The 55,063-nt window shown below is 42.8% G+C and overlaps 1 protein-coding gene across 1 annotated transcript; it reads left to right on the top strand.

The window, feature by feature from the left end:
- Positions 1–9,315: 9,315 nt before the first annotated feature.
- PPP1CB (protein phosphatase 1 catalytic subunit beta) lies at positions 9,316–39,362 on the top strand. The gene is made up of 8 exons (XM_062637027.1): positions 9,316–9,619; positions 22,616–22,747; positions 26,098–26,328; positions 26,664–26,768; positions 31,786–31,857; positions 35,220–35,371; positions 36,866–37,000; positions 37,584–39,362. The coding sequence occupies exons 1-8, from the start codon at positions 9,568–9,570 to the stop codon at positions 37,686–37,688; spliced, it is 984 nt and encodes a 327-aa protein (XP_062493011.1). The 5' UTR covers positions 9,316–9,567; the 3' UTR covers positions 37,689–39,362.
- The last annotated feature ends 15,701 nt before the right edge of the window (positions 39,363–55,063 follow it).

Genomic DNA, 55,063 nt, shown 5'->3' with positions numbered 1-55,063 from the left:
ATCATCATTAAGCATGGAGTCAAATAGTTCTTCACCAAACTTTCGCCACTCACTCTCCTCAAAAACTGTATTAGGATCTACAAAAAATCCCTTAGCCTTCCCTACAGCCACTAGACCTGCTAGCTGCTTTAGAGTCTCAGGCTCAATTCCCCGTTTTTATAAAAAGCACTGTAAAAGTTCAGGGCTCAGTTCCCCACTTTTATAAAAAGTACTGTAATAAGTTCAGGGCTACCTCTCAGTCCATTTTCATAGCCAGCCTTTTCCGGATTGTCTTCTTGTGGGTCGTCCTGTAACTTCGGTCTCCAGATCGGCCTTCTGACGCAGCAGTGTCTGGCTCGCCCCAGCGGCAGATTCCTTTCAGTTAGTCCAAGCACCCGGGTCCGTCACGCCACTGCAGCAGCATTGCCCGCACTCCCCGGCCGCTGCCGCCGGTGCCGCTCACTCGCCGTTCCGGGTCCCCGTTAACCGGGGCCCTGTATCCGGGTCCCCGTTAACTGGGGCCCTGCATTCGGGTCCCCGTTAACCGAGGCCCTGTATCCGGGTCCCTGTTAAACCGGGGCCCTGTATCCGGGTCCCCGTTGACCAGGGCCCTGTATCCGGGTCCCCGCTAGTCGGGGCCCTGTAATCCGGGTCCCCGCTAGTCGGGGCCCTGTAATCCGGGTCCCCAGTGACCGGGGCCCTGTATCTGGGTCCCCACTAACCGGGACCCTGTATCCGGGTCCCCGCTAGTCGGGGCCCTGTATTCCGGGTCCCCGTTAACCAGGGCCCTGTATCCGGGTCCCTGCTAGTCGAGGCCCCCTATCTGGGTCCCCGTTAACCGGGGCCCTGTATCAGTGTCCCCGCTAGTCGGGGCCCTGTAATCCGGGTCCCCAGTGACCGGGGCCCTGTATCCGGGTCCCCGCTAGTCGGGGCCCTGTATCCGGGTCCCCGTTAACCAGGGCCCTGTATCCGGGTCCCTGCTAGTCGGGGCCCCCTATCTGGGTCCCCGTTAACCGGGGCCCTGTATCAGTGTCCCCGCTAGTCGGGGCCCTGTAATCCGGGTCCCCAGTGACCGGGGCCCTGTATCCGGGTCCCCACTAGTCGGGGCCCTGTATTCCGGGTCCCCGCTAGTCGGGGCCCTGTATTCTGGGTCCCCACTAGTCGGGGCCCTGTATTCCGGGTTCCCGCTAGTCGGGGCCCTGTAATCCGGGTCCCCAGTGACCGGGGCCCTGTATCCGGGTCCCCACTAACCGGGGCCCTGTATCCGGGTCCCCGTTGACCAGGGCCCTGTATCCGGGTCCCCGCTAGTCGGGGCCCTGTAATCCGGGTCCCCGCTAGTCGGGGCCCTGTAATCCGGGTCCCCAGTGACCGGGGCCCTGTATCCGGGTCCCCACTAACCGGGACCCTGTATCCGGGTCCCCGCTAGTCGGGGCCCTGTATTCCGGGTCCCCGTTAACCAGGGCCCTGTATCCGGGTCCCTGCTAGTCGGGGCCCTGTATCAGTGTCCCCGCTAGTCGGGGTCCTGTAATCCGGGTCCCCAGTGACCGGGGCCCTGTATCCGGGTCCCCGCTAGTCAGGGCCCTGTATCCGGGTCCCCGCTAGTCAGGGCCCTGTATTCCGGGTCCCCGCTAGTCGGGGCCATGTATTCCGGGTTCCCGCTAGTCGGGGCCCTGTATCCGGGTCCCCGTTAACCAGGGCCCTGTATCCGGGTCCCCGTTAACCAGGGCCCTGTATCCGGGTCCCTGCTAGTCGGGGCCCCCTATCTGGGTCCCCGTTAACCGGGACCCTGTATCCGGGTCCCCGCTAGTCGGGGCCCTGTAATCCGGGTCCCCAGTGACCGGGGCCCTGTATCCGGGTCCCCACTAACTGGGGCCCTGTATCCGGGTCCCCGCTAGTCGGGGCCCTGTATTCCGGGTCTCCGCTAGTCGGGGCCCTGTATCCGGGTCCCCGCTACTGAGGGCCCTGTATCTGGGTCCCCGTTAACCGGGGCCCTGTATCTGGGTCCCCGTTAACCAGGGCCCTGTATCCGGGTCCCTGCTAGTCGGGGCCCCCTATCTGGGTTCCCGTTAACCGGGGCCCTGTATCCGGGTCCCCGCTAGTCGGGGCCCTGTAATCCAGGTCCCCAGTGACCGGGGCCCTGTATCCGGGTCCCCGCTAGTCGGGGCCCTGTAATCCGGGTCCCCTCTAGTTGGGGCCCTGTATCCTGGTCCCCGCTAACCGGGGCCCTGTATCCGGGTCCCCGCTAGTCAGGGCCCTGTATACGGGGCCCTGTATCCGGGTCCCACTAACCGGGGCCCTGTATCCGGGTCCCCACTAGTCGGGGCCCTGTATCCGGGTCCCCGTTAACCGGGGCCCTGTATCCGGGGCCCCGTTAACCAGGGCCCTGTATCCGGGTCCCTGCTAGTCGGGGCCCCCTATCTGGGTCCCCGTTAACCGGGGCCCTGTATCTGGGTCCCCGCTAGTCGGGGCCCTGTAATCCAAGTCCCCAGTGACCGGGGCCCTGTATCCGGGTCCCCGCTAGTCGGGGCCCTGTATTCCGGGTCCCCTCTAGTTGGGGCCCTGTATCCTGGTCCCCGCTAACCGGGGCCCTGTATCCGGGTCCCCGCTAGTCAGGGCCCTGTATCCGGGGCCCTGTATCCGGGTCCCACTAACCGGGGCCCTGTATCCGGGTCCCCATTAACCAGGGCCCTGTATCCGGGTCCCCGCTAGTCGGGGCCCTGTATTCCGGGTCCCCGCTAGTCGGGGCCCTGTATCCGGGTCCCCAGCTACCAGGGCCCTGTAGTCTGCGTCCCTGTTTGGGCGCCATTTGTAAGCAGCGAGGAGAAGCAGACAGGCCAACCCAATATGGGTGATAAGCAACTTCTACTTTATTTGTGACGCAGTTCACGTATATATAGGAGTGGTATTCAGCCACTCCTCCTTGGCACAACAGTATTGGTTAGCCCCACACAGCTTCCTCCACGTTCTCTTCCCATGTCTGGTCTCCGGTTACCTGTGGGGGCCACCCCCTGCCTTGCTCGCACAGTCCTCCAGGGCTCTATGGTCCTGCTCTTAGAGTCATTCTGCAACACTCATGACCATTCTTCATGGCTGCCCCTACTCCCCCCTCACGATCTGCCTTCATAGCCATCCCCCCTTCTCTCCCCTCACTATCCCCTCTCACGACTGCCCCCTCTCTCCCTTCATGATTCCCCCTCCCCCCCCCCCCATGGTTGACCCTGTTCTTCCCTCATGGCTGCTCCTGCTCCCCCCTCATGATCTTCCCTCATTGCCACCCCTGCTCTCCTCTCAGGATCCCCCCTCATGGCCGCCATTGCTCCCCCCTCATAATCTTCCCTCACAGCCGCCCTTTCTCTCCCCTCACAATCTTCCTTCATGGCCACCCCTGTTGGCTGCTCCTGCTCTCCCCTCACAATCCTCCTTCATGGCTGCCCCTGTTCTCCCCTGAGGATCCCTCCTCATTGAGGCTGTTCAGCTTGGAGAAGAGAAGGCTTCTTGGAGACCTCACAGCAGCCTTCCAATATCTGAAGGGGGCCTGTTAGATGCTGGACAGGAAATCTTCATTAGGGACTGTAGTGACAGGACGACAGTACAAGGGATAACGGGTTCAAACTTAAAACAGGGAAGTTTTGATTGGATATAAGAAAGAAGTTCTTTACTGTAAGAGTGGTGAGGCACTGGAATGGGTTATCCAGGAAAGTTGTGAATGCTCCATCCCTGGTGGTGTTCAAGGCCAAGCTGGAGAGAGCCTTGAATGACCTGTTTTTGTGTGAGGTGTCCCTGCTAATGGCAGGGGGGTTGGAACTGGATGATCTTAAGGTCCTTCCCAACCCTAACTATTCTGTGATTGCTCCTGCTCTCCCCTCATGATCTTCTTTCGTGAATGCCCCACATCTCTGCTCATGATCTTCCCTGATGGCCACCCCTGCTCTCCCTTCATGATTCCCCCTCATGGCTTCCCCTCGTCTCCCCCCACAATCGTGCCTCATGGCTGCCCCTCACGATTTTCAGTCATGGCCGACCCTGTTCTCCTGTCAGGATCCTCTTTCATGGCCGCCCCTGCTCTCCTCTCACAATCCCCCCTCATGACCGCACCTTGTCTACCCTCAGGATCCCCCCTCATTTTTGCCCCTCCTCTCCCCTCACAATTTTCTCTCATGGCCACCCCTGCTCTCCCCTCATGTTATGCCTGCATGGCTGCTTCTCCTCTCCCCTCATGATTTTCACTCATGGCTGACCTTGTTCTCCTATCATGATCCCTCTTTCATGGCCATCGCTGCTCTCCCCTCATGACCACCCCACATCTCTGCTCATGATGTCCCCTCATGGCCGACCCTGCTCTCCGTTCACAATCCCCTCTCATAGCTGCCCCTGCTCTCCCCTCATGATTTTCACTCACGGTCACCTTTCTCTCCCCTCAAGATCCCCCCTCATGGCTGACTCCCCTCAGGATCCCTCCCTCATGGCTGCCTCTCCTCTCCCCTCCGGATCCCCACCTCATGATCTTCCGTCATGGCCGCCCCCTCTCTCATGGTCTCTCCTCATGGCTGCCCCTTCTCTCCCCTCACAATCCCCCCTCATGGCTGTCCCTCCTCTCCCCTCAGATCTCTCCTCATGGCCACCTCTGGCCTCATGATTTTCACTCATGATCCCCCCCTCGTGGTTGCCCCTGCTCTCCCCTCATGTTGTGCCTGCATGGTTGCCTCTGCTCTCCTGCCACGATTTTCACACATGGCTGCACCTCCTTTGCCATCATGATTTTCAGTCATGGCCAACCCTGTTCTCCTATCAGGATCCTCTTTCATGGCCACCCCTGCTCTCCCCTTGTGATTTTCCCTCATGACCACCCCATGTCTCTGCTCATGATGTCCCCTCACGGCCACCCCTTCCCTCCCGATCCCCTCTCATGGCCACCACCCGCTGCTCTCCCCTCACAATCCCCCCTTGTGGCTGCCCCTTCTCTCCCCTCATGGTCCCCCTTAGTCTCTCCTCACAATTTTCTCTCATGGGCGCCCCGGATCTCCCCTCCTGTTCCTGCATATTTTCTTCCCCCCTCCCTTCATGATTTTCACTCATGGCCGCCCCTGTTCTCCCCTCACGATTTTCCATCATGGCCGACCCTCTTCTCCTACCATGATCTTCTTTCATGGCTACTCCTGCTCTTCCCTCATAATCTTCCATCACGGCCACCCTTCTCTCCCCTCAAGATCCCCCATCACAGCTGCCTCTCCTCTCCCCTCAGGATCCCCCCTCATAATCTTCTCTCATGGCCGCCCCTTCTCTCCCCTCATGGTCTCTCCTCACAACCACCACTGCTCTCCTACCATTATCTTCCCACATAGCTGCCCCTCCTCTCCCCTCACAATCCCCCCTCATGGCTGCCCCCCCCCCTCCCCTCATGATCTTTCCTCATGGCCAACCCCGCTCTCCCGTCATGATTTTCACTCACGGCCACCCCTGGTCTCCCCTCACAATCTTCCTTCATGGTCACTGCTCTCCCCTCACCGTCCCCTCTCATGGCTACCTCTCCTCTTCCCTCATGACCCAACCTCATGGCTGCCCCTCCTTTCCCTCCACGATCCCCCCTCATGGTTGCCCCTCCTCTCCCCTCACCATTTTCTGTCATGGCCATCCCTGCTCTCCCCTCATGTTGTTCCTTCATGGCTGCCCCTGCTTTCCCATGATCTTATTTCATGGCTGCCCCTCCTCTCCCCTGATGATTTTCAGTCATTGGCCACCCCTGCTCTTCGCCCATGTTGTTCCCTCACGGCCCCCCCTGCTCTCTCCAGATGATCCCCTCTCATGGCTACCCCTCCTTTCCCCTCAGGATCCCCCCTCATGGCTGCCCCTGTTCTCCTCTATTTTCAGTCATGGCCACCCCTGCTCACCCCTCATGATTTTATTTCATGAATGACCCTCCTGTCCCCTCACAATCCCCTCTCATGGCTGACCCAATTCTTCCCTCATGGCTGCTCCTGCTCCCCCCCCACGATCTTCCTTCATTGCCACCCCTGCTCTCCGCTCATGACCCCCCCCCCCCTTCACAGCTGCCTCTCTTTTCCTCTCAGGATCCCCCCTCATGGCCGCCATTGCTCTCCCCTCATAATCTTCCCTCACAGCCACCCCTTCTCTCCCCTCACGATCTTCCTTCATGGCCACCCGTTCTCCCCTCATGATCCCCCCTCATGGCTGCTCCTGCTCTCCCCTCACAATCCTCCTTCATGGCTGCCCCTGTTCTCCCCTGAGGATCCCTCCTCACTGGGCCTGTTCAGCCTGGAGAAGAGAAGGCTTCTTGGAGACCTCACAGCAGCCTTCCAATATCTGAAGGGGGTCTGTCAGGATGCTGGAGAAATTCTTCATTAAGGACTGTAGTGATAGGACAAGGGGTAACAGGTTCAAACTTAACAGGGAAAGTTTAGATTGGATATAAGGAGGAAATTCTTTCCTGTTAGGGTGGTGAGGCACTGGAATGGGTTGCCCAGGGAAGCTGTGAATGCTCCATCCCTGGTGGTGCTCAAGGCCAGGTTGGACAGAGCCTTGGGTGACACTGTTTAGTGTGAGGTGTCCCTGTGCACGGCAGGGGGGGTGGAACTGGATGATCTTAAGGTCCTTTCTAACCCTGTTCTATGATTACCCCTGCTCTCCCTTCATGATCTTCTTTCATGAATGCCCCACATCTCCGCTCATGATCTTCCCTCATGTTATAAAAACCTAGCCAATCTGTTTTAATTGATTATTATAGTTAATATCGAGAGACAATAAGCAAGCAGCGCTGGGTGCGTAGGGGAGTCTCTGCTCCGGGAACTTCTGGGGATAGTCTCTTTTTGGTTTCCCGGGCTTCTCGGGTTTCTGCCAATCCTGTTCTCTTCTTTTCCCGGGCTTCTTCAGCCAATCCTGTTGTCCTCTTTTCCCGGGCTTCTTCAGCCAATCCTGTTCTCTTCTTTTCCCGGGCTTCTCCACCTGTTGTTGGGGTCTTGTCTCCGGCTGAAGAAATATTATGTCTCTCACAAGTCTGACCGCCACCTCAGCCCCCGTAAGTTCCACTCCTTATGTGTTTATTTGTTCAGCGCACAGATTTCACAACGTTCTGTAACAGGACATATCTCTAAGCTACCTACCCCCCCTTTTCTAAGAACATTCATGCAATTTAAACAGTGAACAAAACATATATTTGCACAATATTGCGGTTGACCCAGGGGAATTATTCCCTTGTTTCTTCTTCCTCCTCACTGTGGTATTGACAGAGACACTTATCATACCCTTTGCACGTAGCACAATGATCACAAGGGATTCCATCTCCACACAAAGTGCAATGATCACTAGGACCCCTGAGTTTTGCTGACACGAATCACTCTGATGTAACTCACACTCATGGCCACCTCTGCTTCCCCCTCACGATCCCCCCTCATGGCTGCCCCTCGTCTCCCCCCACGATCCCCCCCTCATGGTTGGCCCTGCTCACGCTTTTCACTTATGGCTGCCCCTCCTCTCCCCTCAAGATCCCCTCTCATGGCTGCCCCTTCTCTCCCCTTATGATCTTTCCCATGGCCGCCCCTGCTCTCCCCCCACGATCTTCCCTCATGATGCCCCCTCACGGCCACCTCTGCTCTCCCCTCAAGATCCCTTCTCATGGCTGCCCCTCCTCACTCCCCACGGTCCCGCCTCATGGCTGCCCCTTCTCTCCCCTTATGATCTTTCCTCATGGCCGCCCCTGCTCTCCCCCCATGATGCCACCTCATGGCCACCTCTGCTCTCCCCTCAGGATCCCCCCTCATGATTGCCCGTTCTCCCCTCATAATCTTCCCTCATGGCCACCCGTTCTCTCCCCCCCTCATGATCTTTCCTCATGGCCGTCCCTCCTATCCCCTCATGGCTGCACCTCCTCTCCCCCCCCCCCATCCCGCCTCATGGCTGCCCCTTCTCCCCCCCCCCCCATGATATTCCCTCCTGGCCGCCCCTGCTCTCCCTTCAGGATCCCCCCTCATGGTTGCCCCTGCTCTCCCCTCATGATCTTCCCTCATGGCCACCCCTCCTATCCCCTCATGGCTGCACCTCCTCTCTCCCCCCCATCCCGCCTCATGGCTGCCCCTTCTTCCCCCCTCATGATATTCCCTCCTGGCCGCCCCTGCTCTCCCTTCAGGATCCCCCCTCCCCCTGCTCTCCCCTCATGATCTTCCCTCACGGCCACCCCCGTCTCCCCTCTTCTTTCACCCCTTGTATCAGCCCTTCTCCCCTCCCGCCAACCGACGTCCCTGATTTTTTTTTTTTTTGGTGGGTTTGGGTTTTTTTTTTTTTTTTGCTCATTTTCTGCTCCTCAAGTGGTTAAAATAAAAAAGAAGGGTTTGAAATTATTTAAGGTGATGGGATTTTGCTGGCTTGTACAGTGATGGAAAAACTCAAAAGTTCCAGCTCAGAAGCAAGTTTCTACATCGACATCTCTATTTAGGCATATAGATACGCTGCTGCCTTTGTTTTGGTCTTTCTAGAACGTCTGCACTTTGCTGTTTTGTCTACATGTGTTTGTCTGCTGTCCCAGTTCACAAGCAGTTCTCCGTCGTTCCGAGGCAAGCAGCCGCTGACGAAAGTATGCCAACTAACACATCTTTAGAGAGCTCATGTTAAAAGTTTCAGAAAACACCAAAAAAGTACTCTCAGCACGTCCAGCTGCATTGAAACATAAACCCCACGGGTTGGGAGCTTCTTCGGACAGCTGCGTTAGCCGGCTATGAAAAGCACACAACTTGTCATTCCAGTTCTGACACGTATCTTCAATAAACTGAGCTTTCACAGGCGGTTTCGGCAGCAGAAAGGGTGACACACAGGTGACACGCAGCCTAGTACGACCTTTCTCGGTGCCTTTTGTCCCTAACTGATAGCTGCCAAAGTAACTTCTTCTTAAGGTAATGCTGCCACTTTCCTTGCAGCAGCAGAACGTGGCGCACCACGAGAAACGCAGAGACTGCCCACAGACACGGTGAAGTCTTCGGAGCCGCTCTCCGAGCTACAGGACTGCCCGCAGCGGTACCCAGCCCGGGCGCTACAGCCGTCGTGACAGGAAAGGCTTCACGGCAGTGCGCTCCGCGGGAGCTGACCCTGACTCGTATTCATAGGAGGTACAGGGCAGGGCAGGTGAGGCTGTGGAGCTCGCTCCTGAACGTTCCCGCGCCGCAGAGCACCACCGAGCGCGCCTGAGAGCCGCGGGGCAGGAGCGCGGGAGGGAGAGTGACGCTCTACGCATGCGCCCCAGAGCCCGCCAGCACCTCCGACGCCTGCGCCGTGCTCAGCGCGCGGGGCGGTAGAGCGGCGGCCGGGGTGAGGGGGCGCATGCGCTGTGGCGGCCTCCGAGGCGGGGAGGAGGGGTGGGGAGGAGGGGTGGGCGCTTCCCCCCATTTGGCTGTAAGGGAGCGGGTGCGGCGCTTTGGGCTGCCAGCGCGGGAGAAGGCGGGCGGGCAGCTGCAGGGGACTGTCGGAGGAGGGTGGGGGGAGCCACTGCAGCTGCGGCCACCTCTCCCTGCTCCTCCTCCTCCTCCGTAAAGCGCCCTCCACCCCGCCCTCTCCCCGCCCGGGACCGAGTCTGGTGGCCACAAAATGGCGGATGGGGAGCTGAACGTGGACAGCCTCATCACCCGGCTGCTGGAAGGTGAGTGAGGCGCCGGCGGCCCCGTCTGTCTGCAGCCCCACGCCGCGCCGTGGAGAGTGAGAGCGCGCCGCTGCCTTCCCCCGGGCTCCCCGCGGGAGACGGGGCTGCCGGCGGGGTGGGAGGACGCGGGTGGGGCGGGCGCGACCCGCGCTGCGTCTGGGGGAGCAGCGGCACCGTGTCCTCCGCGCCGTCGAGTCCGGGGTGGCAGGCGGGAGGACGGGGGCGCGGCTCGGCGTTGCCCCGGCCTGGCCCTGCGGAGCCCCTCGGAGAGAGGAGGGGCGCATTCGAGCGTCCTGTCGGCGCTGGTGTGTGCGGGGGTCCCTCCTCCTCATCTAGATGTAGTGGTTGCCTTCCTGTTTTAACGATGAAGCGCCTGGGTTTCCTTCTTCCCTTTCCACCCTGCTGCAGCTGCCTGGCTGAGGGGCGAGCTGAAGAAACCTCGCTAGCTGAGCTATGGAAGGCATTATGCCTTCCTACGGTTGGGTTAGTCGCAGTCCTCCGTGTTTAAAATTGTTGTCTAGAGCTGCGTTATGTGTGGAGTTGTATGTACGTAAGCGTCAGTGGAAGCAGAGGGATTTAGTGCCCTGACATTCCTCTGTCTGCCTACGGGGCAGTCTCCAAAAGTGGCTTTAATGGATGGCAGATAAAAGCTATGAAGGATTTTGTGTGTATTAGTGAGCCTTTCCTTTAAGGAGAAAACTTACTCCTTGCTGTCACAGAAGCTGAGGAGCTACTGATAGCATTTTCTTTTTAAGCAGTGTCTTGAATGCATAGTCGTTTTAGGCCCCTTTTCCCATTAATCTTTAGTTCACGTTCAGCAAATACCTGGCATGTTGGAGATGAGAGTGCATGCGTGGGTATGCACTGTTCACTTACTCAGTTGCTGTACTCCTTGAATAGTTGGATCACTTTGCCAGAAGGCTTAGAGAAAGGAATTTATGGAATATGTACTGTTCTGGATGTGAAACAAGTTTTGTAAGTCTGAAAGTTTTGTTCAGCTGAGTTACAACAAAGCAGAGTTTTTAGGGCTTTGAGGATTTTTTCTTTTAGTAGTTGCTATCTGTTCTTCTTAGAAACTTCATTATGAACAATAAAGTCAATGTTTTAGAGCACATAAAAGCTCTGGGCATTTGTGCTCGTGTTTATGATTTAAGGTATGGAGTTTAGTATGGTATGAAGACACCGGCAGGTATCATCAGCTGTAGTTTATCTTTGATCACTAATACAGATAAACCTCCCCTTTTCTGGATGTTGAAACCCAGATTAGTAGGTAGGTTTTTAAGACCAACTAAATAATAACCTAGTAAACGTTGACTTCATAGTGCGGATTTTTTGAGGGATATCATGTATGTGTGTAGTGATGGGTTTTTGAGACACACTTTAAAAACCATTTGAGAGATGCTTTTTGCTCATTGGTGTAGTTACTTAAATATGTATTGCTTCAAGAAGAGTGGTTCTGCACTGTTTTGATATGCAACTTGTTGGATTGTTGTGCTACGTATTATCGTACATATTACTCTGCTTATTTTTTATTTTTTTTTTTTTAGCTAAGACTTTTAAAATGTGGTTCCATACCGTTTACATACCCCATAAACACTTGTGTTGCAACTTTCTAGCTTTGGGGGTTATGTTTGAGTGCCTTGTGTCTGAGCAATCTGATCTGTGCATTGAATTCCATAGTACTTTTAAGCTTTAGGGATATCTACATGCAACTTCTGAACCAAGCTTTGCTTATAATTTTTCATTTCTTGTTTCCAAGTCTGTTTCTTCCTCTGAGCAGAGGTTAGGAAGTTTCTTAAGGGAAATTGAGTATTTTTCTCTGCTTGTCAGCTACTAAAAGTAGGAGTGCGCAACATCTTGTATCTGAAAGGGAATAGATTCTTACAGGTTTTATTGGGGGGGGGGGGGGGACGACGACCACAAACCAACAAAAACCAACTATTAAAAGAATGCTTTGTGTGTGAATTATTTTTGCTTCCATTTAACATCTTTCATTTGTTCTGCTAGCTTACAGTATTTTAAGCTGTGGTTCAAATAACAGTGTTTCACAATGAAGGGTTTTTTTTTGTACAATAGGCAGCTCACATTCTGGAGCTCATGCTGTTGCTTAGCTGACCTGTTCTGGTAAAGTGAGTATAAATGCCTCCCCATGCTGCTTGCGCAGAAAAATTGCTGTTGACTTTCATCTCTGAAGCAGCTAGTGTAGAGCTTGTTTTTTGGGTCCTTTATCCAAACTTCAACTTTGACTTAAAGGATATGGGAACATGGCTTTTGAGCTGTGAAAATGCACATTGAAATAATAAAAAAGACACTTTTATGAAACGTTATGCAGTACATATTTAGGCCTTTTGGTTACTTTAAGTGAAATGGATGGCTTTAAGTTTGAATAGCAGTTTGCAGTTGTGTCTCAGCAGCTGCTGCACCTACATTTGAAAGGGTAGCAAATACGTATCAAAAGCCACAGCAGCAGGAAACTTCCCTGCTGTTGCTGGGCTGCTGGCTAGTGACACCTGTTTCTAGGCTGTGATATTAGCTGTCATGAGTTCTTGCTCATACTTAATTAGGTTACTCTAACTGTTTTTACCTTTGTTGCTTAAGACTACGTTTGGGGGGAGGGTGTGTTGGGTTATATGACACATTAACTCACCTTTTGATTGAAATTACCTCAGATCATCTTACCCTCCATATGTCATGGCTTTGTTTTTTGTTTGAGGTTTTTTCTTTTTTTCTTCTGCAATAGCATTATGAGGTGGCCCATATCCAGGCTGCTTAGGGGAATTCATTAGGAAGTTTTTCCCAGCCCTCAACACATGCACGTGTAGTCTTACCCTGAACTTATTTTAGTGATCTTCTGAGTGCTGGAAGCCAGTGATTAACTCTTGAGTTAAACTGGGAAGACTCAACTGAACTATAGCGTAATGCATGGGGATAGTCTTCCAGGACATTAACTTTTAATGTCCATGTTCTTTTGCGTATACCAATTTCTTATCCTCTTTATTCATTGGCTAGGTGGTGAATTTAGGAATGATAAGAGCAATGTTTTGAATTGATTTTGTCTTGTAATATAAATAGTGCTTGGTAACTAGCTAGTGATGCTTTGTAAGTTCTCTTTGGAGGGAAAGTAAAGCTAAAAGTGTATACTGTGTGTATAATATCTAAACTTAGCAATGCTTTCTTTTATTTCTTCTACGTCCAGACTTTCAGTTCTTTTTTCCTTACTAGAAGAGTGAGGGAGATGCTAGTGCTCTTAGATGTAGCCTGACTGATCTTGGAGATAATTTGAGCTTTATTCTAAGATTTCTGTAGATAAATCACTCCTAAGTGAATCTGCAGAGAATTGCAGGTCATGTAAACACAAAATTCCATAGCTTTGCTAAAACGTTTTGGACTGATATGTGACCATGACAGCGAACAAGCCAAATTAGTTGTCAGACTGTTTCCTTCTTGTACTGGCATGCAGAACTGGACTCCTTGGTCAGTTAGTTGTGCTATGTCACACAAATGATAGCCTCATTTTTCCTTCAGTGTGCAGACTTTTTTTTGTGTTTGTTTTTTTCTTGGGGGGGGGGGGGGGGGGAGGTTTGGGTTGTTGGTTTGTGGTGTTTTTTTTTGTTTCCTGCCTTCCCAGCTATGCCATCTGGTGGATAGATTTTTTTTTTTTTTTCCCCAGTCCATTCTAGCTGTGGACAGCATAGGAATATACACATACGTGAAACTCATGAGTGCAGCAGATATGACATATGGTCACCTATTCCAACCCCACCTCCCAGCAATGAGCAGGGACACCTTCAACTAGATCAGGTTGCTCAGAGACCCATCTAACCTGAGCTTGAATATTTGTAGGGATGGGGCATCCATCACCTCTCTGGGCAACCTGTTCCAGTGTTTCACCACCCTCATAGTGAAAAGTTTCTTCCTTACATCTAGTCTAAATCTCCCCTCTTCTAGGTTAATACCATTACCCCTTGTCCTAGTGCGTCAGGCCCTACAAAACAGTCTGTCCCAGTCTTTCTTATAAGCCCCCTTTAAGTATTTATAGGTCTCAGTAATGTCTCCTGGGAGCCTTCTCTTCAGGATGAGCAGAGAAGTTTTTCTTCTTTCAACACAGTTTTTAGTCTCTGCAGCTGAAATTGCTGCTTCTATTGTGTTGTGTTTTGCCCCATGTAGGTTCATCATGATCCCTCGGTGGGAAGTACCCTTAAATTTGCAGAAATGGTGAGCTAAATGGATGCATGAGTTTTACATTCAAGCCAGGCTCTAAGCCAATTTAAACTTTGGTGATGTGTGGAAAAGCTCCCTCTATATCAAAGCAAGGATGCTGGGATAGGTGTGACCTTAACTTGTAAAGAGTGCTGTGGATGATGCTAAGTAAGACTGCCATATTTTTGTCTGGGTGTTGGGCTTCGTGTTTCTGTCTCTTAAAATTTCTGGATGTAAGGCAGCTCAGCTGGACTAGATTTTCTGCACCTTCAAATATGTAGGTGTCTGTCTTGTTAAGCACTGAAGAGTTTACAATGTGAAAGAGAGGATGTTCTTGGAGAAACCCAGACATACAGCAGCCTTAAATACAAGCTGTATTTCTGTGAAGGGTATATAGCTGTACAAAAAAAACCCCTTACCTTGCTTAGGCAAGAAACCTTGCTTGCCTAAATCTAGCTAACATATTTAAAGTCAACTATTTAAATTCATATGATAGAACTTAATATGGATCTGCTCTAAAACAATATTTTTTTTGGTGATGCTGGGAGGTCTACCAGTTCTGACAGTACTGATCCACCAAGCAAGCTGTGAAATGCTTATCCAAGATGAGAGTTGTCAGACTTTCGGTAGACATGGAGAATAGTTGTTGCTTCAGTGTTCAGCTTGGTGTGATTTTTTTTTTTTTTTAATTGTTTTTAGAGCTGGTTGTGTGGTGTTCTTATGTCATTTGATGTCTTGTAAGAAAGCTGTGACCTTAACTTTCTTCTGATTTCAGAGGTCTTTCAGGTTGTGGTAAAGATAGAAATTTGAATATTATTCAATGTTTCAAATGGATTTTGGATTTTAAATGCTTATGAAACAGTTGAGGTTTTTCTCACTAATTTTAAATGCTGTAGAGCTACTGGCCTGATATATTATGGCCAATAATGGATTTCTTGTTTGGTTAGTATCTTAATTAAAATACCCAGCCAGCTTGTTGGTATGGTATGGTATGATATAGTAGTAGTGCTTGCAGTTCCACAGGCTTCATAACTGATACTGAAGAGAGGCAGTTGTAGAGAAGGAAAATAAACCTTAATGATCTGTTGCGAAACAGCATAAGGAAACCATGGAGGTGAACCCTGAATAAACAAGGGTTATTACCTGGTTTGGTGTGAAATCACTGTGTAATTTTCTATTAGATAAACAGGGAGAACTTATTTAGGAGTTTCTTGTAAATAATGTATTTCTGAAATAGTCCTTAGAGAAAGAAAATAGGCATTTTTCATCTGTTTCTAGGAGGGCAGGTATTGTATTAAACAGGGAGAAGGGGTAGAAGAATGACGTTTGTTTTGGGGCTTGTACAGCAGTGCAGATATCAGCCAGTTCATCTTTAGGTTTGTAAGTGCTTGATGAATAGTTGGCTTGAAAAATGGCTGTGAAGGCCAAGAGCTCAGTGTTGGGTGGTGTGTGCTGGTGTTTCTTTATTCTGTCTGACTTTAGACACTTGAAGACTACATGATTCAGTAACTGTTTCATTTAGGTATTACACATCACGGTTGTTGCTTGAGTCATTCAGTGTTTTGCTCAGGGTACAGCTAAATTGTAGAGTAAAGGGAGGAAAAAAACCCTGACCATTTTATTTAATGTAGAAAGGGTGATTTTTAATACTTGATAGTTGCAGTTAAATGTTCATTAGAGGCCACCAAATGTAAGTATGTCAGTTCTTGGAAAAGAAAGAAAAACCCCACCACCATGTATGGTTTAGAACTGCAAAGTCAAGCCTGCTATGTTTGGCTAGTACTGCTCAGTAAGGTCAGATGCTGTACCCGGTGAAGGAAGCAGGGCCTGGTGTGTAGCAGATCTACACTTAACTACAACCTGAGGTGCATCTAATGTGTCTGGTCATGCTTTAAACATGGAAAGGAGCACACTTACTGCCTTCTCTTACTGTTTTTTTGATTTGTCTTAGTACATCTTAGTTTCACAGCACCATCTTCTGTGGTTTGGTTTTGTGGTTGTTTTTTTTGTTTGTTTTAACACCAAGCTTGATAAAAAGCTTTTGTCTGTGTATCCTGAATAACCATATTGGTTAAATACCTGAGACATTAAAGAGGTGCAAAAGTCATGTTAAACACTAGGTTTTTTTTTATTACAACTGAAGTAACTTACTTCCTTGGCACTTCTCAGGAGTTGAGTAACTTTGTAATTTGCCTCTGTCTTCCTTGAATTTTAGGGATTTCATTAGCACTGCTTTAGAGGAAAAGGAAGTCAAACTTTGAGAAGTAAGCTGAACTTTTTTGTTCCATGAGACTTTTATGCTAGCTTAGCCTTCCAAGTGGACTAGAACAGGAATTGCTACTGCTTCATGTAATACTTCATAGTGAGAGGGTTCTACCTTATACATGGCTAATTGTGTGAGTTTTAGGCCCAAGTGTAATTAAACAAATAGCAAATGCAGACCAGTAAAAAGCATTAGGGTTATACCTTTTGCTTACAGAAAGGAGTAACTTATGTGATCTTGTCCTTCAGCCTTGAATTCAGCAATTCTTGGAACTGTGCATGATACAGAATGACTGAGACTCATCAGTTGGTTTAATGGAACACTGGTGTAAGGAAGCAGGTCCACAGAAAGCAAATACAGTGGGTGAAGGTGGTGTAGGGATATGCAGGTATTTTGATGGGCTTGTTTGGGTATCCCCCTGAAGCAACTTCACATATTAGTTTTTGGTGAGGCTCTGTCTCCATGAGTGTTAATTCTGCTGGATAGTATATATTTTAAGAATGTAGATTCAGGTTTGGGTAGAAGAGCATCATTTCATTGTTTGGTACTATTCTTGGTTAGAAATTAAAGGCTTGGGTGCTCTCTTACTCTGCAGTGAATTTGTGTTTATGTACTGCTGAAATGAATTCACAAGCAATTGCTGTGTTTTTCAGCAAAATACCTCATATCAAGGACATCCAGCGAAGGCAAGTTTATTAAGACTTTAATATTACTATGATACGTAAGCACAGTTCTTCAGCAAAAACCTCCCTAGAAGGCTGATTCTTCTATTTTTAGTTGAGATTTTGAGTAAAGTACCATAGGAAAGGTGCAGGGCTTTGCTGAATATGCAGCTCCTCTACATGGTGCGCACAGCAATAGGCTTTTGTGGAATTTAGCAAAGCTGTGGCAGGGCTTCATTTATATTATTGTAGTCTGCTAGAATAACACATGAATGAGAGTCATTTTAAGATCAGTTCTGTTACACCAATTCTGAAACTTCGCGTTGCTGGCTTAACTCAGTGTTTTGGTGCAAGATAGGGAGAGCTGCTTCTGGATGACAGCTGAACATTTTAAATTACAAAGTGTTTTGAGTATACAAAATACTTCTACTCAAAGTTCTGCTTTCCAAAATGAAAGGCGCTTTTAAAATCTGATGTAGGATTCCTGACCTAAAGCCATGAAAATATGTTACTTGGATTTTAAAAATGCTGAGAGCAGCTAGCTTCAGAATGCTGTTTCCAAAAACAGTGAATCATAGAATCATAGAATAGTTAGGGTTGGAAAGGACCTTAAGATCATCAAGTTCCAACCCCTCTGCCATGGGCAGGGGCACCTCCTGCTAAACCATATCACCCAAGGCCTCGTCCAGCCTGGTCTTGAACACTGCCAGGGATGGAGTATTCACAACCTCCTTGGGCAACCCATTCCAGTGCTTCACCACTCTAACAGGAAAGAATTTCCTCCTTATATCCAAGCTAAACTTCCCCTGTTTAAGTTTTAACCCGTTACCCCTTGTCCTATCACTACAGTCCCTAATGAGGAGTCCCTCCCCAGCATCCCTGTAGTGAAAGGACTGTTTGTTTCCAAGTCATAGATAATGCCCCCTTTGGCTTCAAAATCCATTCTGTTCCTACTACTGAAAAACGGTTCAGGATCCATCAAGTACTCCAAAGTACTTTGAAGTACAAGAAATAAATAGTTAAATTTCATAATTATTAATTGCCAATCATTAAACATTCCACAGAATGTCAGGGGGAGTGTAAGCTTGTGGGATTTGCGTATATGCAATTTGTAAAATTGCATGCTTGCAGTCTTGTGTTGTAGTTTGGGGTTTGGTTTTTTTTTAGATATACTCTGGCAAAATACATGTGTAAAGCCATCATTTCAGAAGTGAGCTTGGCTGGAACTGCAGTGAAAAGAAGCAGAACCAGCTGCATATTCCTTCACTAGTCCTAGCACAAGTTCACAGTGGATGTATTCTCCAGTTTGGGGAACTATCAGGATTACATTTTCGTTTTGCTGTGTCCTCGTGCTAAAAAGAGAAGATCAGTTCACAGATGGAGTTTACTGTGTGGCCACATAAATGCATATGCCTGCAAAATAGCAGTGTAGGAAAAGGAGGCTGGTTCTTTGCAATAATACCTGCCTCATTTTTTTGAGACTTAAAAAGTCTGTCGGGGTTTTAATGTTATGCTAAAACCGTGAGTCTTTTGTCCAGTAATCAGCACAAGCGTGGTATTGGAGAACACAGGATAAATGCTTAGGGCAGCTGTGTGTACCACAGCTGACTCAGTAATTGAAGAAACTTCTATCAGTGATGCTACAAAATAAGGAGCTTGATTACTTGGAGTGAGAGGCACAGCAGAAACAAATGTGACAGAATAGGTTAAATGTATTTTCTCCAGTTCATGAGAGGATATGGCAAAAAGTGATGCTTGCAGAACTTCCAACAGACAGTTATTGACCCACTTCACTTCATGTTACTTATTTTCTTTCTCTTTGGTACTGTCTTACATAATCTGCTACTCTCTGGCATGAATTTGGAAGGATTAAAAAAATACAGTAATTTTTGCTGATTTTTTTTTTTTTTCTTTGCTGCCGCTGTGCAACTCATGCTTTGGATTACTAATTGCTGTTAATAGACTTGCTAATGTTGTTTATCAAAGGTTGTGTAAATGCAGACACCATTTTAATATCGATTAGAGCAGCATTTAGATTACTGTTACTGTTGTGCTAAAGTAATAGCCTGATAGTACAATGCATAAAGTTACTTTTAATTCTCTTTATTCCCTGCTATGTCACTCTGCTTTAAGCTCCTTGCAGCAAAGGCTTCTTGTGGCATAGCACTATGCATGTAGGATTGTGTATTACAACAGGAATCGCTGTCCCTACTGAAGACCTTTATGTAAATCAAAGCTTGTTTAGAGCATCTTAAATTAAAGAGAATTAATTTACATTTATTGTTGAGATGCTGTTTCTGCTTTGGGTAAATGAGAACAATTGAAAGTGATGTTTTTTTCCCAGTGCTGTTAAAGGCTTGCAGCAAGTTACAGATGTTACAACGCATGCAGCTGTGACTTGCATGTTTTAAGAATGATTAGCTATAGGAATTCCTTACGTGAGTCTGAGAAACATCATGTATGCTCTTGATCCCATTCTCATAACTTCCTCTTAAATCTGTTCTTGGCATTTGAAAAACTAAATGTGATGAGAGATGCTCTTGTGTGCAATCCATACAGTGCTCAGCCGAGTCAAGGCAACTGGAGCAAAATTCTTGTGGTGTAAGTGTAAGCTGGTGAAAGATGTGCTTAGTCTTGCTTGTGTACTTGTGCCACAGCTGTTCCATGTGACTACTGGGAAACCTTTCAGTGCCTTTTAAATCCAGTAAAGTTCTGAGGCTTCCAGGGTCATGGTAGCTTCTCATTTTTCCATCATATAGTGCCCTTTTTGATGGTCAGGGATTGCGGGGAAAAAAACTTTTTTCTCATATCATTGATGATTACTCCTTATGAAAGCCCAGGCTTTGTACTATTTCACATGTAACTGAGGTCATGTGTTTCCTATGTGGAGCTGCTGACTGTTCAGATGGAGGGTGCCTTTGCAGAGTTGCAGTGGCCCACATTTGTATCCTACTTCTCAAGGGCTGTAAGTAACTGCAGTCATTAGATGTCTGTTATCTTCTCTTCAGAGTGTGACATGCTTGCCATAGTTGTAGAAACTTCTCTTATCTGGAGAAACCAGACTGTGGTAACAAGTTACTGTCCTGTTCGTTGGTTTGTCTAAGGGCTTGCAGCAGTTAAGGCTATACTGCAGAAAGAAGAGAACAAACATCAAGATGATGGTTATACTGACTATGGCAGTTAAATTTGAAGTCAGGAGCTGCATCTTCACTGTGCCTTCTAACGCAAAAATCCAGCCTCAGTCCTATAAAGCAAGTTTTCCAAGTTTAAACCTCCATGTGAGTTTTAGAGGGAGCTAAAGGCTGGTGTTCTAAGAAATGCTGATTAAATCAAAGTTATTTTAAGTGCTATCAGTCCTCTCTTTGAATGAACTGTTGTCTCAATTTTAGGCTCTGTGCTTGGTCTAGTGCTACTTACAGTAGCATTAATACTGTGTATGGAGGGCTCTTGTGGGTTTGAGCTCTGAAACTACAGTGGATGAGTGGATGTAAAAGGTGTGCAGTTACGTCACTTCTTTGTTTTCATCTATGGGAAATGGCTTCATTCTGGTGCTGTGAAACATGATGGTAGTTAATTACAGAGAAGGACTTCATTGCATATCAAAACAGGCTAAAAGAAACCAGTTTGTAGAGGAAAAATGGGACTGAAAAGATAGCTGTGCTGCATGCTGCTTCAGTTTGACCTTGATGTTTTAATTAACAATTGTTTCAGAATTATAGCCACTGGTATTTAGACTCTGCTCTTTCAGGTGGGAGTTCTAGTGTGCATAGAAACAGTTTATTGTGCCTATCAAAATGAGTTTCTGATCTCTGAAAGGGATCATTATAAGCTCCATGAATGCAAGTGTTTTGAAAGGTGGTGATTGGAGCATTTTGGTACCTCACAAATTGGATAGTCCTGTGCAAAACTGCAGGCCTGAGAAACTTTTTTTTTAAACTAATAATTGCCATGGGGCTGAAGATGTATCTATAATCTTGGTAGATGTTTGAGATGTGATGAAAGCCTGTAGGCATCTGTTGTTTTCTATTCACCTTGATGGTGTGTGTCTGCCTTTGTGTTCTTCTAACAAGTAAGCCAACATTTTAATGCACGAAAAACACCAACAAAAGTGTAACTAAGAAGCTGTTCAGCTGTTTGCTTTCTCAAGTGCAGTTGAAGTCTTAATTAGCAAAAGGAATGTGACTTACCATATGGTAAATATCACCTGGTACTGATTCAGAGTTTCACTTATAGAAGCTTTATTCTTGTGGGATTCTAATGAGCAAAGTATTTCCAGTATATGCTCGCAGCAGGCAGACTATCCCTCCTGCAATTTTGGCACTCAAACTGGCTGTCCCAGGATCTAGTTTCACATCTCTTTCGTGATTGTGAAAACCGTTCTTCATTTCAACCTCTTCACATGTTCCTGTGGCTGCTTCCCAACCTCAGTTTAACATGTATGTCTGGTGTTTATTAAAAATAAATTAAAATGCATAGCACAGTGTTGGAATGATCAGATGTGCAGTTACACTGGGAGAAGTATGCAGTGATAACCAGAGCAGAGCTTTTTGAGTTTAACACTTAGAACTGTAGTACAGGATGACCTAGGACAAAATGTTTCCCCTCATATCCTTTTTTTTTTTTTTCCATTACATAATGCGGTTAATGATACTGATCTCCTCTCTAAAGTGTGTTTTCTGGAAGCTAAGTGAAAATAAAAAGGGGGTTATATTAATTAAAAAAAAACAAAACAGTTGCAAGCTTACTTTTTGGAGAGGAGAAACCAGGAACTTACTTATTTGTGAAGAACTAGTTTTTGGTATTCTGTTCACAGATCTATCGTATTAGACTTCCTGCTGTTGCAGATAAAATTTCTTAGTAGTAATACGTTACTATGTTTGCATTTGTGAAAGCATTTGGATTTGAGCTTCTAAAGTTCTGTACCAGCTTCTCTTGTAGGTACTGCTGTGATTTAATGCCTCTGTCTAAAGCAGATGGCAGAACAGGATGTTCACCTGTTGTAGACACTGATGCGTTCTGGCTTATTCATTTGAGCTCTGAAGTTTGTTTTATGCTGAGATGTGAGACTGAGCTGGATCAGCCAAAGTGCAGATGAATTTGTTCTCTTTTGCTGCCTCATTAAAGACACATTAAAGCCTCTGACAGAGGAATCATATAGGTATTTGTTGAAAGAAGCAGCTGCAAATAACTTGCCAGAAGATGTTTGTTGGGGTGCAATGACATGTGAATGCTTTTGAAAACTTAGTGCTAAATATAGGTCTGAGTACCTGACTTATTGGTTTAGCAATTCAGTTTAATTCTAATTAGAATGTCTTTGGACATAAAGGTTCCAGTAACTCAAGAGCCATTACATATGAATGAAGGTTTTGTCGGACTTTCATAGTTTTTAGTGGGATATTTCTGATAGGCAATTGCAGCTGCCCAAAGTGTATACATGCCAGTGGGTTTTCTTTGTATTTAGCTAGCCCTGTTGAACTCAGCAGTCCTGAAGAAGTTCATTTTGGGCCAATGTAAAAGTGCTTTCAGGATTTTGAGTCTTAGGATTTTTTTTCCTATTACGGATATTCTGGCATAATGGGATTGTTAATTTAAACACATTTTGAAGTTGCTTTTATCCAAATATGGACAAAAGCGAGGCTTAAATGGCTCTCTTCTGAGAACCTGATTTAACAGGAATGCATACTGACCTTACAGCACAGGTTACAGTAGCACAGAGATTAATTTTAGAATTCACATAATTCCAACACAATTGGTAGATATGCTTGAGTGGGCTGATGGCTTTTTGAAAAGTACAGATTTTAAATGCAGCTCATTTGCACTTACCTATTGCTGTGTGATAGTTATCTTCAATTGTTAAACTTCTCATTTCAGTACGAGGATGTCGCCCTGGGAAGATTGTTCAGATGACCGAAGCAGAAGTTCGGGGTTTGTGCATAAAGTCACGGGAAATATTTCTTAGCCAGCCTATTCTCCTGGAACTAGAGGCACCTCTGAAAATATGTGGTATGTAAACTTTGTGTCCGAGTGGTTTATGTAGGTGTTTCAATCTAGTTGTATGCTAGGTAGGTTGGAAGGATACTGAGAAAGGCAAGTGACCTTGACCTGGGTGATACAGATTAGAGTGAGGGCTTCACAATCTTAAATGTAATTTTGAATTTAGATTGGATTAAGTCAAGAAAAGGCAGCTAACAATTGGTAGGTTACTGATGCTATTTAGGAGCAAGTTCCATCAGCTGTAAGAGCTGCTTGTGCCCTTACCTGCTGCAGATTTTGCAACCTCTCCCTTGTGCACTTCCCTAGGGTCTGCTTGCACAGAGCTGCTACTCTTTCAATCACTATTTCAAAAAGCAATTAGCTGCTTAAAAAAAAAATCCCAGATGTTTAGTGTTGCAGTTGCTCTTTTCAAAGTATAAGCAAAACGAAGATCTTCATATGTTGTGAAATTAAATGCTTAAAAAATAGTGTTGAAGAAAGCATTAGTTGCTTTTCCATTGAAAAAAACAAAACTGGATGCAGCCTATTAGTTTTAGTTACTATGTAGTAAATTCGTTTAACTTTACAGCAGGTTTTAACAAATACCATTTTTACTGTGAGATATTGATAAAACATGTGTGTTCTTTACCTCTAAGCATTTCTAAGATGCTAGACTTCTTCAAAAGTACACTGCTGTTAATAGGTACACAAGCTTAAAAGTGTTACAAAAATATTGTAAATACTGGCTGGTAATCATCCTTATTAGCAGCAGACAGTCTTAGAAAGCATAACATTTCTTGAATTAGGCTTTTTAAAGTGTCATAGTATTAAAGCAGTCTTTGCATTTATTATTACTAATGTGCTGAAAGATGGATTAGCTTCTTCCCAGGCTTCCTCCTGGCAGACCTAATGTAGCAATCTTTCTTACATTAAGAGAGGATATTACCAATTAAAAAAAAAAAACAAAAACAAAAACACCCCCCCACACACTAATGGCAGTCATTTTTAAATAACTAATTGCTTGGTAGGGTGGGGAGGAAAAACCAGACCAGCTTGCCTAATTTCACAAAGTTAAAGGTAAAATATAGCTTTACCCCACATCGTGTTTTGTTCTACACTGAAAAGACTACAGTAGTCTCATCGTATTCCTAGATAAAGAGAAAAATAATCAGATATTTAGGTTGCACATAAAGTATAATGAGCCTCCTCCAAAGTTTATAATTTGTTTAAATTGAGACAGTTGAAAGGACTGTTAGGTGCACAATAATAGTGTAGCAAATGCACATTAAATAAGGCATTTGTTACATTTAAGTTGGATTCTGAACACAGTGATAGCACCAGGAAGTGTCAGGTGCATCTAAATTTAATGTTAGAGCAATTGTCAACGATGTGTTTAGAGAAAAGAAAGACTACTCACTTTCACCAGAAGCAAAATATGCAGCTGCACTGCTTTGAAGTACTGTTTTAGTGTGTTCAGGCAACGCCTGAGGAGTCGTTGTAGGTTTGTCTTGTCTTGTAATTGAGTCAGTTCAAAATAATCTTTTACATGTTGCATGGCTGTGTTTCACTGTAAGATGAAAGTAAATGTCCATTTTAAAATAGATGTGGTTTTTACTTAAAGGCTTTGGATCTGGTGGATTCAGTGCAACTTGTGCCCATATGAAGCTGTATTTTAAAATGACAAGTGCCTTGAATGGAATAGTAAATACTGCTCTATTTACAGAATTCTTTCTGTAAAATGTTTCTTTACCCTTTAACTGTTTTGGTCCCTCTGCCTTGTGTGAAGCTGGAAAGTTCTAGACAACAAAAGCAATTATAGTATTCTGTGTGTAATATGTTACTTAGTTAATTCTGGTGGTGGTAAAGTCTAGGGAGTGTATTGATAGTGTAGTTTTGGAGTGTTAGACTCGGTGTAGCAATGAGGAGTCATTGGTGTTTTCTTTTGGCTGTGACCTGGAGATTTCTAAATGCAAATTAGAACAGGAATCATTCTTGTTGCAACTTACGTGAACATTATTTTAGCCAGTGAAACTTCAGGTTGTGTCTGGAATTGGGTAGCAGATAAGGCTAACCATTATTAGAAGAAAATTGGGAAGTGATTCCTAAGTGAGAAATAGCTAATGGAAGAATGCTGCCTAAAGAGAAAGTATTGCATTTCTCATGGAAGAGTAAAGAGGAATAGAGCTGTGTACTCTTCTTACCATTGTATGCTTTAAGACTTGAACTGAAGAGCGTAAGGGTTTGGGAACCTTTTTCCTTTATGGAAAAAGTTTTAGGGAGGGGTGTATGTTGGGATTTTTTGCTTTTTTAAGGCCACAGTAGTTCACATTGCACTGGAGAACAGCTGAGCTTAACAAAGTCAGGATTTTGCCACTGAACAAGCAGCAGAAGTGCTTAATGTAATGGACCAGGAGGTACTAAATTAAAATAGCATACAGCCTGTACTGAAGGCTTCTTGCATAGCTTTTTTGCATTCAGTCATGCTAGTGAACTCTGCAGTCAGCTGGAATACATCACATGTTCTGCAAGTTACTGTAGAGCAGCAGCTTTGGTATCTTCTTGGACCTTACAGTCAGCTCACAGTTAACTTTGGCTAATCTGATATGCTGTGGTGTTGTAGTTGCCACACAGAGCTCTTTCATTGTAAGCCTGTTAAATTTGGAAGCTGGCAGTATGCTGAGGAACGTGACAGTTATTTTTCCTGACATGGAATACCTGCAGGGATGAATGGCTTGTAAGGGAATCAGTCTTGGAGTCTCTGTATTGTTTTTATATGAAGGATTGCATCAAAGGAGGAATTAGCCCAAATGCTGCAGGATGGGAATCTCAGCTACAGCAGCGTTATGAGAGGACAAGTAGTCCTTTGAGGAAGGGGTGCTCTGCCAGCACTGTGTTCAGTTTCTCACCAGCCTACCTGGATTCTTTACTGATCTGTTTTTGCAGTAAATAATGTGACTTATTTTTTCCTTAATGCACTGGCTTCCTGGCTGTGTATCTGCTTGATGAGAGGTTGTCTTTCTGACCTTGTTTCAATTTGAACAAATTAGAGGTTGGTTAGAAAGCTTATGCTTAATTATGAAGACTTCTGTAGTTTTCGGTTTTCAGATTGGCTTCATAACTGAGATAGAAATTCTGCAAATTCTGTGGGATATTTACATTTAGTGAGTACTTTAGTTTATAATGTTAGCGTGGCTCTCATTTTTCTGATACCTGTTGCCTATATATGAAACAATCTGTTTTTAAAAGAAATATTAATATTCTTTTTAACATCAGTTAATAAAAAGTGATTAGCTGACTTAAGTTCCTGGTTTGTGTACTCTTTATGTTGTTGCACTAACCCTTGGTAAACATTGTTGGTTTTGTTTTTTTTTTTTGTTCAGGTGATATTCATGGTCAGTATACAGACTTGCTTCGATTATTTGAATATGGAGGATTCCCACCAGAAGCTAATTATCTTTTCCTTGGAGATTATGTAGACAGAGGCAAACAGTCTCTGGAAACAATTTGCTTATTACTGGCATATAAAATTAAGTACCCGGAAAACTTCTTTCTCTTAAGAGGAAATCATGAGTGTGCTAGCATCAATCGGATCTATGGATTCTATGATGAATGTAAGCAAAACCTATTTCTTTTGAAACACTGTATGAGACTAATATTGTGTTTTGGAGACACTTCTAGTGGTGGCTCTTGTATTGGAAGGATTTTAATGTTCTATGAATATGCTTTGAAACTTTCTAAAAGTACATTTCAAACAAAGGTTAAAGTCTCTAGAGATTTGCTCTTCTGTTGTCCTTGAAATGCTGTTGCAGGAGATTGAAACCTAAGTACAGTAACCAAAACAAAGCCTTGTGAAGACAGCTAACATTTTTGTTCAGGTCATGATATACATTGCAGGATGGCTTTGAGGAAACAGCCTTCTCTTGCTAATGTCACACTGTTTTTGTAGGCAAGCGGAGATTTAACATTAAGCTGTGGAAGACCTTCACAGACTGTTTTAACTGCCTGCCTATTGCAGCCATTGTGGATGAGAAGATCTTCTGTTGTCATGGAGGTAAGATGATGACTGCTTTTAAAGGCTGTGTCTAACCTTATCTTTGAGTTAATGCTATACCAAATGGAGTGAGGATGTGTGTACCTGATATTTAGCTGGAGATGTTTAACCTTGTATTGTTCTGTAAAGGTCACTGTTATGCCTTGTGATTTTCTGTGCACCTGGCAGCAGGCAGATGTCATTCTTACCTGATACACATGGCCCTCTGCCTCAGGGCAAGTACATCTGTAGGTATTCCCATCAGTAGATCCCTGTCTGAAGGATACTGAAATACAGAATTCTTGCCTAATTTGCCAAGTCACTTGTTGCTGTTAGCATCCAACAGTGCCATTTTAGCTAACGTTGGCATCCCCGGCAGTCAAGTGAAATAACCTTCACAAGTAACTCCAGCTTCTATGGCCTTGGCTTCTTCAGCTGGTTTCACGAGGTATTGGTGGAAGGGGCCTCTAAGGTCACATTGTCTTTGACCAGCAGGCTTGACTGACATTTGTTAACATTATAGCAGTTCAGCCAAGACTTTCTGAAACCTTTGCTTTTGAAAAATCTATGTTCTGTGGGCACCTGTCCCAGTGCTGCCCTGTTCTTACAGGGAAAAGTGTTTGGGATCTGCTCAAAGCTTGTAACTTTTCTGAACATTGGAACTTACCTGTGTGCCCTTGTTTGTAGAAGGGGATTCCCCATGTTTTTACAGGTAGTGATGCTTACAGGTTTTCAGGACCTTTCAGGGTTAAACAATTGACAAGAATTTCAAATTGTAGTATGAGCCATCCTTCTTGCAGGTGGCTTTGCAGCTACTGCATTAACAAGCAATTTGATGCCTTGCACTGAGGGATCAGAGATGGTCTGGTAGGTGTCACACCTGGGTTGTCGGTGAGATAATTAACGCTCAGTGGAAGTGAGAGCTCTGTGGAAACCTCTAGTTTGAACATTTCCACTTGGGATTGGAAATAGCGTGCTCCCAAAATTCCTGAGGCTCCTCTAGAGTTTGTGAAGGTTGTATTGATGGCTGCCATCCTGCCAAAATCCTGTAAAAATGATCCTGACTTTTCTTGCATCTTGTACTGAAAGCTTCTGCCTTCAGTGCTTGCTAGAATAAGCTGTCAGTCTTATGCATAATATGCTCTGAGGTATTGTCACGTCCCTGTAAATACAGAACTAATGCAGTGGTAGACAGTTGAGTCTGCCAGTATCCAGGTAGGAATGACATGTTAAAGTACTTGTATTCTCACAGGTCATCTTTTCATCTCTGTCTTAATCACTGGTGTCTTTCTTTTTTTGTTGTTGTTGTCTTTTTGGTGGGTTTGTTTGTTTGTTTGGATTTGTTTTTTTTTTTTTGTTTTGGTGGGTTTTTTTTCTCTTTTTTTTTTTTAAGAACTGGTACCTAACTTACGAGCTATCTGTCATGATTTTAAGAATGAGATAGACTGTCACTTCTGCACTGAGATAGCAAATCATCAGTGGCTCAAACCATGTAATAATTTTACTTTCAAAAAAGTTAGTGAAGGAATTTTCTTTTACTGTTATTATAATTTTTGAAATCTTTTTTATTTGGGGAACAGTAGAGAATGAATGATAAAACACTGTGATGTCTCAGACAAACCATTAAGCTTAGGTGGATGGTAGAAGGTTACCAGGGACGTTTAGCAGGTAGAATGCTATGTTGTATTACATTCTGTAACAAAATTGATTGTTTTGTATGTACATGTTCTTGAGACCTGAGTTGCGAGCAAGAACTCTAGAAAGCTAATTTTCAAGGAAAAAAAAAAGTAAAGCTTTATTACAAATGTATTGGGGTATTAACCTCTTGCGTAAACAAGTAGGGAAACTTCTATTTTGTGCGTAGTATGCTTTAAGGATCCACTTATGAAAAGCAATATTTTGTTGCTTTATTGATTACTAATTATCCCTTCAACTTGCATAGGCTTAATCTGTAACTAAAATTACTATCATTCACAACTGCTCTGCATCTGTGAAATAAAGTGATAAGATTACTAAACGTGCTGTGTGCTCCTAATAAATGGAAGTGGACATGCAGCTCACAAGTCAGTTTTGCCCTTTTTCCGCTCTTTTCCAATCCTATCCAAACTGCATTCCAGATCCCATGAAGTCATGGACTGTCAACGCCTTTTCATGATGTTACTACTATAATAAACACTGAGGCAGCAACACAAACCATGCAAGTCTGCTGGAGGTTGAAGCTAGCATATAGATATAAGGTAGGTGCCTTTTTTACTATATTGCGCATTTTTGCATAGTTTATTTTAAAAATATTGTCCTATGGGATATATAATAAAACTTTGCAAAACCGCATAACATAGTAAAACAAAAGGCACCTAACTTTACCCCAATAGGCTTAAATATAGCTTAAAATACTGAATCAGCTGTTTTTGCCTAGACCTTTCTGGGCATCTGCTCTTTTGAGTTCTCTACCTCACAGTATAAGTTAAACCTTTCTCTCCTGTCTCCAAATGGTCATACTGCTGAAAGGATTTTTCACTATACCCTTCCCATCACCTCCCGTCTCTGTATGTTGCTCACACAAGTCATAGTTTGGCCTTTTCTGAAGTCTGTCCTCTCAACTTACGACTTTGCTCCTTATCTTGCTTCATTAAAGCTTATTCCATAACCATTCCCTACTTCTCCCTTTTGCTGTGCTTTATATTCCATACAATATTGTCCTCTTACCTATGGTACCACTCTATAGTTCTAATCTTTAGAGACCTTGTTATTACATTCAAGTTTTATAAACTACGTCCATGCTGCAGTGTCATGTTTATGGAATACACTGCTCATATCACATTGGATTTAAGCTCTGAGATGGGAGTCATGTTCAGTAGAACACTGGATTTTTATTTTATTTCAAGCTCTGGAATTCTGTTCTTGTGACATAAATGGCAGTGAAATGTCTGTTGAAGGTTAAGTCTACTTGACAATTTTATACAGTATCCAAGGAGACCTTCTGCATTACACTATAAAAATAAGTAGCCATCACTTTTACCAGTTCCACCTGATCAGGGAGCAGTTCAAATCTGGAGCCTGGATTTGCTGAGTCTGTCAGTGTAATGACAGATCATTTTCTGATTTCCCTTAGGGAAGGTGTGCTCTTACACTTCAAGAAGATAGTATACTGAAAGATACTTTTTATATGCTTAGCTGTCATCATGTGACAAGACAACTTAATTCAATTGTTCAATTTCCAGTTTTCTATCAGTACACAGTAGGTTGCAGCAATGACTGTAGTAGCAGCAGCTTGACAGTGAGCTTAAGCAGCCTGTATTTGCATTCTTATTTTGTTTGTTTAATGCTGATCATCTACAACTTGTGTCTATAAGTCTGAATTTGAGGCATGAGTCATTTCTTTTTATGCAAGGGATGTTAGGAAGATGTCTGGGAGAAGACAACCTCCTGGGTGGTTACAAAAAGACCTACAAACATGCTGGCAGTTTTGTGGGGTTTTGCTATTTTGCATTGATGTAAAATAATACAAAAAAATAACAAGCTGCAGAGTTGAGATCTGGTTGTAATGGTGTATTTTCTTTTAAAGAATTCCACATTTTGGATGCAGCCTGAAACACTGAGAGCTGTAACCTCATGGAAGGTCATAAACTGGTTGCTTATTTCACTGAGATAGTCCCTTACTATCTCGGGGTGTGGTGCTGAGTAGAATCAGAGTAGAATCCACATGCCTTAATGCTAATGTACTCTGCATGTAACTAGGTCAGATCTGGAGAAGGGGAAGTGGTAGGTTGGTCAAAATTTAAAAGCTGATTATCTACTTGAATTTATATTATTATCTGTGTATTGTTGTGTGAGTAGATTGACTAAATCTCCTTTGGCATGCTATTTGATGTAAGATTTGTGCCATCCTTCACAACCTCAAGGTAATATTGTGAAGACAGGTTTAACAAGCTCATTAGGATAAAGGCTTTTATTACAAGACCGCTTCAACAACAATAACAAAAATTTAAAATCTTAATACTTGGAAAAAAAGTCCAAGTCTCTTTATCAAATGCATTGGGGTCATTCAATGTATGTAATACATACACTACCACTGCACAAACTCTTGATGCCAGCTGAAGTTATTTTACACAGTGACTCATTCCAATGGCAGATATTTTCTATGATGTTCAAAGTTCTGGACTGAGTATGGATATGGTTTGTTAAAATGAAATATGTTTCATCACAAATCAGGCCTTCATGCTCTTATTCCAAATTTGCAGCTTTCTTCATTTGGTTATTTTGGCCTAGTCATTTAAGTCACTTTAAGACCTTTATTTGAGAGCATGTTAAGGTGCTAGAACATCTCTTAGGCTGTCTTTCATGCCTGTATGCCTCAAGTAGAAAATCTGTAGAGTGTTTACTTAAACTGTTTGGAGGGTGGCTTTGGAGTCCCATGCTTTGACTGTAATTACATGTCAGTATGGCAAAACTATGCAGAAAGAGCTGTGTCTTTGATAAATGATTTTTTTTTGAGTAATCGAGGTCCTACAGTTTTATAAATGACTAAGCAGCTGAGCTATAGTAAATAATCACCACCTCTGTGCTCCTTAGCTGTTGTAGTTGCACAGTCTAGTATTCACTTAACAGCATCCAGTGACTGCTGCTCAGCTGATGTGTGTAAAAACACTGAAGGGGTTTTCCTTTAGCTTTTATAAAGTAAGGTGGTTGTAAAGAATGTTATCTGCACTCAGTATAATTGTGTTAAGTAATGGGAATGCTATTCTTCAGTGGTTATTTCTAGTAAGCTGTTTGAGAGATTGTTCTTAACTGTAGAGTTCTGTGCTGTGTGGCTAAAAGCATGGTAGGAAAACAGTTAAAACCCCTTGCTAATTTCATTTGTGTTATTCTCTGTCCTTCTGTTCAGGAACTTAAATGTCTGATAGCAAACTGTCTTTTATTTCTATTACAGTGGAGACAATGGATGCTCTATGACTTTGAACCTCTAAATGTGTGTTCTCTGGAACTCTTTTTACAGGTAAAATATGTTGATAAGTCACTTGTTTTCTTGTACTTACAGGTCTGTCTCCAGATCTCCAGTCAATGGAACAGATCCGGAGAATTATGAGACCTACAGATGTTCCTGACACAGGTGAGCAACATGGAATTTACTGTAAATGGGTCTTAATGATGAAACAGGTTCAGTCAATTTCTCTAAAGGTAATGTGGTGACTTAAGGCAGACTCTGTTCCCAGTACAGTATTCCTTAATGTCTGTGTAGGGTGTGAGTCTTGTTCCTCATAATGGCTGAGTTATCTGATCTGTCAGAGGCTATTGCTCATGTTCTCTAGCAAAGTAGGATACATTATTCAAGTTAGGGTATGTTATCTACAACTTTGCCTTAAAAGAAACTCCAGAAACTTAAAGATCAAATGAAACTAAACAACTAGGCTTTTTTTCTCTACCTTAGTTAGGCTCACCCAAACCTTTTAGTCTGTCAAAGAACGTAATTGTTTAAAGCTTGCTGAATATTACTTACAAGCGTTTAGGCTTCTCCCTACTTGGGGCAAGTCTCCTTCCTCTCTAAATTTGAAAAGTATAGCTCCTAATTCACTGCAGATGAGATTTCAATTGCAGTGCTTTCTGTGTAATGTTGTTCTGAATGGTTTAATTAATCTTCCTCAATATCCCATTTATTCCTGATTTTGTTACTAGTGGATTGGAAAGACTGACAGGCTGTACAATGGAATGTTTTCTTTTGAAGTGTTTATTTCAACAGTGGTCTGAAATTAACTTTCAGAGGAGATAACCCATCTAAATGCTTTTTTGAAGCACAGACTACAATTAGAGTTAAGCCTTGGAATAGAATAATTCTACTTCCTGTAATGTTCCTCAGTACTGATGCATAGGAGTAACTCAGGGACTATATTAATGTATCTACTGTCCCTGTTAAACAGCAACATTTCTGTGCAAGAAGGTATATACACACTTGACACTGAGAAACATTACTAGAGTAGTGAATGAGTGTTTCTGTAGTATAAATTACTACATTGTTCTTTTATGCTACTTATGCATTAAATGCATAACCAAGTAAATGTCAGTACAAATGAGTCAGTCTTTATAGTTATCAGAGCTCTCAGAAAAGGTACTTCTGTTCAACAGGCTAATACTACTGCTTGAGCCACCCCCACTTCAGGAATGCCCTTGCAGAATGTAGTTCTGGTTTCCATGGACACTCCACTAAAATCATATGTATTCTTAGTACTGCCTAAAAATAAGTGCAGAGATTAAAACAAAGAAAAAAAAGGGGGAAAAAAAAAAGAAAAAAGGATTTTGATCCATGGAGTGGTTTGCAGGCTTAATTCTGCTTTCAGAAGAAATAGCTGGATACTTATCAGCAGGAAAAATGAAACGTCCCCTCAGAGACGTGTGCGTATGGTATAGTGGCATAGAAGGTCTTGGCCTTTTGGACCTATTTAAGGCATCTGATATTACAGATTGAAGTCTTATGGAAAAATGAAAAATAAACTGAAGTGGTCTCACTTCTGTGACAGTTTCAGGCTGTCCTTAAAAGCTGTCCCTTTGTGGAGGGATGTCACTTGGTGAATGTGTGTTGATGCAGAAATTCTTGGTAGATGCTTGTGTGGCTTGTGCTGCAATGATTATTTTATTAAGATACCTTATTCTAGTCTGATGTAAAAAACATCTTTTCAATATCAATTTAAATACTTCTTGTTTTGGTGGCATTTTTATGGAATTTGGAAGCTGTTCACTCAAATCTGATTCTGTATTCCAACTTAAATCACTTGCCTTTGTCAAGTATTTGCATTTTGTGAGGCCAAGGTTTAAATCATGTTTTGGTCAGTGTTGCCAACCATTTTGCTATTAGGAAACTAGCTCCCTCTTTTGTGTAACCCTGAATGTCTGTATCAGCTGTGCTCTGGTATGCTCCTGGTCAGCCTAAGCTATTGCAATGATGTTGTGTGTTAAAATATAAACCTACTTGAGCAGCATAGTTTAGACAAACCTGTGGCAGCATTCTGCTACACAGCTGCTGAAGATTATAGAACAGGTTTCTCTGTTCCTGTGTATAACCCCTAAAGGTGATTTGATTTGGGGGGAGAGAATTAGAAGAGAAAGTGCTTCCTAAGCAGCTAAGACAAGCAGCTTCTGTCAGTTGTTGGAAATTCATGATAAACCATTAGGGATTGCAGTGTAACTGTTCTGTTTTGAAAAACGTGTTGTTCAATATAGAACTAAATTTCAGTAAAGTAAGTTTCTTGCCATATGCTGCCTGTGTTCAGTAGCTTATTTCTGGATATTGTATGTAAAATACAGTTTTATTTGCTCTGTTCTTTGTCTTCTGAAAGGAAATAAAGTCTTAGCTTCTGCTAGAGAGGAGCTGTGACAGGCACCGAAGACCATTTTAATAGCTGTATGTAAATAGAAAATGGTCTAGTTGCACAGTAGGTTTCAGATATTAATTTTGCTTCATTACAACTTGTTATTGAAGAAATAGTGTCTTAAGCATTTTGTTTAGCAAATAACCAGATATAATTGTAAATCAAATCTTCTCTGTGCCAGATAAAGGAGCCTGCTGGCCTCTTTCACATTGTGAAACAATGCTCTGAAGTATTTAAATGCCTGTGGGATAGTCATCGGAGGCAAAGAATTTAATGGAAAACTATGAAATAAGTTTTGAATGTTTTTTTTTGTTTGTGTTGTAGTTGAATTGGCCTGATTCTTTCTCATGCGAAAATGCTTTGAAAGTTCTTCGTATCAACTCCAATGCATTTATAACAGAGAATATTTTTTGTACCCAGTTTTAACTCCAGATTTAGCTGACCTTATATTGGCAGCAGAAAAAAGATCTTGACCAGTGCAAAAATAGCAGAGGGGTTTATTATTCTAATTTAGATTCCAGGCTGATTGGCAGGAGGCTTTTAGAGAAGTCAACAGTATTCCAAGCAAACTGAAAGTGTTATCAGAATTCTGCCATGTTATATTTTGACTAAGTCTTGTCAGGTTCTTCTTGTATGGTAAGAAAGGGAAGAATCAAATCTGTTCCATGTTCAGAAGCTTGTGACACAAATTTATTTGCTGTATTAGTGACTGGGCTTGCATAGGATTTTAAAATATACTGCCGCTTTCCAAATAAGCTTTCTTAGTGAGCTGTGAAGTTGATGGTTGCCTTCTAAAGTGAACACACTGCCGTACTTCTAAACTCCTCAAATATTTACTGTACACATGCAGAATATTACAATTAAATACTATTTCAAAAAACTATTTGACTCATTTCATCTCAAGCTACTGCCAATGGTGAGATGAGGAAAGAAATCTCCAGACTTACACAGTTCATGTCTTTTCTCTGAGTTGCAGCTTAAGTGTTGCTGAATTTGTTGCCAAGGCTTATTTGCTTTAGGAGAGCTGCTCTGGTAAATACAATAAAACTATTTCATATTATAGCATGATACCTCCTAAGACTACCATCTTCATTTGTCTTATCTTTCAAAGGCTTGCTGTGTGACCTACTGTGGTCTGACCCAGACAAAGATGTGCAAGGTTGGGGTGAAAATGATCGTGGGGTCTCTTTTACTTTTGGTGCTGATGTGGTCAGTAAATTTCTGAATCGTCACGATCTGGATTTGATCTGTCGAGCTCACCAGGTATGAATTATGCTGCTGTTGCTTCTTAAACCTTCTCCTTCTAGATTTTATGTGTCTTTGCTGCTTGTCAGTAGAATATATTTGAAACTTCCTCATTGTGCTACTTCTAGGAAGAGCATATCTTTCTCATAAAGGGGCTATAATCCTGTGCCCTTCTATTGATTTATATTGAGCTGTTTAATGTCAGTGACATAAAATGTTAACACAAGATTCTCACAGCAATGTCTGGTTTTCGTATTGGCTGTTCACTGTTTACAGTTAGTGTTGTATATGAATGTTAGAGGTAAAGTCCATGTTTAAAGTGGCAAAGTGAATTTGAGATTTACACTGAAGTTTCAGGGTTGTCCATTTCAGTAGTAGTCAGTTCTCTGGTAGTTGTGTCTTAAACTATCTGCTTTGCTTCATGGAAGTATTAAATGCGTTTTGAATGTTTCTACGAGCATGTCTGTACATGAAAGATTTCACAGTTACTTTCATTTTGGTTCCTCTATTTAGAGTACTTTGACATCTATTGTTTGAATTACTGAAATGTGCAGAAAGCAAGGTTATTTTTGGCATCATCAATATTTAAGTGGTTTTTTTGCTGTTTTTATTAAGTTACTTTAAGCAAGTGTCCTAGTTAGGTGGACACCAGGTTTCAATTTCCTGTATAACGTTTCAGTGTCATTATTTAGTCAATTTTGAAAGCTCTCTCCTTTTTATTCTGTGTCACTTAGACTTGGGTATACTGTTGGAACCCTTGAATATTTCTCCTTGTAATTCTACTGCTAAAAAAATGTTAGTCAATGTATGGAATAGATACTAAGATTTATTAACTGCTGATCGAGATTGGTAGCAATATTTTGTATTCATGTAGTCACTTCAGCTCTTCATAGAAGGAGTGTGACATCCTTTAAAAGACCATGGTGACTTGACTGGACCAAATAGTGACTTGACTGAACCAAAGTGAGCAGTTGATGCACTGGTTGCAGTACGTTAAAGTGGTGCTTCTGTTTTGGGGAAGAGGGAACATCCTTAAAGATTAGTTATGCTCTTAGAGAAAATATGGCAGAACCACTATGCTTTTAGAGCATCAAAATTCTAAAAGAGCTTACACTTGAAGTTTGTGTAGTCAATATCCATTGTAAGTAAAACTCAAATGTTACAGTTGCAGTGAAGTTGTTAGCCACACCCCATTCAAATTCTGTGTATAAGCCATAAAATGCTGGGAGTCTTTGAAATGGCAATGCATAATCAGACTTCAGGTATGAAAATGCTGAACAAATCGATGCATATTTAACATTGGAAGTTTCAGACGAGTTAAGGTGCCAGATTTGGCATTCAGTGTCCAGATAAGACAAAATGACTGAAATACCAAGACGTACGATAGCTTTTTGATGAGTTCTTGCAATCTCCTTAATACAAGTCCTGTTTGCCTCAGGACTGGCTTTTTTCTTCAAAATGTACCTTTTTTTTTTTTGATGTGAGCTGTATTGATTTCTGTGGTGTCCACAGGTGGTTGAAGATGGATATGAATTCTTTGCTAAACGGCAGTTGGTCACCCTATTCTCAGCTCCAAATTATTGTGGAGAGTTTGACAATGCAGGGGGCATGATGAGTGTGGATGAAACTCTGATGTGTTCCTTTCAGGTATGATACCTTTGTACATTAACTGTTGCATTAGGTGTTGGGCTATATGGACTGAGTCAGCTTGTTGTGGTTATAGTTAGTCTAAGGTAATGTACTTGAGCTAGAAAGAGGACTGTACAGCAGTCCGTGATTAAAACTGCAAACCAACTGTTCTCCAGAGAACTATGTGGGATTTGTTGTTTTCCACACTCCTGCATATTGAGTTACTCCCTCTATTTGGATGCTAATTTAAGAATTTAATTGGGTGATTCTTTTTAGTCACACCTAGTGATTAGAGTACCTTAATTACACCGACTAATGAACTAGTAGGGCCCTTCTAGTGTGGTTACTCTGATTAATCCATATTCTTTCCTGGACATGTTTTCAGCCCCTTTTCTTTCCCTTTCTCACCCCAATGTAGTAGTAGAACAAGAAGTACTTGGAAGTAGTATTTCTGTTGTATGTAGGATTCAGAAATCTGTAGGCTTGTGATGTAATTTCCTCCCCATCCGTGTTCCTGCTCAGTGAGATTTGGTTGGCTTAACAGTATTTTATATGTTCCTGGTTGTCACTGACTCAAATGAACTTTTTTATTTTCCCCAAGATATTGAAACCGTCTGAAAAGAAAGCCAAGTACCAGTATGGTGGACTGAATTCTGGGCGTCCAGTCACTCCACCTCGCACAGCTAATCCACCGAAGAAGAGGTGAAGACAGGAATAATGTAGAAACACCATCAGATCTGTCAAGGACAAAACTCCATATTACAGTATATAATGTGTGCACTGTAAAACCATCCAGCCATTTGACACCCTTTATGATGTCACACGTTTAACTTAAAGAGACGGGTAAAGGATCTTTAATTTTTTTTTCTAGTAGAAAGATGTGCGACACTGTATTGTAACAAGTATAGCTCCAAGTTCTAATATCCAGCATAGAGTTAAAAAACATATTAGGAAAAAACTATTGCAACTACATATTCACACTTACCACGGTTTTTAAAGTTGACCAACATCCCAGTTAAAACTTGATGTAATAGTTAAACCAGATGAGAGCATGATGTTCCATTTGTGTAATGTGGTCTTATTGTTGCTTGATTGCTTTTACTTTGGTTATTTTGTAGCTAGAATGATGCAAATATGGTATCTAGTCTTATTTCCTGGCTCTCTCTTTGAAATTGAAATAAGGAAGGGGCTGTTTAGAACAGCCATTGATCTCTTATCCTCCCCCTAGTTCCCTATTGTTCATAATAATGATGCATAATAATAATGATGCCCAAATGTGTGCCCCGTTACACTGCAAAGTTTCTAGTATGGTAGTGATTAAAAGGCAAATTAAGTCCAAAAAGCCCAGACTGGACAGCTTGACAGCCAGCATAAATTGAGACAGAAAACCCTGTCTTGACTTTTTAACTTAAACTGCCACACAATGAATTTGTGCACTACACTATTTTAAATTATTGACGTTACACTGTGCTATGGCACTTCATTTAACTTAGGTAGGACAAAAATGTATTGCCTATTAGTTGGTAACTTGATTATGTGGTACCTTGGCTTTAGTTTTATTAGCATGAAACACCTTTGGCATGCTTAGCTTCCAGGTAACTCCTTACCTGCATCAAAGTTCATCTTACATAGTTCCACAGAACATGAAGATCCTTATTTGCTAAGCCTTTGAAAGCTGACATTCTTTTTCATAAGAGGGTGTGCTTAAATGGATGTTCATCAACGGACGGTAGGCTAGCTGACAAGTGGTGAGCTGCAAATGCTGTAGGAATGTTCAACATGATTATAAGGCTTTTGTCACTAAAGATTATATCCTTTGGATTTTCATGATCAAATTTCATATACTGTTGTATAGACTTCTGCTTTGTAGTGTACTATAGTAGCAATAATTTCTGTACATGATCAAGAGTTATGCAGTATTTCTTTCCAGTTCTCTCCTTTCTCAAAAGAGTTAACATTGGCAAATAGCAAGACACAGAGAAGATAGAAAATTTATAGTAGGATATATGAAAGGCACAGAATTGTGATGCTTTAGGATGCAATACTTATTGGACATAACTACAAAAGCTTTTATTGAATATTGTCAAATTTGTAAGATTCTTTGGGGGAAGGCTTCAGATTTATACCATTCTAAATGTGCATCAGTAGATGTAAAACTCTTGACTTCAGTATTGTCTTTGAAAATGTTAAATTGAGGATTCTGGTAACTTACGTTTTATGAACTGGCACATTATATAATGCAAGAGATATATTGATTTCTGACACGGTGAGCAAGTTCTTTAAAATGGATTTAAGTCTCTTTTCTAATTCCATTTTGTTTTAAATGCATATTTTAAATGTAGGTTTTTTCATTTAGTAAAAGTTGTCTAATTCATTTGAATGAAGTCTGACTGGTTATTTTAACATACCTTACTGTTCCTCAAGAAGTGTGGAGTTTCATATTAAAAAAAACAAACCCAAACTTTATAACATATATATTTTATTGATTTATATTGGATTGGTCTGTGGTTTTGAACAGTGGTTTGATGTACCTCGCCTTGAAGCAAGCACCAGAGTTTCGGTACATAAAACAGAGAAGTAGATTCCTTCTTGTATTGCTCAAAGACATTTGTTATTGAAGGTCAGTGATGAGAGGTGTGCGAGCATACCATCAGTTTGTGACAAGGTAATTGATGAAATGTATTCTGTAAACCTTGACAGGCTGAAACTTCCTGCTCTGAGTCACTGCTTACTTGAGGTTTGGTTTTACAGGTTTTACCAAGTGCAAGCCTCTGTTATAAGAAGCATCATGTTACTAAGTATCTGGATTAACACTTTTCCATTTTTCCATAGTTTCTGGAACAGTGTCCTCTGTATCATGAATGTCCAGGTGTAAAACTGTATGTTATCTGAGTACCTAACATGCTCGCTTGTGTTACAGATGCTGTGTCAAAAGGAAAATAAAGTCTTCAGGCCTTCTTGTGTGTCCTAAAGAAATAGGAAGTTCTTAGTTTATTTTACAGCACTAGAAAGCCAGATCTGATGGTGGTATTCTGAAGAATTGCTGGGTTTATATAGCAGCAATCACTTGCAAAGGATTTGAGTGCTGTTTCGACTTCTGGGGAGTTGGGATGTCTACTAACATCCATCATCATACTGGGGGGGGGGGAATGGCTTAATAATGTTATCACTGTAAATATTATTATTGCATACTACAAGTAAACCAGGAGGATCAGATACATAACAGAACTCTCCATACCACTTCAGCTGATGTTTACCATGTTAATATAGATCTTCAGTTTGTTTACTATTTGCCCATTCTGGAAGAGGTAAAGAATGGAACCTGAATCTAATTATGCTCAGATAAAATGAACTCCTCCTGTGGAAATTGCTAGTGGTCTAATTGCTAACAGATTTCCCCCTCTGTAAATGTCTTGTCCATACAAGTCTAAAATGCCACTACATAGCATAGTGTTAGTGCGCTGGGAAGTTACAGGAGAATTCTCAAATGAGCCGTTAAACCATTTCAGGGTATTTTTGTGTGTTCCCCCTACCCCTTTGAGGGTAGTATTTATGATTTCATAGTGGAGTGTAATGTGGCACATAACCTCTTGTCTCCTTGCTTTTTGGTTGGCAGGCATTTTGTGATTCTCAAACACCTGAGAAATGTGTGCTTTAATCTGATTGAAAATACTGTCCCAAGAAGTGCTTCTTGGGTCTCTTTTGTGTTGATTCATAGGAGATTCTTGTTTTTACGTGATGGTTTTGTGGGTGTTTTTTGTATGCTTCTTAGTGGTTAGTGATTTCTCTTCATGGAATATTCATCATTTCTGCTTTAAAGAAGAAAATGTTTCATATAGTTGTGGTTATTATGCTACTCTAATACCTTGAATACGATCTGATCTAGTTCCATAAAATGTGTAGAAATAGACTTAATGAAAACACTGTACATGTCTTACGCTAGTGGATTACATTCAGTTGGCCATGTTTGGACACATACAAGTATATGTGGCTGCTGGAGTTTGAGTTCATCTTTTTGTGTCTAGTTCACTGTTAGGTGTCACCAAGCTTCACCATCCTTTTATGAAGACAGTTTGTGTTTGTACTGTATCCTCTGTTCAGAGAGGAGCAAATAGGTATGTGTGACATGGCTTGTATTATCCCAGTGCAATGCATTGCTGTGCATTTGGCTGGGAAACTCCGATGGAAATTCTTCAGGTCTATGGAAGGAAGTTGGTTTTGTTGTTACTGGCCTACATCCTTTTTGTAAGATTGCTTGAAGATAAAGATCTTCTTTGCTGAGTTTCTGCCAGAAGATGGTAGAAGTAGGAGCTGATGAGCAGCAGCCTATGTTTATATGGAGAAATGTTCTTGTCTGGCTTATCTTTTGGTAAGCCCAAGAGGATATTGCCATCATACTGTGGAAGCTGTTAGATTAAATGACTGGAGCTGTATGTAGTTAGTTTGGGGTTGGCAATCATACTTTTTGCTGTGTAGTAATGAAAATACAAAAGACACTACTGCTGTCTAACATGCTTGAACTAAAGGGGACCTGAGATTAATTCTGTTTTGTGTAGCTGGAATTTTCAGAATCTGTAGATGACAAATATCCCATGTTTGGCCTTTGGTGTGAAGCTCAAACGTTAACAGAAAAGGGTACCTACTTTGAGAAGGCTTATGTAGATAACAGTTGCAAAAACCTAGCTTTTAAGCAGACTCTGAGTTTCTTCCTGGTAAACTGTCGATGGTTGTATCAGTGGCTGGTGTTTCTGGTACTTTCCTTGCTGTCAGGTTTGTTGGAGAAGACACTTTATACAAACCTGACAGGTAGCATTACAGCTGAGCAGAGAGGCAAAGTGATACTGTCAATATTGTATTGCTTTTGAACTTGCTTGAGTTGTAACTTGATGCGCGATTGGCATCCGTCTGCTTTGTAATGTACATGAGGATAAAAGTGAATATTTGGCTTCAGATTAACTGGTGAAAAGGCAAGGGCGAGAGAATGTCTCCTTACACTGAAGCAGAGATGATTACAGCGCAGTCAGATGTCTCCATCTCTGAGTCCACATGGGCTAATAACATGCTTCAAAGAGTATTGTGTTAATCAAAACAGAATTGTGATGTTCACCTACACAGTTATTCTAGTCAGTAAGGAACTCGGTCAGTACCAGGCTTAGGATATTTAGGCATAGCCCTGGATGTCTTCTGTTTGCTTATGCTCATTAGCAGTAGCAGCTTTCAAGATCCCTCTCAGCACAGCTGTATACTTTTTTTTTCTGCCTGGATCATACATTGATCTTGCTTGCTTTGTTCTAAGGTTTGGTCAGGGCTTTGATGACAGCATCTAATGAGATGGCTGCATGCAGCTCGTGGGCTAATAACGAAGTATTCTTCTCACTGCATGTCTCATGATTCAAGCTGAAGGAACCTCAGGCCATGTTGAACTGAGCACTGGAATACCACATGACAGTAAGTCAGTGTTGGGACAGTAAGGAAATTATGAAGATAAGATGCAAGTTTGGGTACTTCATGGTACTATGTGTCTGCCAGGTTCTCGTCTTCCATGGATTTCTGGAACTGGTAGTGCCTGAGCATCTTCCTTGTAGAACACTTGAGTTGCTGGGAAATGAGCAGAAGTCACTTGTGTATCTTAGAGTGCCTTTTCAAAATAAATAATAATGATCTCAACATATTACTTAGTAATAAGGACAAAATTCCATTGTTTCCTGGTGTCCTGTTTTTGAACTCATTTAATCTCTGCACCTGTGTTCCAAGAAATAAGAATGCAAAAACAATTCAAAATAGCTGTTTGCCACAAGCCCTTGCCAATATGTGGCTGTAGTAATCTTTTCCAAGGAAAACTCCTACTGCTTCTTGAAACAGTCTGAACAGGTGGAGCTTTAAACAGTGTACACTTGCTGCTTGTGGCCTAGTCCAGCCATTTTCCTAGGTTCTGCTGCTGCCTTAGGTAACAGAATCTGCAGCTCAAGCTGCCTGTTCAGCCTACTGCACACTTAGTCCTAGAAGCAAGCATATCAGAAAGCAGGTGCTGACTAGATCCAGCTGTTAGTACAGATCAGCAAAAGCTATTCTGTATGTTCAAGTGGAGATTTAAGCTCTATGTTAAAGGTGAGAAAAGGTTCCAGGCAGAGCTCTAGAAACAACAAGCACCATTTGAAAAACCCTCTGTAAATAGGATAGACATGCCCAGATGTTAAGCTTCAGTGTTTTAACTTAATCTGAATTACTGTTAACTGGAGGAAGTAAATCAGATAGGCAAAGTAACAGTTACTCTACTCTTGCAGATAGCTGATACTCAAAAATAGTGTATTTCAGAGAGCAAAATCATTAAATTACTGGGGTTTCCCTTGGTAGAGTTGTCTGCTCATGGTGCTCTAAAAGGTTTGCATCTTCAGGCTGCAAGAGAGAATGGTGTAGATGGATCCAATTAATTATTGAGGAGGTTTAGCTAGGAAAAAAAGCTGGTATCTTGTGAACAAACTGTTGCAGCTCATGACATGAAGCAGAGGAGCACACACCATTGATGAATGCAGGGGAAAACCTTGGCAAGTAAACATATTCCAGTGTAATTTTTGTACCCATTACTTTGAAGTCTCAACAAACAAACTGCGATGTGAACAGTATTTCACATTGCTGTCTCTGGCTCCTTCCTAGCAGCATTTGTACAGTTCTTTGTGTAAATCCCTCATTGTCTCTGTGAATTTCTGGTCATGTATACATGAGTAATTTTCCACTAGCTACCACGGAGTATTTTATGTTTGTATTTCACACTAGTATTCCTGAGTAGCTTCTTGCACTTTCCACAGGTAGAATGTGAAATAGACTGTGAAGTGCTGGGAGAGGGAGCGTGTTACAAGAACTGCATATTAATGGCCATCTTAACCTCACCTTAATTGCATCTAGCTTCCAGGAGGCTGGGTAGGAGGATGAGCTGTAAGACTTAATGCCCTATTCTGTTGAAGTTAGTGATGGAGAACAAACACTATTTAATTCTTTCCTACTCAAGGCTCTTACCTAAAGGTGCAACAACAAACAACTGAATACTAGTCTTAGAAGCTTTTGCCTTGCCTCTTTACCACCTAGAGTAATAAGAAGATCAAGGAAAACAGTATATCTATCTTGTGTATACTAATGCTATAGAAGAATTTAACATAAGTGCTTAAGGAAAAACACCCAATCCAGTTGAGGTAACTATTTTCTTCATGTTAGAATCGATTTGGCATCCGATGCCATCTAGTGGTAGAAGGCCAGTGGGTGAAAAGCTGTTACTGCAGACTTGGCATGTTTATCCTGTGCTTGTCTGATGTGGAAACCTTATCCCTTGATCAGTGCTGAAATATATTCATGCTTCCTAATAACTCGGATCTTGCTGCATTGTAACTAGGCTTACCTCAATTAAACGTACAGATTTATTTCCCTTAAATTTGGCTGACTTCTTGAGGCCTCTTAAAACTGTATGAAGATTCTGAAGGACAAAGAATCAGAGCTGCCATAAAAAGCATAAGAAAGTTGGGTTTTGTCTTGGGCAAAGGTGTCCAGGTTTCTTTCTCACCCTGGAATCTTCTTTTCCCAAGTCTAAGTAAGTAAGGTGGGATTCTTTGTATAAATTTCCAGTGATTGGAGGTTGGTGCAAAATATGTAAGAAGTATTTTTAGGTCTGGTATAAACCAATGTAACTACGTAGGGGGAGAAATAAATGGTTCTGGTTTAGGTGTGGAGAGCTAATTGGGAGGTGGTATCAGAATAGGGCTGATACTAAATTTCAGTACCTTATCTATCCAAATATTACATAATGTGTTGCTTTTAGTTAAGCAGTTCTTACTCTGCTCCACCCATGGGCTTGGTATCGCAGGTTTATACTGTTGAAAACACCTGCAGAGTATAAGCCTGATTTGAGGGAATCATTTGATACTTAGCCAGGTTCCACTAGTCTAAAATGAATTGCTCTTGAAAAGCTGTATCTACACTAGTGTGTTAGTTTGGAGCAACTACGTGGTTTTGAATTGAATCCTCCTGATCGTGCTCATGTACCTGGTTTGGATGGCAGAGCCGATACTGCTGTAGGCAGATCGGACATTTTGGTTTTGTTTCACACAAAAGAAATTTGTTCCTAGTGTGTGTCCATGGTGTCAATGATCCAAACTACCTTGTGGGCCATACCACTGTGGAGCCCCCCAGCAAGGATGGGTGCACCAATAGAATGAAATCAAAATGAGAAGAGCGTATGTGACACTGAAGTGCTTCCCATGCTGTGTAAAGTCAAACTGGCGTTTGTGCTTCTGACATTGTCAAGAGTCGCTGCATTCTGTTACTCTACTGTTCCACAATCTACCCAACATTTTCCTCTTATCTTTTCCATTGTTTGTTGTAATTACCATTGCTCTGATGTTACTGTTTTTTTTTTTATTGTCTCTCTTTTCTGACTGATGCTTCTACCCAATGGTGGCAAGGTCTTTTCAGCTTCCCAGGCGGTTCAAAGGCTGCAATGAGATGCTCATTTTCAGTCTGTCGTGAGAGGGCTGAAATCTTTGGTGGCTGGATAACCTAGCAGCATCAGGAAGAGGAGGCTGTGCACCTCCGCAGTCAAGGACTAGCAGAACACCAGCAGTTGGGGTATGTGTGCAGTTCATGAAGGTGGAAGAAGTTGTACTGAAGAGCAGGGCAACAATCGTATCTTGAAGCAATACAGCCTCATCCCCTCCATAAATGCTGTAGGGCTAATGACACCACACACAACTCTAATAAGCAGTGATGACAAATACTGGTTGAGGGTGTCTGTTTACTTGGAATGGAATGCAGTTACCTGCTGACTGCAGTAATGTGTTTTCCTTTCCACATTCCAGCAAGCCTGAAAGGTTTCATGGCTGCCCTTCCTTAGGCCCAGGGAGCAGCAGCGTGAAGCTTGTCCTGGGGGAGATGTGTGGTCACTTCAGGATCAGAGGCTTAGATGTCAGGTACAGAGCTGCTATTTCAGCAGGCAGTCTGCAGTCATGGATTTGTGCCCCCAGAGTGGCAGCAGAGAAAGGATGTGTTGTCCTGCTTGCTGGCATGGTTTTGTTCCATATGTATAGCAGTCTAGGGGGAGGTAGACCAGCTTGTGTCACAAGAATTTCAGGTGGTTGGTTACTAAAGGGAGGACGTGCTGGAAGGTGTGCTGATCACCACTGTGGCCTGAGGCAAAAGTGAGAAGGGAATAGAGAAGGAAAAGCTTGGAGGCAGCCATGGCCAGTTACGTAGAGCTTGTAGCTGACTTGAGAGCAGTTCTTGGGCAGCCTGCATGCCAGACAAAGCTCAGGAGGAGACTGGGGGAAGACCAGTATCTTCAGGAGACATTTGGTTTCTCTCCAGAGTTCCCACATTAAGCTCTTTGGTAGTGACTCACAGGCCAAGTGCAGGAAAAAAGGAAAGCAAAGGTCAGCTTGACTCTTCTGGCAGCTTTCACTCACCTCTGGTCTTAAGATAACCTCTCTACTCGCATAGGTGAGCATGAGGCAGCGTGGCATGGAAGCACACTCCATACAGAGCACTTGCTAATGCTCTAGTGGCTGCACTCTAAGTTTGATCTGTTAGTCCCTAGCGGGCCATGTTGAACCCCTAAGAGAAGTTTGTACTGGCTTGCTCATTCCTATATCTCTTTCTGTATCCCTGAAGTTCCAGGTCCCACTCCCCCCCCCCCCGGCCCCTGTTTTTTCATCCATGCAGGGATTATGGGCCCTCTTGGGGAATCAGTACAATTTGTACGCTTTTGCTGAGCCATTCCAGTTCAATTCAGGTATTCTAACCACTCAGCTTTTGGGGTTTCCACCTCAGGTTATTTCTGTGGCTTTCTAGGGTGCAGACTGAATCATCTGTTAAAGCTGGAAGGGTGTGATAACTGAAAAGGGTACTTCAGCAAAGTCTAGACTCAGAGTAAATGGATACCCTCAGCTTTCTGCTGCATTATTGGGTCAGACATGTACAGTGGGATGAATAGCATGTGTCTGGTTTCAGCTCTTATAGTAGTATCTGGTAGTTGAGAAAAAATAACAGCTTATGCCCTCAGGGCTCTGCGATGTTGACCTGAGGCTGTGAGGCAGGCTGGGAGAAAATGGAGCGGCTCAGGTTTGTGGTGATAGGATTGAGCATACCTTGTTTGGCACCTCTAGGAATCATGCAAGAGCTTGACTGTCATGTACTTATACTCGTCAGGCACCAGTTAGTTCCCCTACAGTGCTGCACGTTTAATTTCTAGCAGGTAATAGAGAAATTTTAATGGCTTCTGTGTCTCCCTTAAATACAATTCAGAAGTAGATAAAGTTTGTTTCTCAGTTATCAAAGTGGCCAGGAGGGGGCATCAGTGTACCACAGAGAAGCGTTTGAGCCTCAAACCGGCGCTTAAAGGACAGGAGCTCTTGCTTAGTCAGTCCCCCATGCCTGTACAAGGAGGCTTTGTTAGGTAGCTGAAGTGCGGTATTTTTGTCTAACTCATCTAACCCACAAACTAGTTATTTGCAGGCAATTATGGGCAGATTTTATTGTGATTGGATGTGGTAATTTTTGTACACAACTACTTGAACTGTATTCGTGTTGTTACCTATTAATGTACATAGGAGTTTTACAGACGTCACAGATCTCCTCAGTCACTGGTTTTAGTGTCCTGGTCTTCAAACTGAAGAAAACTGGGGTGGATGAAGCTTATAATATTAATGCTTTATAAATAAGGAATGTCTGCTCTATGCTGCAGATATAATGCTTTCCTATCTCCCGTTCATGGTAGCCTGTAATCCACAAGTATCCAAGCAATACATCTGCCTAACAGTCTTTTAAGGTAGATAAATATGATGGTAGAAAGCAAAAATACCAAAGGACTTCTTGCGTGTGAGGACTAGAGTGAAGATGTGAGAGTTCCTGTAGGCCTGCAGCCTGGGTTAGATTCCTTACTTGAGGACAGCATGTCCTGTGTGCAATACTGGCAGCACTAGCCACTATTTCCTAATAAAGGGTTCTATTTTACTGTGGAACTTTTCCAAAGCTTTGGTTCTTCCTTAGTTTCTTATTTGGATTTTTTTTTTTTTTTTTTTTAATTCTCTACTTTAACCTTTTCGAAGAATGAGCAATAAGAAAAGACATTTTCTCCACCAGTATCAGGGACACTGCTTTGTTGTCATATTTTTGCTGACCCACAGATAACACTTCTAAGCAGTAGCTGAAGAAGACACTGCAATCCCCCCTTCACAATGGTGGTGTCATACTGGCAGCATGTACTGGGCTGCTGCAGGACAGTAGCACTGACCTGCAGGGTTAATGTGCAGTGTTATTGTTGGCTGCTCATCCTCCTATGCTGATTCCTACTACATGTTGACCTCTTCTGTTTGTATTTTGATGCCTGCAGTTCTTGGAATCAGCTCAATGGAGGAAGAAACTGTACCATTGTGAGACAAAGAAAAAAATCAGGATCCTTGCTCTGCTTTATTAATAGCGCTTACCAGAGGACGGATGACCTGTGCTGTGCTGGGATGCTTTAGTATCCTGCAGTGATCTTCCATGTGGTTTTGATAGATAATTTCTACTAAGACTGGGGATGAAAGCATCTGTGCATTCTTCCTGCTGGAGCCATTTGTTAGTATTCTGTGGCTGCTTGTAGCTGTGGAAGATTCAATGTCAGCATTTTGTCAATGAGGGAGGAGTTGGATTTCTGGAACTTCACAAGATGCTTCTTGCTGTTCCTCTGAAACTTCAAGTGACTAATTTTCTAAACCTGTGGTATTAAGTCATTTGTCCGTGTAAGAGAGAGTGCACATTGCCATGTACAACTTAATAGCAAAACAAGGACTTCCAAGTGGAGAACATTGGAATGATACACATGCTTTGAAACAGGTATCTAGATTATACTGGAAACAGCACAAAATTCCGCTCTGAAGTGACATTTGGAAGTCAATTGTTTTCCTAAGTTTCCCTATAGGAAAAAAAAAAGTGGGGTGCTCTGGTTGGTGCTTAACCTCTTGTTTCAGTCAGGCTGATTTCTTTTGTTGCAGGAAAATTGTTCACACGTGGCTTTAGCCTTAATATTTCCATTCTGGGAGTACTAAGTGTCGCAGGCCTGGTGGGAAATAAGCTGCTTATGTAGTTCCTTACCCATTTATGGTGGTCTTCTTTATGTATCCGCTTTCTCCAGCCTGAAAATCTGCCTTTATTACCTCTGCTCCATGTTTGTTAGTTCGTGGCCTCTGCTGACATCCCTTTCTTACGGGTAGCTGTGTGTATGCGTGTTAGAGATACATTACATCTCCATCCCTGGTGGTGTTCAAGGCCAGGTTGGACAGAGCCTTGGGTGACATGGTTTAGTGTGAGGTGTCCCCTGCCCATGGCAGGGGGTTAGAACTGGATGAGCTTAAGGTCCTTTCCAACCCTAACTATTCTATGATTCTATTATCAAATATATCTCCTGACTCCTTTCTTTGGAGTGGAAAGGCTGGTCACCCCCGAGTCCCACTAGACACCCAACCTCATTAAAAGCAAAGTTAAAAGCAGCAGTTTATTTGCCATAGCATAAAGGTAACTTACCCTGCCGAGGTGTTTGCATGTCCTGTGCTGCTTTAGCAAGTGTTTTACTGGTATCCAGGCTACCTGTGTTAAGGCTATTCAGCTGGAGGTGGTTATGATTGGTAATGCTGTTTTATAAATAGCACAGCTCTCAGGAACAACCCCAGAAACAAACGTATCTTTGAAATGCATGGTGCTGCTGGCCGAAAGAGTAAACAAAGTGGCCTTTCATAAGAAGAGAGAGAGATATGCCTTTACTCACTTAAATTTGAGCTGCAATAATTTGGGAAAATGGCATGTAGAAGTTTCTGTTGCTGCCTAAAAAGCATTCTTCAGCTGAGTTGTGTAATCTGTAGCACAGATATTAGTAGAATTTATATAAGGTCACTTACTCTGTTCTCCGCAAAGAAAGACTTCATCTGGCCAAATGCTGACCTATTAACAATTAGTATTTCCCAAGAATTCAGTGTCTTTCAGTGTTGTTCACTTATATAAGAGCATCTGGACAGAAAGAACGTGCTGTTTTCAGTGGCAGGTCGTCTGTATATCAAAAACTCTTTTTCTTCCTCAGAGGATGATTTTCTTAAGAGCTATGGAGATGCTCATGGGAGAGAAGATTGACCCACAAAACTAAACACCTATTTGGGTGTTTTAGCGTACGTACCCTGAACCTAGGGTATTTCTAAACCTCCTTGACTTCCTCTTTGGAAGAGCTGAACTCTTGAGATGTTACCGCTTCATGCTTCTGTTATGGCAGTTTGCACCCCATTTATGACGTGGGATAATGCAGGACTGTCAGTTTGTTGTTTGGTTTGGTCTTTTTTTTTTAAGAGCTCCAAACTGTCATAGATTAGAACATTAGCTGCAGTCATGCACCATCTGTTGTTGCCTTTTGGGCATACAAGCATGTTCCTGAATATCCCCTGTGTCAATATCCCATGTATGATAGGTAGAGAGATTTAACTAGTTGTTGAGAAAGTGTCAGTGTATTTATTGTGCTTTTTCTAAAGCAAGTTGTATCTTGCATTAGGAGACTTCCCTGTATCACATGCTGCTTTAACTCGAACCAGTACTGTTATGGCAGATAGTGAAAAATCTGTAATTTGCCAGGCATATTAAATGTTCATTGATTTCAAATTCGTAAGTTTCATGTAGATACAGAATATAGCTGTACCCACAACCTGTATATTTCTGTAGCTGTTGACTTTATTGAAATGCTATTTCACTAATAAGAGCAAACATTGTTCCATAAAAAGCAAGGAGCTTATGTTGATCCCTGTAATTACTTTTTAAGCAGATGGAACGTACATGTCCAGCTCATTTCTGCAGCCCCAGGCGCAGTAGTCTTGCAGTTATGAGGAATCAGTCTCACTTCCATGAAATGGAATGACAGTAAAGATAAATCATGAACTCTTCTTGATCCCTCCCACATGGCAAGAGTACTGTTGAAGGGACATGGAAAGCCTTGAAGAAGTAGCTAAACAGAAATGAATGCTGCATAAAATGCCCTGGGCACTGAAAAATGCTCATTTTCTATGTCAGCCATTCCCAGTATGAAGCCTTTGGTGCTGCGATGGTCGTATTTTGAGGCAGGCCAGCCTAGTGAGTTAGCTTTCTGGACAGAGTCCTGCATGGATCATTAGCAAAATAAGCCCAGGAGGGCAAAGGTTCCTTCTCACGCTGTATGAAAGCCATTTATTTGGGCTCAGGGTTTATCTACTACAGCACGGAGTCAACCTTTTATTGAACGTAAGTCTCATTTGAAACCTTGCCTGATGATTAATATCTGCAAACTGTCTATTGTTGGATTCCAACACAAAGCCTGTCAGGTCATGTATTAATTGAAGCATGACAAACAACTGTTTTTCTCATGGATAACAGCAAGAGAGGAACAGTTTAAAGGGCTACAGTTGCTAATTTGGAACAGAAGTAAAAGATAGGACCTGGATTCCTTTCTTTTGGCTTGCACTTTATCATCAGGATTTCTGAAAGCAGCTGGCCCTTCTGCTAATGAGAAACAGGGTCTGGCTGGCTTCAGCTGAGATGTGTGCTGGCCTGCCTGTGCCAGCTGAGCCCTCATCCCCTGAGGAAGAGTTCCACCCTTTGGGAGGGCACGCGGTGGCTGTGCCTCCTGTCCTCCTCCTGGCTCTGCCAGAGCAAAACCCAGCTCTCTATGGGAGTCCAGGAGACGATGCCCAGAACCTTTGCACTGTTTCATTGCCCTGGCAACAGCATCATCTTTTCTGAGCTGCTTCTCTCCCGCAGGTACTATTGCAAACCCTAGGACTGCAGCTACCTCTGTTCCTGTCGCCTTCCAGTGGTCCAGGTTTCCACCGATGCAAACCAGGAATAGGTTAGGCATAACATTGCTAGTGAAAAGGTCAGTGTCCTCTTGCATATATTCACCTTCTATTGATTTTGGTGACAAGGCATGCCCAAAAGGACTAATACAACATAACCATGAAATAAGAAACTAACCTTACTAGTTGGTTCCTGTAACAGATATCCCTAGTACATAAATCTCCTCAGTTCAAGCACTCGCCTCAGTCTGGTTGTCTTGGGTGTTCTGTCAAGTATTCACAAAAGAATGCCTGTAGCAAGTCCACATAAAAGAAATCCTTTGCCCTCATTGCATTGCAATATCTTTCTTCTGCAGTGTGGCAAGGGTACATACAGATGTTGTCTCTACATGGCTTTTTGACATCTGTGAAAGCGTGTCAAGGTTTGTGCTAAAAATAACGCAGCAGCTGTGTGATAGCGGTTGGCCCCATTCTCTGGCCCTCTCTAGTGTACTCATGTGGACACGTCTGTGAGTCCTGCAAGATTAATAAATACATCCAGCAGGAAGGTGCATAATGTGACCTACGCAACCTGTTTAGTCATAAACTGCCTTTGAGTTGCAACTTGAATGAAGCCCTTGCCAGTGGCTCCTGTCGTTGTAGTCACCCTGTTCTGCATCTAATGACCGTACAAGCTGAATTCTAGGAAAGTTGCCCCAAAGCCTAAGCCTATCACAGACCTAAGAAATTGAATTCTCACACAAGCAGGAAACTCTCTTGTTGAGACAATTCTGTAAGGAAAAGAACCTTAACATAAACCTTCAAGTTGCTGAGCTGTCCCAGGGAGACGCTTTCTCATGCTGAAGATGACATAAAGGATACTGCTTCCTTGTTCCCTGCGATGCTTCTAGTAGAGAGCAGATCTGATTCATCTGCCTTTCACTCATCACAATATTGGGATTTTACAGTACTTCCAACAATTATAGCCTTTTCCACATATGGACTTTGCTTTTGCAGAGTCTGCAGACGACAGTAGCTATCAGTTAAGATGAATTTGTTTAATCAGACTAGCTTCTGGGAGAGGACAGGCCTTCCCTTTTACATGGATAATTAACCTCTATGAAAAAAATTCTATGCCAAGAGGAGTAGTACATAATTTAGGATTCAAAATGCTTTGCTGTGTATGTATTCTTTTCCAGTGGGTAAAACAGATGTTACAGACAAGCTTTGTGCAAACATGAGAATTAACTGGAGATGAAAGAGAAAGCAGAACCCTACTATAGTTTCACACGCTGCTACTGTCCTGTGACTTGAGTACTGCTTTTAAAGCCAATAGGTCTTGCTCATGTTAGGGTTCAGTTTGATTTTGCATTGTCTCTTGGTAGTTTTGCATTATTGAAAAGCAGTGTAGAATGCTAGTAGAAATTAGCTTTTCAGATTAATTTATTGAATGGTGTTCTTCAGGTATATAAGGTAGAAGGAAGCTTTTACATGGATTAGCAGTCCTTAATCCTTTTAAACACCTATTCAGTGGAGTACTGAAGTGTTTACTTAAAAATAAGCACAGTAGTAGTTCCCTTTCAATCATTAGGACTATTTGCATACTGAACTTCACAGAAGTGTTCAAGCAGTTACCCAGATCAGGACCATAAACAGGGACTCTTTAACTTGGCAGTGAAGTACATTAATGCCAGCTCTAATATTTCTTTAACTGTTTTGCACCTTTATCCTGTTAGTGCATGCTTTCTCCAGTCAGTCACTTGGCATATACCTGGCTGATGGTTTCTTGAGAAGCTTCCTGGTCCCTTAGGATTTAGCAAAGCAGTGTTGCATCACATGTTTCACATGCCTTTTTTTATTACAAAAAAAAAACAAACCCAAGCTGGCTTTTTTCCAGTGTTCTTTGACCTCAGCAAAATTATATGGTTGCAATTGGAAACAATGCAGCTTTTGACCTCCTGGTTCATCTCCCAAGTTTTGCCATTGGCTGTAATGTCATGTACATACTGTGACAGAGGTGTGGTATGCTTTTCAGTCTTGTGTATCACTAGCTAAGAATCAACCTCAAACAGGAACTGGAGGTTCTCCAAAGCTTATGATGCCTGTGTCCTATAGATGAGTGCCCCTTCTCTTTCCACTATTTTCTAAACATTTTTGATCTCACATTCATACAGCTGCAGGCTCTGTTGTGCAGTTTCTTCCTAGGGTTTCCCATAACTCAAATGCCTCATTAGTTACTGGTTGTCCTTTGTATGAAAGTTGAATGCACCCTTAAAAAGATAAAAGTGAATGCCTCAGGCCATTTGAGAGCTGTAGTTGTGTCATCCTTTCTTTGAAGGCGTAGCAACTCATAGAGGAAATATGATCTAAAGTTCAGGGAGGGTGGTGGAAAGGTGAGGAATCTTATTAGCCTTGTATGAGGGTGCAGATATGTGCAGGTGTGGATTTATCTGTAAGTCAGTACCTTGCCCATGCTTAATCCATGCATTGCAGCCTTGACCACAGAATTCTAATCTTCCTTAAATATAGCTGCTTGCAATGGTATTGAAAAGGCTCTAAGAAGGAAATTGCAAAAGTAAAAGCTGATGTCCCAAATGATTTGAATGGCAAATTTGTCTTCCTTCTAATGAGAAGTACTCATATATCCAAGTGGCACTGAGAATCTCGGCCTCTATTTATATTTAGATGTACTGCTTATATGTGTGACTTACATATGCAATCTTCCACACATGCATGTTGCCAAGCTAAAACTGCCATATTACAGTAGTGTTCCCATCACTGTAACGTTTGTCTTTATTTTGGGGAGGGGGAAGAGTCAAATTGAATAGCTGCATCTTATTTACTGACCATAAATAGATCCTATTTTTTATAGGAAGTGATTTTGTTTGCTTGAACAGTAGAGGCAAGCGAAGAAACAATATATCTTATCCAGACTCGGTAAATTCAGTCTTCTTGGTGTCTGAGTAGTAAAGGGAGAGAATGCAGAAGAAAATGAATGGAAGAAAACTTTATTCAGGTCTTGCTATATAAGCCTGTAGCTCTGTAAAAGACTCCAGAAGTTACAAAGCTTTAAAGGAACATGAAGAACTACTGGAAAAGAGCAGAAAGGTATTCTCTATATAGGGATCAGCATGTGAATAGACATCAGTATTAAAGTGACCAGCATGATTCTTTTATCTATAACTTCAGTGATATTGATATCTGATTTTAAGATGAATTAGACCTACTCAGTAGGGTGTTCCATCTGGACAACCTAACTGCTATGGTGCTAGGAAAGTGT

This window comes from Pezoporus occidentalis, unplaced genomic scaffold (assembly GCF_034315485.1).
Source record: "Pezoporus occidentalis ecotype Australia unplaced genomic scaffold, CSIRO_AGI_Poc_V1 ctg50, whole genome shotgun sequence".
NCBI classification, from domain to species: Eukaryota; Metazoa; Chordata; class Aves; order Psittaciformes; family Psittacidae; genus Pezoporus; species Pezoporus occidentalis.
This window is presented reverse-complemented; position numbering and strand designations above follow the sequence as displayed.

What these genes read in the sequence shown, in the direction of transcription:
- PPP1CB (XM_062637027.1), top strand. Translation starts at nt 9,568, where the DNA reads ATGGCGGATGGGGAGCTGAACGTGGACAGCCTCATCACCCGGCTGCTG. An exon ending in GGCACCTCTGAAAATATGTG is followed by an intron (nt 22,748 to 26,097) that starts GTATGTAAACTT and finishes TTTTTTGTTCAG; the next exon opens with GTGATATTCATGGTCAGTAT. An exon ending in GATCTTCTGTTGTCATGGAG is followed by an intron (nt 26,769 to 31,785) that starts GTAAGATGATGA and finishes TTGTACTTACAG; the next exon opens with GTCTGTCTCCAGATCTCCAG.